At 44.6% G+C, this 51,469-nt stretch overlaps 1 protein-coding gene across 3 annotated transcripts; it reads left to right on the forward strand.

Annotated features, from left to right (window-relative positions):
* The first annotated feature begins 10,565 nt into the window (after positions 1-10,565).
* Positions 10,566-40,974, forward strand: Hexa (hexosaminidase subunit alpha). Of its 3 annotated transcripts, none has more exons than XR_015001732.2 (14): positions 10,566-10,994; positions 29,129-29,221; positions 30,466-30,531; positions 31,706-31,752; positions 32,208-32,318; positions 33,497-33,598; positions 34,759-34,891; positions 36,427-36,607; positions 37,907-37,990; positions 38,202-38,274; positions 38,789-38,972; positions 39,173-39,263; positions 39,746-39,933; positions 40,736-40,974. XR_015001732.2 is itself a non-coding variant. In XM_048423530.3 (14 exons), the coding sequence occupies exons 1-14, from the start codon at positions 10,742-10,744 to the stop codon at positions 40,797-40,799; spliced, it is 1,587 nt and encodes a 528-aa protein (XP_048279487.1). In that variant the 5' UTR covers positions 10,569-10,741; the 3' UTR covers positions 40,800-40,974. The 3 variants fall into 3 exon arrangements, 2 of the variants coding, with proteins under 2 accessions (XP_048279488.1, XP_048279487.1); XM_048423530.3 differs by having other exon boundaries at positions 10,569-10,994; positions 39,829-39,933; XM_048423531.3 differs by lacking the exon at positions 32,208-32,318 and having other exon boundaries at positions 39,829-39,933.
* Positions 40,975-51,469: the final 10,495 nt, after the last annotated feature.

Genomic DNA, 51,469 nt, shown 5'->3' on the forward strand with positions numbered 1-51,469 from the left:
CTGGAAATTTTATTTTTTTATTTTGTGTGGGTGTGTGCATGTGTCCCTTGAGCCTTCATCCACCATGTGAGTCCCAGGACTGAGCTCAGGTTTCAGGCTCGGCAGGCAGTACCTTTACCCACTGAGCCATCTCACCAGCTCAGGAAAGTACCACAATAATCTATCACTCCTTTTCTGAAGCCAAACACTAGTGGATGGACACAGGACAGACAATCACACGGATGTATGCTGTAGGTTTCTAGTCAAGGAAGGGAGCTAAAACGGGGGAGCACAGGCGGAGAGGATGCGTGGAAGACAAAGAGTGATTGACAAAGCTTCCTGGACCAGTTAGGAAATCCCAGTGAGCAGCAAGGCCGGGCTGGAATGATGTCCTGCAGTCAGTCCTTGAACTCTGTGTCGGTGTTATCACACCTTCCCTTGGGGTATAGGGTGACAGCATTTGTGTTTGAGTGTGGTGCCCACTGCACAGGAAACGCTAGCGACCCTGTCCTCCTGGCATTAATGTGAGGATGAAGAAAGTGCCATTCCCAGGACAAAAGAACAAAAACCTCAAATAGCTCAAATCTGAAAGGCCAAGTGGTGGGGTGCAGGCCTGGAATTTCAGTACTGAGGATCCTGAGGCAGGAGGATTTCCTGTTTCAGGCCAACTTTGGTTATGTAGTAAGGTAAGACCCTCCAATAAGGAAGGAAGGGAGGAAGGGAAGGAGAGAGGAAGGAAAAGGGGACGTGGAAGGGATGGGAAGGAATTAAGAAAGGGAGGAAAGGAGGGAGGGGAGGAAAAGGGGCTGAATAAACATCTCATCAGTTACGAACACTAGCTCCTCTTTCAGAAGACCTGGATTCAGCTCCCAGCACCCATGTTGAGTGGCTTAAAACTGCATGTAACCCCAATTCCAAGGGATCCAACACCCTCTTCTGGCTGCCAAATTTTTAAAAATGTAATATTTAAAAAGAAAGAGAGATAAGAAAGAAGATAAAAGGAAGGTGAAATTAAATTATATAGGTGGCATATATTTACACGTTAAAAAAAGAAAGGCTCGACTCCACCAGGCTTCGCTCACACACAGACACACACACACACCGCTAAAAAAAAAAAAAAAAAAAAAAGAAAGGGTCTATAGGGGAGCGCCCCCCTCCCCTGCTATGCTTAGTCTCTTCATTACCCCCTTCAGAAGCAGTCAGCATTACCAGTTACCCACACCTGCTTCAAGAGACTTCCTAGGGAAACAGACGGACAACCTGTTCCCTCCTTGGAGTAGCATTTTTCTCTGTAAAGCCTGAGAGTTGCTTTGTGCTAGATGATACCGCTAGAGTACTGGTCAGGAGCACGCCCTGCCAGACGCCTGTTCAATGCAACCTCATAAAGAGGCGGAGGACATCATCTAGTGTTAGCTGACAGCACCGTCATGTTTCCAGGCTGCTCTTGTGTCACTTACTTTTATTTTTAATTTTTTAAAAAAATAACGGACATTGCCAAGTATGCTATGACAGTGTGCACATTTAATCTCTCAACACTGGGGAGGTAGGGTCTGGTGGAGTGCTATGAATTCAAAGCCAACCTGCTTTATTTAGTGAATTTCAGTCCAGCTAGAACTACATAGTTAAGACTGTGTCTCAAAACAGGCAAAAAATGAACAAACAAAAAATAAAACCAAAAAACAAAAATTGAGGTTTTTACTTACTTTTACTTTTCAGTTAATATTTCACAGTATCTCATGATCCAAGAGTCATCTTTACTTAGGAAAGATTTTCAATCTAGTACAGTAAAGGAGAATAGAGGTTTAAATTCAACTATTGGGCGACATAATTTTTTTAACAGAATATAACTTCAGAACTTGAAGACAGTTTTTAATATATTTTAACCCATCATCATACAGATGAAAAAACAAGGACTTGTGTTATGTATGCGTGTGTGTGCACATGAGTGTAGGCGCATGTGAGGCCAGAGGTGTATATCTCCCTGGAGCTGGAGTTACAGGTTTTGAGCCACCATGGATGGGTGATAGGTTTCAAACCTGGGTCTTCTGCAAAGGCACTAAACAGTCTTAATCACTGAGCCATCTCTCCAGCCCTGAGACTACAGACTTTAAGAAACCTAGTGTGTAAATTCATAGGCAGAATGAAAAACGGCACAGGCCTGCTCTCTAACCTGCCTTATCACTAACACTGTGGTTTATTGATCTCACAGTCAGTCACGTTGCTAGCGGAACTTTTCTTTGTAAGTATTGCCTCTGACCAACTTCTAAGGAAGCCAAAACTGCAATCCGTGGAAAGGTGCCATCAGGGAGAAATCACGTAAGTGGAGCTGCTTGTCCACTCGATCTTTAAAGAAAACATCTGAGCCAGGCCACAGCCCCAGAATCCCAACAGTCACCACTAGCGGAAACAGAACATCAAATAAGGTTGTCCAAGCTGGTGCTGCTGAGTCACGGCGCTAATCACCCACATGCTGCCATCTGGCAGCAGGGGTAGCAAAGGTCTAATTAGTCAGGGCGATGGCCATGCAGTCCCAGCTGTGTTGCCATTAAAGACAGAGTTCTTCCAAGAACAACTGGCTGAGACGATCTTAGAAACATTTCTCCCGATGACAGTCATTTCAGAAGTTGAGATAATCCTTCTTTAAATACATTGCCATACACTGGTAAATTGGATTCTTTCTGGACGATTTATTTGAATAGCCAATGATGGATAACCAGCAACTCAAAACAGACAACTAATCCCATTTCTCTGCCTAGAAACATAATGTTTTCAGACATGGGAACGGAATTGCCTTCATGTGTGCCTCAGCATGAACCCTGGGTTGCCTGAGGGGTAGTATGTGGCCCTTCCAAATTTACAGAATCCAGCTGCCAGGGCAAACCTCCAAGATGGATCTTATAAGACTCTAAGAATCTTTGGATTTCTGTAAAAGGGATCACTGCTCCAGGTATGTTTTTTGACTGTCAAAAACATTAACATCTAGACTGGGGAGATGGTTCAGTTGTTAAATGCCTGCTGAGCAAGCCTGAGGAACAGAGTTCAGATCCCCAGAACCCATGTAAATGTTGGGTGGTTAGAGTGGTTCACTTGTAATTCCAACTTCAGAAGTTGAAATAAAGGATCCCCAGAGCAAACTGGCTAGCAAGACTAGCCATATTAATGAACTCTGGTCTGACTGAGAGACCATGCCTCAGTGAGGAGGTGGAAGGGAGATTAAGGATGATTCTGGACATTATCTTCTGATTCCCAGATCCATGCACACCCACACACGTGTTCAGCCTCGCTCAGCCATTATCGGTCAACACACAGAAAGGAATGTCTATTGAGACAGTCTGTCTTCCAAGGTTGTCTGTCTTGTCTGGGAAAAGTTTGAGAAAAGAGACGTGTTGCTCCCTACAGTTGCAACAATTTCCTCAATCCCAAGCCCCTCCCCCCACCTCTATAAAGGAGCACAGATAGTTTTGCCCCTGGCAGACCCCTCAATTTACCTCACCATGAGCATTAATAAACACAGTCCATCTGTTGAAGGTTAGACTTCGGTCTCTTTGCCTTCTGTCTCTTTACTCTGCCTCAGAAATCTAACACAAAACAGACACACACAACACACACACACACACGGGGGGTTATTAATAGTCAGGCATGGTGAAACAGGCCTGTCACCCCAACATTCAGGAGGCTGGGCTATATATAGCAACAGTCTCAGGAAACAAAACAAGACAGGTGTGGTGACATACACTTTTATCCCAGTACTGGAGAGGCAGAGGCAGTTAGATCTCTGTGGGGTCATGACCACCCTGGTCTATATAGCAAGCTCCAAGCCAGCCAAAGCTATCTAGTGAGACCATATCTGTCCCGTGCTACCTTCTCGCCAGCAAGAACGACGCGGGGCACTTAGGATTCTTCTGCAGTAAAGCTTTAATGCGTCTTGAGAGGGAGAGCATCAGCTTCCAAAGCAGAGACCCAGAATGAGGGGAACCCAGCCCTTATAAAGGAAACAGTCCTCGCTTCTGACGTGTCACTCTTGGATTGGTCCGCTGCCCATTATCCCAGATGATGCCTCGGAAGTAGGCAGGGACGCAGCAGTAGAGAGTTACCAAGCACCTGCGCTAGGATTAAAGGCGTGTGCTACAACACCTTGAACTCACAGAGATCTGCCTGTCTCTGCCTCCCAGGCATTGGGATTAAAGGCGTGTACCACCACACCTTGAGGTCACAGAGGTCAATCTCTACCTTTGTCCCTTGAAGCAATGGAGAATGTGGTTGCGGCCCTCCACACATATCTCAAAACAAACAAACAAACAAACAAACAAAACAAAATTTTACCAGTAATAATTTAATTAAGCTTAAGAGCCAACTTGATGCAAATTACTATGCAATATACTGAAAGTGTGTAAGGATGGTTAAAATATAGTCACACGTTTCTTGATTCATGGAGCAGGGGCTGAACATATATATACATTATTACATGTGATTAGCTTCAGGGAAAGATATAGTTAGAACCAGACTATAAAATTACAGCAAAGAAATTGGATCTGACCGGGGAAATGAAGGCCAATTTCCCTTACCTTTGGGGGACAGTGGGATCTCCAAGTACCAGTCAGGGAGCAGATGGCCCTGAAGCTAGGAAATCAAGGGAAGTCAGATAGTGGGGACCATCATGCATTAAGGAAAAGAATTTCATGTCATTTCTAGAAAGCATTAGTCTCCTGAAGGGACATGCATGTCAATGCAGAAAAGGAAAAGAATTAGCTTCAAAAAGAAGAAATTAAAGAGCTAGCCACTGTCACTTCACTTTCTTCTGTTCTTCTCTGATGCACTGGCTAGGTTTTGGTTCTTGTTGTTTGGGGGTTTTGTTTGTTTTTGTCAACTTTACACAAGCTCGGGTCATCAGGGAAGAGACAAGAACAATTAAGAAAACAGCTCCATTAGATTGGCCTGTAGGCAAGTCCAAGCCTTGGAGAGCAAACCAGTAAGCAGCACTCCTTCATGATCTCTACATCAGCTCCTGCCTCTAGTTCTGCCCTGAATTCCCCCAGTGACAACCTGTGACATGGAAGATTTAGCAAAGTAAACCTCTTCTTCCTCAAGTTGCTTTTGGTCTTGGTGTTTATCACGGTAACAGAAAGCAAACTAGGGACTAGGTGGTGATGCATGCCTTTAGTCCCAGCACTAGGGAGGCAGAGGCAGGTGGATCTCTGTGAGTTTGAGGCCAGCCTGGTCTACAAAGCAAGCTCAGGGATTAAGAGCACTTATTGTTCTTGCACAGTACATGGTTTCTGTCCCCGGCATGCATGTGGTGGCTTCCAACCGTCTGTAATTACAGTCTGAGGTCCTTTTTATCCTCTGCGGGCACCAAGCATGCACATAGTGCACTTAGACATGTGTGCAGGAAAGCATTAATATACATTAAAAATCATAATCCTGGAGCCTGAGCCGGGCATGGAAGCAAATATTTGTAATTCTAGCTACTCAAGAGGCAGAGGTAGGAGAACCACAAGTACTATTGGCCTGGATAACATAGTGAAACCTTGCCTCAAAAACAAAATGTTATATTGCAGAAAAATGACTCAATCTGATGTATAATCTAGAAAACTCTGACAATGGTGCAGAAGTTAAAATGAGCTGGGGATGCAGTACCCTCATTGGGGTTCTGGGTTAGCATGCATTAAGCTCTGTATTTTCTAGATTTGACCCCTAGCAGCACATAAACTGGGTATGGTAGCATACATCTGTAGTCCTGATCACACAGGAGGCAGAGACAGGAGGGTCAGAAGTTAAAGGTCATCTTCAGATATATAGTGAGTTTGAGGCCAGCCTAGACCACATGAATAATAAAATGAGACCTTGCAAAGGTCTTTTCTTGCTTTTCTCCTTGTTTCCATTTCTGAACCCACTTTTCAAACAAACCTTCATCAAGTTATTTTAATTGAGTCAGTTTTTCATATGTAAAATACAGATAACATGGAATTTCAACATTTATGAGAAAAAAATAAGATAACTTGTCATAGTTAATCTTTTTTTTTTTTTTGAGTTAGGATCTCATTATATAGCTCTGGCTGTCCTGGAACTCACTATGTAGACCATGCTGGTTTACAGCTCAGAGAGCTCCACCTGCCTCTGTCTCTCCCAGTGCTGGGATTAAAGTCCTGAACCACAACCTATTCTAGATCCATGATTCATTTTGATTGTTGACTTCTTGAGATTTAGGATCACTTAGGACACAGACCTACCCATGACGGGATTTCCACAGAGGTTTCACTGAGGGGGCAAAACCCACTGTCGTAGTCTTTGTTCTATTGCTCTGAAGGGACACCACGACCACAGCAGTTCTTATAAAAGAAAGAGTTTAATTGGGAACGTGTTAGTTTCAGGTGCAGTTCATTGTCACCATGGCAGGGAGCTTGGTGACACACATGGTAGCTATGAGCTACACTCTGATCCTCAGGCAACAGGCAGAGAGGAGACAGAGAGACAGCAAGAGGAGAAAGAAAGAGAAGAGGGAGGGAGAGAGAGACGGAGAGGGGAGGGAAGAAGAGGAGGAGGGAGGGACAGAGGCAGAGAAAGACGAGGCCTGGCAAGGGCCTCTGAAACCTCAAAGTCCACGCTGTGAAGGTGACGCACTTCCTCCAGCAAGGCCATATCTCCTCATTCTTGTTATCCTTTCAAACAGTTCTACTTCCTGGTGGCCAAGCATTCAAATATATGAGCCTATGCGGACAATTTTCATTCAAACCACCACACCCACCCTCAGCGCAGGTACCACCTCTCATTGGCTTGCGGTCCTAGACTGAATAAAACTGAGAAAGCATGCTGAGCACTGGCATCTATTACTCTCATCTTCCTGACTGTGGACCCAATGTGACCGGCCACCTCATGCTGCTGTTGCATGCTGTCCTGTCTGATGGCCGATAACCCTCAAACTGTGAGCCAAAGGACCCTTACTCCTATGCTGATTTTTATTTTTATTTTTTTGAGACAGTGTTTCTCTGTATAGCCCTGGCTGTCCTGGAAGTCACTCTGTAGACCAGGCTAGCCTTGAACTCAGAGATCCGCCTACCTCTGCCTCCTGAATGCTGGAATTAACAGCGTGTGCTACCACTGCCACCTGGCTCCTAAATTGTCTTTCATCACAACAGTAAGACAAGTAATCCACAGATAGCTGGTACGGAGTCCATCACTCAGGAACTTTCCACTTCATTTCACGATCCAGTTTCATCCAACTTCACACACTGTTTGTTTCCAGGCAAACACAGCAGTTCCCCGGAGCCACCACAGACCTCTGCTTCGGTTTGTCTACATTACTCATCTAACACACACTCCTGAAATGTCTGCTATGAGCCAGGCTCTTCTAGGGTCTTGGATCCTTGAGTGAACCCCTCACCGTTTCTTCTTGACGGCTGTCGCCCTCCACAAGCTGCCCTATTCGCTATACACTGAGTAAGGCTGGGCTTCGAAATCTAACACGAGTGCTTCCTTCATGCGCTCGCTGGACAAACACTAGCTGAGCATTTCCTGCCTGCAGAGTCCTGGTTTGGGCAGTAAGGGCACAATGGTCTCATTCGTCATGTGGTCTGATGGGGACATGAACAAGCAAAGGGACCAAAATGAACCATGTGAAATGGAGAGGAGGTGATGCTTCATTCACACGGGTCTTCTCCTCACAGCGCACAAACAAGTTGGCTGTGCATCACTGGATGGGATTAGCCAGAATGCTAATCTCCCCGAGTCCTGTCACCCCAAGAATGAATCACTGTTTAGGAAGATGCCCCAGAAACTTGCCTACAGCCTGATCTCACGGAGCTATTTTCTCCACTGAGGCTCCTTCTTCTCCTATGGCTCTGGCTTCTGTCAAGCTGACATGAAACTAGCCAGCACACCTGTACTTTTTTTTTTTTTTAAGACAGGCTCTCTCTATGTTGTCCTGGCTGTCCTCAAATTCAGAAATCCCTCTGCTTCTGCCTCCCAAGTGCTGGGATTAAAGCTGTACACCACCACACCCAGCCCGTCTCCTGTCCATTTGTCTGTCTTTACTTGAGTGAGCTGTCGGGGCTGGAGCGGAGACTGAGCAGTTAAGGGTACTGAACTGAGCAGTTAAGGGTATGTACTACTGTTGCCGAGGTCTTGAGGTCAGTTCTCAGCACGCAGTATACGCTGTGAATGTTCATTCATTCAGATATTTGCTTCTCCCTATGCTAGATTCTGCACATTTGTTTGCATTACCTTTTAAAACCGTTTACGGTCCATACTTCCTGCCTACCTGATGTACTAGATAGAGAGCAATCGAAACGTTATGGACTATTGTCTCAAGAAACTCTCAGTGCTTTGCTTAGTCATTTTCCTTTCTTCCTTTGGGTGCAGCTCATTCACCCTGCCGCTCTTTTGAGTGATTTTTTTCCTTGGGTTTAGTTGAGGTGTCACATGACAAGGTGCCTGGGCACATTCTCAGTCCTCAAATGCTATTTTGTTCTATTGTTCTTACCTCTGACCCTGTTTTGAACTCTCTATCAGTCCTGCGGACCTGATTATGAACTTGGCTCTCCTGACAGTGGCTCTGGGATTCCCCCTTCTCCTTCCTCTTTCCAGCCCATAAAAATAGAGAAGCAAGTACACTGCAAGGGTTAGCAAACCGCTGCCAGAATCCACGATTCTTTGTGACTATATGTGAAGTCTCTCCTGACTGGAAAAATGAGTATACGGACCCTAAGAGCATTGATAAAAATCTGGGTTTAACCAACGGAAGAATTAAGAATGGGGATTTGGCTCAGATGATGTGCTTGCCCTATAAGCATGAGGCCCAAGTTCAATCCCCAGAACGTATGAAAAGGAAAAAAAGTAAAGATGGTACAGGTTTGTTATCCCAGTGGTGGGAGGCACAGACAGGTAGAAATTGGGACTCATTGACAGACCAACCTGGCCTAACCATGGAGCCCCAGCCCAGTGAGAAACCCAGTCTCAAAAAAGCAAAGTAGATTGCCAGGTGGTGGTGGCACACATCTTTAATCCCAGCACTCAGGAAGCAGAGGCTGAAGGGTCTCTGTGAGTTCGAGGCCAGCTTGGTCTACAGAGTGAGTTCTAGGACTAGCTCCAAAACTACAGAAAAATCCTGTCTCAAAAAATCAAAAGAAAAACAAAAAACCAAAACAAGGTAGACAGAGGTTACCTAAGGAATGACATCCAACGTTGTCAGTTGGTCCACGCACACAAGCGACACATGCACACATGCACCACAAACACACAAAGAATCCAGAAGGGAGGGAGGAAAGGCTTAGGATGTAGTTCAGTCAGTAGAGTATTTACCTTCACCGTGTGCATGAAGCCCATTCACAACCCACAGCTCTATCAATCAGGTGGAGTGGGCACACGCCTGTAATCCTAGCACTCAGGAGAGGAAGGTAAGGGAATCTAAAGTTCAAGGTCATCCTCAGCTGCGTAGCAACCAGCCTGGTTACACGAGACTCCTGCAGGATTTAGGACCTGAACTATGACTGTAGAAATTATCGCTCTCTAGACACTAGGTAGAGCCCAATTAACCACCTAGGAGAAATTTCTCCCTCTTTTCTTCCATGTTCCTCCCACTTGCCTCAGGGCTGAGGGCTGAACCCACATTCTCATGCATGTTAGGAAAGTTATTCCCAGTTACACTTTCAGTCAAGAAAAATCGCATTTTTCTTTCCTTCCTTCTTCCTTCCTTCTTTTGTTACTTTCTTTCTTTTATTTTCTCTTAATTTTTTTCAAGTCAGGGTTTCTCTGTTTTACAGCTCTGGCTGTCCTGTCCTGGAACTCACTTTATAGACCAGGCTGGCCTCAAACTCACGGAGATCTGCCTGCCTCTGCCTCCCAAGAACTGGAATTAAAGGTGTGCGCCACCACCACCTGGCTCAAGAGAAATTTCTTAATAAATTCTTCTAAATTATGTAAGTGAAAATGGCCTTGAATTTAGTTATCTTTCTGTTTGTCCTGCTGGGTACTGGGATTAAGAGGCTTGTGCCAACATACCTGGCTCTGGCACTCCCTAGACAGCCCAGGCTGGCCACAGACTTAGAGCAATCTTTCTGCCTTTCCCTCACAAATTCTGGTATCACAACCAGAAACCACTACATACATTTCTAAAGCACGCGACTTTGGGTGTTTTTCAGTTGCCCCCTGAACAAAGTCCTGATTCTTAGATTTAGTATGTAGTTTCCTGCAGGCCCAGGCCCCAGGTTATTACTTGGGGGCATTTTCCATTCGGCAGCCCAAGTACCAGCAATGTAGTGCTGTCTGCACTAAACACACACCACGGGGTGTGGAGTTGTGTGTGAAAGGAGGGGGCAGTTTCAGGTAGGTAATAAAAGAGGGTATTTGTAAGTGGTCCCCTCTGGAGACAGGCAATAGGGTGTCTCCAAAGATTTTTTCCTATCCAAGATCACACTGTCGTTGAGTCCTCTGGAGTTGTTCAAGTGCCCTTTGTGCCACGTGACTTAGGCGCTGGTTTTTCCTCTTGCTTTTTCATAGGCCGGGTTGGTTCTCCAACCGCAGGGGCGGCGCCTGTCCCTCTCCGCCCAGCCCCTAGGCTTGGATTACTGAGGCCCGGCCCGGGCGGGGACCGCTCCTTCACAGCCTAGCGTGCCGGACGCTGCGGTAAACGGGGCCCAACGATCGCGGAGGTCGAGCAGAGCTTCCTGCGCGCTCACGTGACCCTTCGATTGTCACGCGGGCGCTGCTCACCTGACTGGGGCCTCACGTGGGCTTAGCCTGCCGTGAGGGCGCTTGCCGGTGGGCCATGACAGGCTGCAGGCTCTGGGTTTCGCTGCTGCTGGCGGCGGCGTTGGCTTGCTTGGCCACGGCGGTGTGGCCCTGGCCCCAGTACATCCAAACCTACCACCGGCGCTACACCCTGTACCCCAACAACTTCCAGTTCCGGTACCATGCCAGTTCGGCCGCGCAGGCAGGCTGCGTCGTCCTCGATGAGGCCTTTCGACGCTACCGTAACCTGCTCTTCGGTTCCGGCTCTTGGCCCCGACCCAGCTTCTCAAGTGAGTCACAGCCTCTTCTTCCCTCCGAAGGAGCCGCCTTCTGTGGTTCAACCCCGGCCAGGCTCCCAGATTTCCTCCTCATGGCTTCTGCCCTGCTCAGCCAGTCACCTCCCAGGCCCCCTTTTCCCCTTGCTTTTTCTTTACCCGGCTACTCAGCCTCCTAGGCTTAGCCTCTTCTCCATTCACCCCTTCATTAACCAGACTTCTGAGGTCTCAATTTGCCCTGAATCTTTTCTCTTGGACTGTAGGCTTTCATTTTTTTAAAAAACGCCTGCTGTAGGAAGGACCACAGTTCAACCAGGCTGTTAAAATACTGAAAGTATGATGCCAATAGCCATTAAAGGTGATTCTTTAGGTCATGCTCCAGGGGTAACCGGTCCTTGTGAGACAGTGACCAGGGCTGCACAGTGGAGCTCAGCATATGTCTGGCACATAAGTTGGTTAATAAGTGTTTAAGTTGTGAAAGAAATCATAGAACACAAGGCCCTGAACTTCCAGGGACCTCGACAGAGGCAGCTTGACTCAAACAGGCTTGGGCCTGACATGGATGAGACAGTAGATGTGGAGGAGTGGCCAGGGACGGAAGAGAACAGTGTTAGGGTGCCTGTCCATGTGGTCCCTGGTACTGTAGCTGCTAAGCAGAGCTAAGTGTGCCCCTTCCCACCCCACTGAAAGTAAGAGAACTGGTTCTTCTGCAACCACTGTCGGTGTTTGATTTGTTCATCTTCGGGCAGTAAACAAGTGACTTAGTAAGTGGTACATGTCATTATGGTCTGAATCCTCTAAAGTGCCTCCTTGGGCCCTTTCTTCCCTAACTGTCTCTGTAACATAGTGGGTTTAGCGTGTTTGTTGGTTCTGTTGTGTTAAAGGACTGTTTGGTGTAAGGTGTATTCTTTACTTTCCTCATTGCTGTGACTAAAAACGGCTTTATTGTGGCCCACCGTCAGAGGAAGTATCCATCATGAGAGCATGGGAGCCTGAGCCTCAGGCAGCTTGTCACAGTGCACAACAGCCAAGTAGCAAAGAGAAGAATTCCTCCCCCATTTCCCCTCTTTTCTTCTGCATCTGAGACCATGCCATCCACAACTGGGGTGGGTCTTTCCTTCTGAGTTAAAATTACCTCTGAAGGCACCCTCCCATCCTGCAAGGCCTCCTCGTTCTTGTGTCTTTCTAAGATCACCAAAAGGAAGATGATCATCAGGTTTCAGACTTGGAGTGGAGTCTGATTGTGACGAAGCTGGAGGAGCACGGGATGCCGACTTGTAGTCTCTGCTCTTGTCACAGAATTGGAAATGCAAAATGTGTCATGGAGCCAGGTTGGGCAGGAGTAATGATTAGAGCCTTCCACACTAGAGGCTGGGACTTGTGCACAGTTGGGAGGTTAGGTAAGCCCTGGGTTCAGAAAGCCTTGGGAGGTAGAGCCAGGAGGATCAAGAGTTCAAGGTCATCTTTGGCTCAGTAATGAATTTTAGGTCATCGTGGGCTGACAGAAACCCTTTCTCAAAACAAGCAAACAAAGAAACTCTCCACTCTTTTTTTTAAAAAAAATATTTCTTATAGTTTATTTAACTTTCTTTTATGTGCCACGGTATGAAGGTGTCAGATCCCCTAGAACTGGATCTTCAAACAGTTGTGAGCTGCCATGTAGGTGCTGGGAATTGAACCTGGGTCCTCTGGAAGAGCAGTCAGTGCTCTTAACCGCTGAGCCATGTCTCTAGCCCCGAAACTCTACCTCCCAAGAGTGGCCTGATGGTTTGTTCTTGTGGAAGACTGGGCTGCCTTTAAGTGGACTGCTTTCAAAGAGGAAGAAGTTTTACGATGCCATTTATAATGGGGTATGTGGAAGTTTTACGATGCCATTTATAATGGGTTATGTGGAGAATGGAGTGATACATAATGAAAAATAATGATGAAAATATCTTTGGAGAGGAGATAGGTACTAGGATCAACCATATTTGTATGAGGTTCCAAAAGTATACATTGATCTGTTATATTATAAACTCTCGGACTTTGGGTTAGTTATGCCCATAGTCTTCAACAGGCTGGGTGACTTTCCCTTGTACTTAAATCGTAATGCATTCACAGTCATCTGGCTAATTCTGAGCCTGAGAAGCTCACCTTCCTAGGGTGTGTATGACTAGTTTGGGTTTGGCATATGAAATCTGAGATGCCTTCCTTCTACTTCCTTACTGCGTACTTCATTCCAGACGAAAGTAAAGTAGGGAGGGCATTGATGGGCTGACCAGCTGACCTGTTCATTGTCTTGGGTACTTGGTCTCGCACTTGGGCGTGTTTTAGCTTCTTTTGATTGTTAAAAGTCAGAGGTTTTGATTCCCTCACCCTTAAGAAAATGTTTAAACTAAAAGCCAGGCATTGTAGCACATGCCTTAATCCCAGCACTCAGGAGACAGAGGCAGGCAGATGGCTGTATGTTCTAGGCCAGCCTGGTTCGTATAGTAGTGTGGTCCAAGTCAGCCTTTATACTTAGTGAGATCTTAAGTGTCTCTAAGTGAATGAATAAATATAAATAAACAAGTGTTTAACCAGTCTGGTTAGGAGCTTTCTCCCACCACTGTTGGAGCTGTTGACAATTGGAACAGCTCAGGAGAATCATTTGGGTATGTAGACCTGAAAAGTGTATGCGTGTGTAAAAAAACTTTGGTCTGCTCCAAGGTAACAAAAATCCTCTCTCCTAGAAACGTTGAATTTTCTTCTCTGTTCCTAGCTGTGACAGACAGCACCCATGCTTAGGGAGGTGTTCTCTTTGGTTTTTGTTGTTGTTGTTGGGGTTTTTGTTTTGTTTTGACAGCTGTCTTAAGTTGTAAATAAGTTTCTCTAGCTAACTGTTGTATGCCCCTTGTTTGGGCTTGGGCATGGCTGAAGTTCCGTTTTTTGCACATGGGCTCAAGTGCAGGAGGTAGGGTTGCTCAGCAGCTCAGCAGTCAGAAGCAGCCTGATACTTCTATAAAACTTTAGGGGTGGAGATGGGGAGCCTGCTTACCAGACACAATGCTACCCTTCAAACCTCCCTACTCTCCAATCTTAACTTTACAGTAATGGTACTAACAGCACATGTTTGTGACTGTCTTCCTTATCTGAGACTGGAGGCCTAGATTGGGCAGTTTCAGAGTTCAAGTCCATGTCCCTTTATATGTTGAAGTTGCCAGACTGTTTGCAATGTGTGCCATCACACAATAGTGGAAGAAGCCCTTGAAAGTAATTGTTACACCGTAAGGCACCCACTCCTGTAACATGAAGGGGCCTGCTTGTTGGGGTTTCTGCCCTGCCCAGTTCTCCACAGCCGGCAAGCCCCAAAGAAAATCACACAGCTATCTACATAAGTTATAAAACTGATTGGCCCATTAGCTCAGGCTTCTTGTTAACTCTTGTAGCTTATATTAACCCATTGTTCTTATCTATGCTAGCCACACAGCTCGGTACCTTTCACAACTGGGCAGGTTATACCTTGCTTCTCCGAGGTCTGGGCAGGAATGCTGAGAAGAGCTTCCTTCTTCCCAGAATACTCCTGTTCTCATTGTTCCACCTCTACTTCCTGTCTGGTTGACCCACCTAGACTTCCTGCCTGGCCAATCAGCATTTATTTAAAACATGATTGACAGAATACAGACAATTCTCCCGCACCACACTCCCAGGACTCCTCTGGCTAAGTGCTGCACAGTGGGGTTTGCTGTGGCAAACCTGACCTAGTGAAGGGCAGTGGAAAGTGGAAGAAAATGAGCGTGTATGAACAGCTGGCACTAAAGAGGCAGTGTGTCTTGTCAACCAGCTCTGTGGGGTGTTTGTCCTGCGTTTAGAACTGAGATTGAAGGCAGAATGACTGCCAGTGGTGTACAGCTTGTGGCTGTGGTAGAGGATTCCCTCTAGGTCTGTCTGTCCACCAAGATTTCCTCCCTTCAGGGCAGTCTTGCAGTGCTCATGAAGATCTTTGTCAGGACGATTAGTCATTTAGAAAACTGTTAGCCTCTGGGAAAATTACGCTCTGATCTTACTTAGTGACTTCAAATAGTAACTTCTAACATCTAACTCCTTTTCACTATCATTCAAGTCATGAATGCTTTTTCTCTGCTCCATTTATCATTTTCCAGAAGTATTTCTAGCCACCCTCCTTCCTTCCATCTTTAATGCAATTAGTACTTATTAATCAACCATAATTAGTTAATAGTGCTAAGTCTAAAGACTATGTTAATCAAATAGCTCTCGTCCCTAGATAATTTTCAGTTATGGACTGGGGTTGTAGCTGAGATGATAGAGGCTTGCTAAGCGATCACAAAGCCCTGGGTTTGATCCCTCCCCCACGGAAAGTGGGTGTGGTGGCACACATAATCCCTGTGCTCAGTAGTGGAGGAGGAGGATCTCAAGTTCAGCTAGAGTAACTAGGCCAGCTATGGAAAGAAGAAATCACAGTCCCTTGGAAGTGGGACTATACACATACAAAATAGTAATTTTTTTCCTGCGATATTTGAAGCACACATGATTTTCAAATACAGAGCATGTGACCCAAGTGTAAGAATGGTGGGCAAGTGTAGTCTGAAAGGGTTTTGTTAGGTGTTGTTTAATCAGATATGAAAGTAGGTGTTGGTGAAGGGAGGTAGTCCACCTTGGAGAACAGCTTGTGGAAAAGGCCTCCAGGTAAGAATCCTTATTCAAGAAACTCAAGGTCAGTGTGGTTGACACTCAAATCTTAGGTGGGTCATCAAGTTCTGAAGAGTCAGGAAGCTGCCTAGTGAGCACTAAAAGCAGGAGCATTAGAGGAAGGCCAGCCGGGGTTGTTACACAGGTGGCTAAGCTGGCTGCATGGGGGCATCGGTGGCAGTAAGACTTGGAGGTAAAGAAGGCAATTGTTGTGGTTGTCACTTGTTAGTGACAACAGTCGCTGGACTAGGTTGATGGCTGCAGGGACATGGCCTCTCCGGACTGCGCAGAGACTTCAGAGATGTGCTTGGACGTCTGGTGTTAGGATGGGGTGCTAAAGATGACTGCCATTTGTCAGTTGGTGACATGAGTATGCGTTCTCACTTACATGTTGCTGCATTCACCAGGATAGAGGAAGAAAAAGGAAGTACTGAAGTGTGCTGAGAAGTGAAAAGAGAAAGAATGGAAGGGGGGCGGAGGGGTGCATGAACAACCAAGCCTGATCGACTGTAAGTCTGATTTTGGATGTGCCCAATAACAGGTATCTTAGCAGATGGCCAGTTGTGTGGTAATAAAGCTTGGAAAATGAGTTTGGCTATTTCCAGAGACAGGAAGGTTCAGCAGGTGACTGGAGGCTGGTTGAGGAGGAGGGCGTTACTGATATTACTGGAAAACTACTGAGCTGGAGTGTGGGTCGGTTCCTCCTCCTGATTGTCCAGATCATCTGACAGCCACGAGACTTCAGGGCATGAGGTGTAAATACCAAAATGACTAGGAAACTGCAGAGTGCTGTGAGAGACTCCAGATTCCTCAGCCCGACGGCCTGAACCACAGATGAGCAGGGAAGCCGGGTCTATAAGTAGCACCGAGTCTCAACACCTCGTACCAGAAGTAGTTGCAGGGGAATTGGCATTGTTCAGGGAAAACCAGGGCTGCGTTTAGGGAGGCAATGGAAAGAACTGATGGTATTGGGAGCTCAGTAGGGTATTTGAAGGGTATTTGAAGGTGGGTGATGCGTCGTGCTGGAGTTTTGTAGAGAAAAGGAAATAACCTTTATAGGAATGGGGGGGTGTAGGATCAAATGAGCCAGAGTGGTTTATATACTTATTTGACTGTAAAATTGCCAGGATGATGACCATCAAGAAAAGTTCACGTGGAAAGCCAGGTGTGGTAGGTAGCTCACGCCTTTAATCCCTGTACTCAGGAAAAAGAGGCAGGTGAATCCCTGAGTTCGAGGACAGCCAGGGAAAAACAAAACAACAACAAAAAAGTTTACGTCGGGAATTAACACATGCTAAAGACTGTGTTTCCAGTCAACAGTGAAGAGCTAGTCCATCAGTAAATAAGGATGATTAGATATTCATTTGGAAAAAGTAAAATCTTTATCTCTTGCCAAACATAAAGTAAATTCCTGGTAGATTAAGTATCTAAAAAAAGATAACAGTAATTCCATGGGAAGTACTCAGTGGTAGAGCACTTGCCTAAAACATGCAAAGCTCTGGGCTAAATAATAAAATAATAAATAAAGGAGGCAAGGTTAAGATCTAGGAAGAGCTTCATATACCAATAAAAGAAAAGTAGCCGGGTGGTGGTGGCACATGCCTTTAATCCTAGCACTTGTGAGGTCAGCCTGGTCTACAAGAGCTAGTTCGAGGACAGACTCCAAAGCTACAGAGAAACCCTGTCTCGAAAAAACAAAAAAAGAAAAAAAAGAAAGAAAATTAACTAGCCAGGCATTGTGGTACACGACTGTTAATTCCAGACTTGGGAGGTAGAGGCAAGAAGATTGGGAGTTTAAAACTAGCCTCAGCACATAGCAAGTTCAAGGCTACCTATGAAAACTCCAATTCAAAAAACAAACGAAAAATAAAATTATTAAGTGGCATATAAAGAATATGGCTAGTGATTGCAAACAATGCTTAAATTTAGTTGTTATTGAGAAAATGCTAATTATATCTATGCTTTTGCTTGAATGTTCCTATATTAAAGATTTTGTGTGTGTGTGTCTGTCTGTCTGTGACATGTGTAGGGTACTCGCAGAGTCCAGAAGAGGGCGTCACATCCCATGGATTTGGAGTTACAGCTAGCTGTGAGTCACTCCATATCAGTGCTGGGAACTGAACTCAGATCCCCTGGACGAGCAACAAGCTCATTCTTAACCACTGAACCATTTTTCCAGCCCTTGTTTCTTTTTTAAACTAACAAGCAGAGGTAGAATTGAGATGGGCTAATATTGGAAGAATGTGGAGAATGGGCCCACATCTGTGGGTTTGAGTTATAAATTAATACAATATTTTGATTGGGAGATTATATGCTATGCTCAAACTGAGAGGCTCAGCCAAGAGAAGTAAAGAAAAAAGAATTCACTTTTGCATTGAAAAGTCGGAGGCTCTTGAGACAGCTGAGCCAGAGGTGTTCAGTTTTAATATCTTTGGTTTAGTATTCCTGTCCCTTAAAAAAAAAATGTGAGTTCAAGGCCTGCCTGGTCTACAAAGCAATTTTCAGGATAGCCAGGACTGTTACACAGAGAAACCCTGTCTTGAAAAATCAAAAAAAAAAAATTTAAAAAGAGAAAGAAAGAAAAGAGAAAAAGTAATTGCTTTGCAAAAATGTTAAACTTTATACACACCTGTTTGTTAAAACATTGTTTATAATATAAAAAATTTAGAAGCATGGGGGACCTTCAAAACGGCTTAGTAGGTAAAAACACTTGTAGCAAGCTGGACAGACAGCCTGAGTTGTCTTCAAAACATCACATGGTGGAAGAGAGAACTGACTTCAGCAGTTTGTCTTCTCACTGCCACATACATGCTGTGAAACCCCCGCTAAAATCAGTAAAAATGTTTTTAAATAGTGGGGTGTGATGGTGCCCACCTTTAATCCCAGCACTCGGGAGGCAGAGACAGGCAGATCTCTGAATTTGCTGCCAGCCTGGTCTACAGAGTGAGTTCCAGGACAGCCAAGGATGTGAACAAACAGGAACCCTGGCAGGGGCAGGGGTTAGAAACATCAAATGTCATAAATATAAGTTAGATAAGTTAAGGATTATTCCATCAATGGTTTCATTCAATATTTACAAATAATGATGGTAGATTTCTCAATGATATTTAAAGATATCCAAATCAGTTTGCTAAATAGAAAAATGTCATAATCAAGAACTCATTTTGTTTTTAAAATTAGGTGTTGTTAACTGGATCGTGGTGGCACACCCTTTAATCCCAGCCCTCAGGAGACAGAGGCAGGCGGATCTTTGTGAGTTCGAGGCCAGCCTGTCTACTTAGAGAATAAACAAATATATAGTTTTTCTTTAATTGACCTGTATGAAATTATTAGCTAAATTTCTCTCCTAAGATTGAGAATTGTGGGGAGGTGTGCTTTTTCTGGTAGTCATGGCATTGAAAGGGACAGAACAGATTTTTAAAGTATGGAGAAAAAGAAAAATATCTGATTTTTATAACAAAAGATGGGCTGGGCTTAAGTACTCTTCAGTGTTCTTTGTCAGTGCTGGGAGAGAGTGCACTTCTGAGTAATGGTTAGTAGTGTCTGGAGGATGAAGACTTTTAGGCAGCTTGGTTGAGATTAGCAGATTAGCATCAAGGAGAGGCCCGAGGCTCAGGGCACCTGGCTTCTGAGACTGCTATTGAATTGGGGGATTGGTCCTGCAGAGGACCCAGGTTCAGTTCCCAGCACCCCTGTGGTACCTGATAACTATGATCCAATTCCAAAAGATCCCTCACCCTCTTCTGACCTCCATGTGCACTGGGCACACATAGTTTAGACATGCCTGCAGGCAGAATGCTCACAACATAAAGTAAAGCTAACATTCCTGCCTGCCCTAGTCACACCTGTGGACGTCCATGCTGCAGATGGCCTCTGCAGACGCAAGTCACGTTCAGATCATATGCAGGAGGCTGCGGAGCATTCCTCCCTCTCTGCAGGGACCGCAGTGCAGCCTGCCTTAGTTCATCAAAGGTTTAGTCATTGTTTGTTACCTCCTGCTGAACTGTGAGCTCCTCACTGGCAGGGACCCCAGGGCAGGGTTTTCTTTTTACCAGCCCAGCACCTGTACTAGTCAGTTCTTGATGCACAGTCAGTGCGAGATGTGTCTTAGTTAGGGAAGGCCAGAGTGGGAAGGTGGTGGGAGAACAGTGTGGTCACGGAGCAAACCTTGTCACAGTTGAGGAATACCAGAGCCTATGGGAGCATGGTAGGCATTAAAGAGTGGGAAGGTGTCCTCAAGGAGTTTGACTTTCCTAGCTTCCAACCCAGACGCCAAACCAAATGCCACATTATAACATGACCCCATACATTTTCTCTGCATTGCTAGGGTTTTGTATCTAGCACATGACAGATGGGGATGCTTTGTTTGGGGGAGGAGCAAGCTGGGTGGAGGGAGAGATGGTGTTGCACTAAGGTAAAGATTTATAGTTTTCAGGTACCATAAAAGTAGCAATTTTTCCTTCCAGAGAAGCGAAGGACTCAAAGCTTTGGATTTACATCCCCAGTGTTCTTCAGAGCTCTGAAAAGGCACTTTGTACAGCAAGTCTGGGTATCTTCTTAGTGGCCCTTAGGACTGCAGAAATACTAGATTTGTGTGTAATAGAATCTTTAGGTTAACTGTTTGTCATTTATGCCTGACAATTGTGTAGCACAGTCATTATGCATCCATAGCATTAAGTGTGCATATTTTAATTCTAGCATCATTCATTTTTTCAGCAAACACTTATTGAATGACTGCCGTGTATCAGGCACTGGGAATACAAAGACACAGATTGGTCCCTGCTGTTGAGGAACTCACAGCCTAGGTGAGGAAATAGACAGCTTATATTAAGATAAGTTTTATGAAAAATGTATGTGTACTCCATGATCACGTAGGAAGCTCTCTTAGGAAAGGGTGGGGGAATGGCCAAAACAGTTGTATACATGGAAAACCAGAACTGTTTCTAAGCCAAACAAGTGTGGAAGAAATGCAAACTTTGTTTCAATTGGAAGAAGCAATCTGTGATGAGAAAAGAATGGAGAAGACAGGACAATTCCAAGGGTCTGGAAAGAGTTCACATCATTATAAAGAGAATTCTCAAATAGAGCAAGAGAGAGAATGAGTTTCCAGTGTCTTCTGGGCTTTACCTAAAAACCTTGGGGCACCGTTATACTAGAGGATATTTTTTTCCCCTTTGATGCTAAGGGTTAAACCTTGGGCTTTATGATCTTTATTATGCTGGACAAGTGGTCTATCCCCCAGTTATATCCCCTGTCCCATTAGGAGGCTTTACACAGGGATTGTCATAATCAGATATTCATACCAAGAGATCCCAAAAGACGGCAAATTGGAATGAGGATTAGGTGGAGGTGGGAGGGCCACCTGGGTGGTTTTTACAGTCACCTAGGAGAGAAACTGCACCTGGATGAACCTGAGGTTCAATCCCAGTGAGGAAAATGGCACAACACTAAGAGTGCATGCTGATTTTTGTAATTAAGACTTAATTGAATCTTATTATTTAAACTGTTTAAACCTCAGGGCTTAGGACAATGTTTAATGCATAGTATGCAGTCTGTAAACATTGTTTTGAGTGAGTAAATGTGTAGTCTACTCAGGTGGAGAGTGTGCAGGAGGAGGCTTCTTGTTTGGGAGATTATATGATGCTATGCTCAAACTGAGAGAGAGGCTCAGCCAAGAGAAGTAAAGAAAAAAGAATTCACTTTTGCATTGAAGAGTCAGAGGCTCTTGAGACAGCTGAGCCAGAGGTGTTCAGTTTTACAGCTCCACAAAAGGGACTGGCTTGGAAAATTAGATTTGGAAGTCATGAGCTTATTGTGGGAGTAGATGATGTTGTCCAAGGAGATGGTAAATGAAGAGGAAGAAAGAAGACTGGCATCTGAGAGGAGGATCATGTTCAAGGAAGAAGGGAAACCGGATAGCAGAGACCTCTACGTCAAGGGAAAGTTTGTCTTTGTTGTGAGACAGGGTCTCGCTGTGTAGCCCTGACTAGCATGGAACCCACTACATAGATCAAGCTGGCCTTCCATTCACAGAGGTCCGCCTCTCTCTGCCTCTCAAGTGCTGGGATTTAAAGATTTGTGCTACCAGAACCTGTGGCCAGGTTGAGGGAGCTTTGTCAATGCCAGGGATGTTTGACTAGTCCAAAAGAAGGTAGTTGTCTCCAGAATACAATCTCCCTGTATTTATGATCACTGCTGTATTCCTGGCGTTTAGTGAATAAGCCTAGCACATAGTAGGACTCAGTAAATAACTTATTGAATGAATGTATGAATAAATTAATTAGAAAAGGTCCCATGAGCCTAGTTACTATAAATGTGAACTTATTTACTGTAAACAGAGGTGGAGTTTTTCTTCCCAAACAGCCCAGAACCAAATAATCACACAAAAGCTTATATTAATTACAAAATTCCTAGCCTATTGCTCAGGCTAACTAATTCTTACAGCTTAAACTAACCTATTATTATTAATATACATTTTGCCACGTGGTTTGTGGCTTTACCTGTCTTCTAGCATGTTTTCCCTCTGGTGACTGGCTCATATCTCTCCCTGACTCCACCCTTCTCCTGTCTGTATTTTAAGTTTGGCTTTACCGCCTAGCCTTATTCTGCCTTGCTATAGGCCAAGTCAGCTTTATTATCAGCCAATGGAAGTAATACATATTCACAGCATACAAAAGGATTATCCCACAGCATTTTCCCCTTTCTGTCTAACCAAAAGGGAAGGTTTTAACTTTAACATAGTAAATTACACACAACAAAACAATTATCAAGTAAGAATTACAATTACAATATCTAATCTATTTGTATTTGACAAAATTAGGGAAAATATTTAATTATGTATTCTATCTTGGTGAGTTTAAAGTTTTGTATCTAATTTATCTTTTATCATAACTAACAAAGACTTGAGAAGGAAATAATATTATCTGAGTAAGCAGGAAGTGTAGCCAAGTGTCTTCCAAAAACTATGAGAAATGATAGAAACAGATGACTGCCTGAACAGTCACTCAAGGTTTTTCTGTAACATTGGGACATCCATCTCTGGCCTACAGGCCTAGCATATCTGACAGACTTTCCTGTGAAGCAGGGAATTTTGAAGGACTGTCCTACCTTGTCTTGACAAAGTTCTGCAGTCATCTTTCTTGTGTCCTGCTGGTTCAGTCTGGACAGTTAACTGTCAGTGATTGAAGCAAGGGTAATTTCTTTGCCCACACGACTAGCTTTTGCCATAAAGAAATTAAACACCATATGGAGCTCCTTTGATGCCCATCATCTTCTCTGGAGTACGTTGATACTGCCAGGAGCAGATGTGCCTTACTGTCATGAAAAGTTTTAAGTTATTAAACCATTTTAAATGCTACCTTTTTTAGGTCTTTGAAATGTTTGAAGAATGCCTATCTATCTGAAATATATCTTTGTATAGCTAGAAAACCTAACTAACTATAAGTTTGACTATTATAGATGATTATGTTTTTGTATTTCAGTATTTCTTAACTATACATTATGTTTTTAATTGAGCTGTATAAATGAAATACCTTAAACAAGAGTAGAAATATATATACAGTATAACAAAATTAACCTTAAATTTTTATCAGTAAGCTAAAATTCATATCATTGTAAAATATTTTGAGATTAACAGTTGTTTTTTGGATTAAAGTAAATTCAATCTACTCTTTCTCCCCATAATTTTTATATTATATCCATCTTTCTTCTTTTAGAAAGAGATTGACTATGACCAATAATAATTTGTAACCAGCCCCCCTTAAATGAAACAAGCATTTACAAAATAATATTTTGGAAAGTTTGGCATCGTTCTCTAGACTACTTCCTGCTGATTGGTGGGCACAGGTGATCTTTGAGGGACCCTGAGAAAATCAGACTAAGTGTTAAATCTTGGCTGGAGTAGTCTGTGAGGCTGGATCATCTCTGTCAGCAGCCTTGAAGCTGTTTTGGACGTTGGATTATCTGGGTCATTTTTATTAGTGTCTGATCCCCTTGTTCTGAAAATACATAAACTTTTAAAGGTAACATACATATCTGTATTAATACAAACATAAGCTGTGCATTGTTTACAAGTAAACCAAAGATAGTTTTTGTCTTATGTTTGAGTAGGTAAAATATACATAGCATATCCTGTAGTTACTTTAGGTTTATTTTTCCATGGCTGTGATCAGGATTTCAGGGGGTCTTCCTCCATCAAACCTGATCATCTTTAACGTTGAATGAATCCACAGCCTTTCATTTCTCATGGAAATAAAGGCAAAACCTCTCCCCCAAAGCAACATACCTTTTTGACTTGAATTGCGGAGTCAAGATATTTTTTAAATATATAGGTTGGTTTAATTTAGTAGCTTTCACAATCAAATGTCTCTCAGCAATTATTTGTTTATTGACAGTCAAAAAATCTAAAGACTGCACAATAATATACACAATCCAGATTCTGTATAGTTTCCATCTTTATGTGGCTTATTGTATTTTTATTACTCTATTTCCTTTTAAGGACTTTATTATTTTTAAATCGTTTTTTAAATCTATGACTTTTTAACGTTTTTCTTTTCTCTCCTAAGCCTATGTACATTTTTCAAACATGCTGCAACCTGTTTAGAGTTCTTTTTGTCTGAATTTGTCCTTACTGTGCATCTCTAATCCTTTTTGTCTGTATAAACAAAAACCCTAAACCCACCATGCAGCACACAGCTGGGAGACTCCTCTCTACCATGACCTATGTGAGACTTCAAGAATCCACAGCTCAAGCCTGTACACAGTGACCTGTATGAGAGATATGAACTATGAAGCTGCTCTTGGCTTCATTTTTGTGTGTTTAGGATCTTTTGTAAGCTTTGTTAGGTCTTATGTGAAAAATTCTGGCCCCATGTTGAAGCACCATATGAAACAGAAGAAGAGTTTTTCTTCCCAAACAGCCCAGTTCCAAATAATCACACAAAAGCTTATACTAATTACAAAATACTCAGCCTATAACTCAGGCTTATTACTAACTAGCTCTTACAACTTAAATTAACATATTTTTATTAATCTACATTTTGCCATATAGTTTGTGGCTTTTCTGTCTTCTAGCACTTCTTGTTCCTCTGGCTGCTGGCTCAAATATCTCCTGCCTCTGCCTTTCTTCTCTCTTTATTTTCTGTTTGGCTTTCCTGCTTAGCCTTATTCTGCCTTGCTATAGGCCAAATTATCAACCAATGAGAATAATACATATTCATAGTGTATAGAAAGATTATCCCACAGATTTTCAGAGGACTATGTTGAGGGAAGTTAGGTCATAGTGGATTGTAGAGTAGATGGAGTGTAAGGAAGTGGCTACAAAGAAAAGACTAATTTGTTCCAGGTGCCTGAGTACTTACCACGTGCCAGATACCAAAAGCCCTTGGCATGTGTTAACGTATTTACCTTGCTCTTATATACTGGATAAGATAGACACTTTCACAGATGAAAAACCATTTTACAGATGAAAAACCACAGCTCAGTGAACAACCTGCCCAGGGCATTACAGTAAAAAGGGATAGCATCAGTATTTAAATTCTGCATGTCCAGTCCCAACCACTCAGACTGTATTTCCTCTACAGTTTCTCTAAGGCAGGAAACCTGGAGAAAGAGTGAGTGTTTGAGATGATGTGCACTTAAGGAAGATGCAAATTCTTTATTGCTGGTGGGAATCAGTGGAAATAAATCACTTGAAGACTTGGTGAGGGGGACAATTTTTACAAGAGGAGCCTTAGGGGAAATCCAGAGCATGTGTAAAGGGAAAACTCTTCTATTGAGGGAAGAGAGGAAGGTAAGGACAGGTGCAGTGTTGCAGGTGTTCTATGAGGGAGAGAGGAAGGTAAGTCAGGTGCAGTGTTGCAGGTGTGCTGTGAGGTGGGAGGAAGGTAAAGTGGGTGTGAGTTCTCAGTCTGTTGAAAGTAGGGAGGTGGGACCATCTTAGATCTGAGGAAGGTGGCACAACCTTGAAATGGATGCGACAGAGAATAGAAGGGGGCAGTAGTGTACACAGAAGACAACTTTCTTGGATGGGGGGGTGTATATACGGTCTATGTATGCACGTGCACATGTCCGTTCGTGTGCTGTGGGGGCCAGAAGTTGATGTCCGGTGTCTTCCACAGTCCCTGTCCTATTTTTCGTACAGAGTTTCATGGACTCTCGAACTCACTGATTGGGCTAGACTGGCTAGGCAGCATGCCTCCAGGATTCCCCTGTCTTTGCCTCCCAGGCCTTTGATTGTAGGTGTGCACTGTTACCTCTGGCTTTTTTGGTGCAGGCTGGGGATTTGAACTCAGTTCCTCATGCTTGTGCATCAAGGACTTCAGCATTGAGTCATCTGCACAGTCCTGCTTTCTCTGTCTCTCCCCCAGGCCCCAGGAGACAGGTGGAGGAGGCACAGGGTTGAGGCACAGCTGGCAGATGTTAACTGATCAGGATTAAAGATTTTGCTTGATGGGTGTGATAGACAAGCTATTGAGAGTATTGTTGAGGTTATACCTGCATATCTGGCCAACAAAGAAGGAAGTAGGGATGGGAGAGGACATACTGACAGGAACAGAGGAGCAGTGAGAGGACCAGGAAGGATGGAAACGATGTTTACAATTTTAATCCTTAGATGCCTTTGGACTGGTTTAATTTTCCAGTTACTTCTTTAGTTAGAAAAGCATACAAACTTCTGTAGCCCAATGAAGAGAACACTTCATTTAAACTGATGAAATGAGGGTGCTGAGCAAGGTAGGAGGTAGAGGGCGTGCAGTAGGACCCTGGAGAGCTTTTTCCTTTTGGAGTCCCAAGTCCTGGTAACAGGAATGTGGTCCCACCCTGCCATTGTTTACAGGGAAGTGGAAGCCTGTGACCTGTTCAACTTGGTGGTAGCAGAACCAGCTTTCTCAGCCCTCAACTTAAGCACCATACCATTGGACACCCGAGACTTCACAACTTCCTGTTCTCCCAGCTGACTGCATGGCGCACATGCCCAGGTGTTTGCTGGCTGAGCAGGCTCTTTGCCATACCCGGCCTCCCACACCTCAGTTCTCAGGGCAGGAGTGTTGATTAGTGTAGAGGCAGCTGGATTGACTCCTGCCTGTTTCCTGCTGTCTTCAGAGCCTGGCACAGCGGCAACATGGAGGCGGAAAACAGTGCCAATGCAGTGTTTCCATCCTTTCAGATGACCCAATGTTCCTCCGGTTCTGCCACCTCCCTCAGACCTTCCCTCTGGGAGCTTGTTTAATCCAGGCCTCTGAAGGGACTTCTTTTTCTTCCCAAAGCTTGGCAGTCTTGGGAGTGCTAGGATTCATCTCCACAAGATTGGAGGCAGGCAGCAGAGCAGTTTGTAACTGAAGGAGCCCTTATCTGAGAGATATTGTTCTGTGGGCAAAAGTGTTTTCCTGCTCTTCGGGTCTTCAAAGGCATCTATGACACAGTCCTCTTGCCCAGATTATAGACAACAAATATGTGTGTGTTTAGAAAGAGGAAAATTACATTTAACAAAAAATGGGAACTTTCCTGCCTTCCAAATGGTGGCTCAGACAAGCCTGGTGTTTGCAGCTCGCCTCCATTTTGGCATCAGGGCAATGACTGTGGTAATTAAATGTGGGCATACTGAAGGTCAAGAGGATGATAGGGACTTTCCCTCTCTTGGGCTGATTGTCAGGACACAGTCAGAGGAGCCGTCTGAAGTCACATTCAGCCATGTGATGTGAGAGGGTAAGAATGGCTGAAGGGACGGAGATGAGGTGTGGTTCACAGAGCACTGTACTCTTCTGCTTTCTTCACCTGACTCCAGCTGGGGGATTTGTGGATGTGTGCTGGGAGAGCTAAGCTCCTTTGCTTATAAAGTTTAGGAAGAAGACACTACAGACTCTGAAGGATGGAGCTGCAATGATAAACCTGAGTCAAATTCCTTTCCCTGGGGGTTTTAGTAGGAATTAGTGGGATGGGGATACAGGATACTTAGTGTGAGGTGAGAGATATGTTTGGCTCTGGTTGGGGATGTGATGGGGTCCTTTACTGACTGGCTGCTTGGCATCCTGTAAACTGAGAGGTAGACATATGGGTAGGGCCTAGCATCCCTTGTCTGGCTTTCTTCACATGGTTTGTGTTTGGCACTTGGGTCCCTTCTGCTTGGAGACAGATAACATTTGGTATTGCAGTCTGGTTCTAAAGACTCTTTCTGCCTTCTGCCAAGCCAGCCTATCCCTGACTTTGAGTTTGTGAGGAGTCTCAGTGTTGTAGGGCCAGCGGCATATAGATAGCTCCAGGAAAGAACAGAGAGAGTTTATTCGATCCCATTGAAGGCAATAAGATCAGAACATTTGCATGCTGGGTATGATGTGCATTCCTGAAATCCTAGCACACAAGACTGAGGCAGGAGGGTTGCTGCAAATTCGAGATCAATCAATACCCTATCTCAGAAAATAAAACAACAACAACAACAAAAATCAGGTCACCCTGAAATTCACAGAGAAGGTTGGAAAAAAGAGAGAAATGTGTAGTATTTTGGCTTTGGCATTTTTATCTGCATGGCCCGGGGCCTGTAGAGCATCATTACAGAGTATGTTGACTAACGCAGGATGGCTTTTGCCTTTATGAGCAAAAGGGAAAAGAGTAGAAGGAAGCAGGATGGGCTGGTGGCCACTAGCCTTCCTGGAGGGCATAGTTTCCTCATGTGAGACCCACTCTCATGGGGCCCTCCCATCTCCAGTCCCATCTGTCCCTCATCTCGTGGGTTTTAACAAATGGGAACGGCTTTCCCCGGAGCTTTGAAGAGCAGCACTATGTACAGTGTGCTAGTCTACAGTCTAGAGTGAGGTACGGATGCACAGCAAAGAGTAGACCTCCCTTTCGTGAAAAACAAATCTGGGTATGGACCTTAGGTACGGGAGCTTTATAGCTATAATTCATAACTATAACCTGCACCCTCAGGGGGCAGAGGCAAGAGGATTGTCACAAGTTTGGGACTAGCCTTTTCTACGTGTAGCAAGTTCAGAGCCTGCTAGGGCTGCATAGCAAGATTCTGTTTCAAAACAGACAAATAAATTTGTCATGGAAAAATGATTGGAGAGGAGCAAAACTATTATTGAGTCCTGTGACTACTGATGTGCCTCACAGCCTTTCAGCAGGCTCAGAGTCTGCCACTCAGCAGGTGCTGCACACCCAGGTGTTTTCAAGCTGTGTCTCATGAGAAACCATTGTTGGGATCTTGGAATCATGCTTGGGGCAATACAAGAAGCTAGAAATGGAGAGCCCTGGTTAGGGAAAGCTGCCAGCTTCTTTAGATGGAGTCAGAGCAGGCTGCTGGGGGAAGTGGGAACACAGGCAGACTGAAGGCTAAACATGACCAGACAGGGCCAGTGCCAAGGGTAAAAGCTCTGTTCTCCTCTCCCTTTCAGAGGGGCGAGCGCTAGGGACCTGTGTGGAGAGCTGTGAGTTACCCTGCTGCTTCTGGGGCAGGTCAGCCCACTGAGCATTATCTATCTTCACAGAAAAACAGCAGACTTTGGGGAAGAACGTTCTGGTTGTCTCCGTCGTCACAGCTGAATGTAACGAGTTTCCTAACTTGGAGTCAGTAGAAAACTGTAAGTACCACCACCATGTTCCTTGTCCTCAAAGCAAGCTCTTGTCTGGGACTGTCTTTCTGGCTTTCCAGGACTAAGCTGCTGCTGAATAGGGACTGGGGCTCAGCAAGTGTCAAGAACCATAGGAAATGTCATACAGACTCTTCACTGAGTCTCAGGGGTGTGTTCTTTGCCTTCTGGACTGAGCAGGGGACTGATCAAGAAATGTGGACACATATCCAGGCATAATGGCATACACCTTTAATCCTAGTGCTTGGGAGACAGAGGCAGGCCAGGTCTACAAAGAGAGTACCAGGACAGCCAGGGCTACATAAAGAAACCCTGTCTCGAGAAAGAGAAAAGGGGTGGGTAGAAGAAAATATGGACACTTGACTTTTTTTTTTTTTTCCTTAGGACATCTTATACTGGGGGAAGAAATTTGGAGTCATTTATACTACAGTGAAGCTTAATCCTTAGTCCTGAAATTCACTTCCCTGAGCAATAGATTTGGGACCTAGAAGTCTCCAGTGTGAATATCTCAGTCCTGGAATCTGCCTCAGATTCTTGAATGAACTGGCTGAGGCCCAGAGGAAAAGGCAATGCAAGATGGCTGCAGAGGGGTTGTCAGTGTTGCACGCTGGACTGGACTCTGCGGGCCTTCCAGCTCCCTTTACTTAAGTCAGTGTCATACTTTTCAGCTAAAAGCTGGTCGGAAGGATCTCATGGTTCTGGTGGGGAAACTAACCTGCAAGCTGGGTAGAGCTTTGCAGGGGACCCTGCCTATCTTAAACCACATGTATCATCTGCCGGGCCTGCAGAACCAGTGTGGTTTCCACCCTACTGGGTGGTGTTGTTGATGACTTATTCATTTGTATGTGTGAAATATGTGTGTTTGTTCATATGGTTGTATGCAGTGTGTTCTTGTGGGTACATGTATACTTGTGTATGTGCAAATGAAGCTGTACCTTAGTATCAGGTGTCTCCCTCAGTTACTCCACCTAATGTTTCTTAAAAGTGTCTCTCGTGGGGCTGGAGCTCATCATTTCAGTAAACTGACTGGGTAGTGAGCTCCTGGGATCTGCTTGTCCCATCCCCAGCACATCGGTTACATGTGTCACAGAGTCTGGCTTTTACAGGAGTGCTGAAAACCCAAACTCAGATTCCTTGTTTGCAGGCATTTTACCCATCCTCAGTCCTGTTTGCTTGCTTACTTGTTCAGAGATTAAAATAGAATACCTGATCTAGTCTCACTTTTGTCATTTCAGACACCCTAACCATAAATGATGACCAGTGTTTACTCGCCTCTGAGACTGTCTGGGGTGCACTCCGAGGTAAGCAGGTGGGGTAGGAGGTGACAGTGAATACCCACGTAGGAAATAAAGAGAGCGGTTGGAGTATTTCCTCAGTTTGCAGCTGTGCATAACTCTAACACTTGGTAGAGCATAGCAGCACACATGGCAGTGGGACATAGGACCCCGCCACAGACACTGTCCTGCTCACCAGTACGTGACTGCAAAGACTTCAAGAAGTAAAGCTAACCCAGGCATGCTGGTAGTGCGTGCTGATAGTCCCAACTATTGAGGGGACTAAAGCAGGAAGATTGCTTGAGCCCAGGAGTTCAAGGTCATTCTGGGAAATAGAGGTAGACCAGTCATCTCTTTAAGAGAGAGGGGAGAAAAAGAAAAACTAGGTGCCAGGCGTTGACGGTGCACATGTTTTTTTGGTTGGTTGGTTGGTTGGTTTTTAGTTTTTTGAGACAGGGTTTCACTGTAGCTTTGGAGGCTGTTACTAGCTCTTGTAGACCAGACTGGCCTCGAACTCACAGAGATCTGCCTGCCTCTGCCACCCCAAAGCTGCAGAGAAACTCTGTCTTGAAAAAGAAAAAAAAAACAAACTAGGTGTGGTGGCTCATGCCTAGTAATACCAGCTCTTGGGGGCCAAGGCAAGCACACTCGAGTTTTTGTCATTCCATTGCCTTACCTGTATTCTTTGGAGAAAAAACACAACCCCACTCTGTTCTTTGCTTTCTTGCACAAAAGGTGCAAGGCTTCAGGTATAGAACATTTGAGCTCCCACTCCAAGTGAGGAGAGGCCCAAACAATACACAGTAATGGGCTTCAAGCCAGGTTCTGCCTAAACACTGAGGTCTTGTGGAGCCTTCTATTTTGAAATCTGGGGACTTTTTTTTGTGGAAACTCTATTGAGTTTCCAGAAGTAGGACCCAAGCTGTTGAGAACATGAACTCAGTGTACCTGTGCTTGGGCCTTGCAGACTCCAAGCCTGTTGCAGTTGCATCTACCATACCTCAGCCTCCAGCAGCTGGGTCTCCCCCTCAGATACAGAAGAGGCCCAGTTATAGATACAACTTCCTTGGAATTCAGTGTTGTGATTCTTTCTTCACAGTTCACTGGGAGATGCGAAGTGCAACACACTGGGTCCCTTTTCTAAATAGAAGCATTGCTTTTACTCCCTGGGTCTTAATTTTGCCTCTCCCCTTCTCCACAGGTCTGGAGACTTTCAGTCAGCTCGTTTGGAAATCAGCTGAGGGAACAGTGAGTATGGATTCTCCAAGAGGGCTTTGGGATTTCCTCCAAAATCTATCATGTCTTGCTTTAGATAGTCTTGACGGCTCCAGATTGCCCCAGTGGGAGTATTGGAAGAGATAAAGGTTGATAGAATTGGTCAATGTAGAGATACTATAATGTGGGTCCCTTGGGTCATTTAGTAATTATCTTGATGCCACATTGCTTTGAAAAAAATAAACCTCTTAGCTTCAGGAAGATCCAGTATGTAGACCGAGTAGTTCATGGAATGCTTGTGTTTAGTTGGCATGGGACAGTTACTTGTGGGTTTTGATTCAGGGAGGTTGGTGGGAAGGACAGGATAGTTGCTTTGGAGAACATTCACACATTGACTTTTGGGGAACTTGGGAGAGTCCCTCTCATTCTTATGTCCCCGTAATAAGCTACCTTTGAATCCTGAAGCATTTAATGTTTGATCCGTGCAGTTCTTTATCAACAAGACGAAGGTTAAAGATTTTCCCCGCTTTCCTCACCGGGGCTTACTGCTGGATACAGCTCGCCATTACCTGCCATTGTCTAGCATCCTGGATACACTGGTAACCAGGCCTTAAGGCCTTCCTCATTTCAAGTATTGGTTCTGGGGTAATGGGGCAAGGGATAATATATGTCATATATTCCTAAATAAAAGAGAGGATGTCTAGGACCGGAAAGACGACTCAGCAGTTAAAAGCACTGGCTGCTCTTTCAGATGTCATGAGTTGGAGTGTAAGCAATCACACAGTGACTCACAACCATTTATAGTGGAATCTGATGCCCTCTTCTGTCATAAAGGTGTACATACAGCTACAACGCTCATATAAATAGAATCTTTAGCACAGGGGTGGGTGGGTGGGAGAGTGTCTGTGTGTACCTATATGAGCCCCTGGGAAAAGTGTAGAAGACTGCATACTCCAGGATAAGAGTGATTTGGTTACAGTGCTGCTTTTACTGTGTTGGAGGTTGGTTTCTCTTGCTAGGAAAAGCTGACTGCAGTTTAGTCAAATTACTATTATAGGAAAGTTTATACTAAACCTTTTGCGGTAGATGTTCCCAATGCTCCTGGATTTGATGGGCAGGCAACTCATGTGGCTGCCTTTTTCCTTTTCTTTTTCTTTATTTTTGCTTTTGTTTTGTTTGGTTTGGTTTTCTGAGACAGGGTTTCTCTGTGTGGCTTTGTTACCTTCCCTGGAACTAGCTTTTTGTTTTGTTTTGTTTTTCGAGACAGGGTTTCTCTCTAGCTTTGGAGAGCATCATGGAACTAACTCTTGTAGACCAGGCTGGCCTCAAACTCACAAAGATCCACCTGTATCTGCCTATCAAGTCTTTGATTAAAGGCGGCACCACCACCGCCTGGCTAACTGCCTTTTTCTTTGTCCCTTTGGGACCAAGGGAGCTACATATATGTCAACCTTGGCTTCTGGGAGTTAAGTGATGTGGCTGCTGAGTTCCCAGCAGGCCTCCAGTCAGATCACAGAGATGGCAGGAGAATGTGTTACTCTGAGATATATGGGAACTTTTGAAAGACAAGAGGGTTCTGCAGCGGCTGCAACTCTTCTCACGGTGTGGCCAGAATTCATCTGGGAGAGAGGAGATGTCAGTGGGCTCTAACCTGCTTCCCCACAGGACTTAGAGTCCCTATGAGTAAGTCCCTGAAGCTTAAGGAAGGTTGAGTTTGCTATTATGTGTAAAGCAGTCTGCCCAGTTTAGGGCTCATTATCTGTGCTCTAACCTCCAGGACGTCATGGCATACAATAAATTCAACGTGTTCCACTGGCACCTGGTAGACGACTCTTCCTTCCCATATGAGAGCTTTACTTTCCCAGTGCTCACCAGAAAGGTAGGATTTGCTCTACCAAACAGCTTCCAGATTCTCAAGAGCAGTGGTTCTCGTCCGCAAGCAAAGGAGGCTTCAGAGTCAGGACCCAAGGACTCAAGTTCACACATTAATTTGTTTTGAAACCATCAGGAGATAATACCTTCAGGTTTTGGTTTTTGATGTGTTATTTACATACATTCTATTAAATGGACATCATTCTTTATTGTTTATCTCATTGACCTTATAATGCTCAGATGAAACAGTAGATGTGGCACTGGAGAGATAGGTTACTCAGTAAAGTGTCTGCTGAGCAACACGAGGACCTGAATTCAGATCCCCAGCCCTGGGTGAGGGTAGAGAATAGGGAGGGGAGAAGTCAAAATAGGTGGATCCCTGGAGCTTACTGGTGAGTTTTGGGTTCAGTGAGTGACCCTGTCTTAGTCATTGTTCTGTGGTTGTGAAGAGATACCATTACCACAGCATTCTCCAGACAGGGTTTCTCTATGTTGCCCTGATTGTCCTGGAACTAGCTAAGTAGCCAGTTTGGCCTTGAACTCACAGAGATCCACATGCTTCTGCCTCTTGAGTGCTGGGATTAAAGGTGTGTTCTACCATCACTCAGCCACCATGGCAACTCTTATAAAGAAAAGTATTTAATTGGGGCTTGCTTACAGTTTAGAGGTTTATTCTGTTGTCGTCATGATGGGAAGCGTGGCACATGCAGGCAGACATGGTGCTGGAGAAGTAACTTGAGAGTTCTATATCGAGATCCACAGGCAGCTGGAAGAGAGAGAGCCACTGGGCCCGGCTTAAGCTTCTGAAACCTCAAAGCCCACCTCAAGTGACACACTTCCTCCATCAAGGCCACACCTAATAGTGCCACTCCCTGGTGACCACACATTCAATCTATGACCCTATGTTGGCCATTCTTATTCAAACCACAATTATTTTCACAAAAATAAGAATATGACTTCTTATTTTCCCCATCTCAGAAAATAAGAAGTCATATGGGACACACCTAATGTTTACCTGGGTCTTCTACATCCACATATGCACACACTCCAAAAGAGAGCAGCAGGTGTGTTAATTTTGGGGAAATTTGAAGAAATCCCCAGTACACACGGGCTGTAGACAAGTGTTCACAGGAAATGAGAATCTGAAGGGTTTCTTCTGTCTTTCAGGGGTCCTACAACCCTGTCACCCACATCTATACATCACAGGATGTGAAGGAGGTCATTGAATATGCACGGCTTCGGGGTATCCGTGTGCTAGCAGAATTTGACACTCCTGGTCACACTTTGTCCTGGGGGCCAGGTAAGAATAATGCTGCAATTGGATGGGTCTACCCAGAGAGGGGCTCCAGAGTGTTGGCTCTTATGTGTCACATATCCTGCCTTGGCCCTGGGGAAACTGTTCTCCATCAACTGCTTAGAGGAAGTTCTTTCCCGCTGCCAAGCAAGCAGATGACCCGACCGAGTCTAGCGGTACAGTCTTCATCCTAGCTCCTGCTACCCATGCCGTTCCCAAGGGTGCCCCAGTCTTCCTGGCTGTGGCAGCTCCTGGGAAATACTTAATTTGTGCAGAAGAGAGCACTTTTACTATTAAAATATGGGCAAGTGGGGCTGAAGAGATAATGTCTTAGCAATTAAAAGAACTGGTTGCTCGGGCTGGAGAGATGGCTCAGTGGTTAAAGCATTGCCTGCTCTTCCAAAGGTCCTGAGTTCAATTCCTAGCAACCACATGGCGGCTCACAACCATCTGTAATGAGGTCTGGTGTCCTCTTCCGGCGAGCAGGCATACATATAGACAGAATATTGTCTACATAATAAACAAACAAACAAACAAATAAATACTTAAATAAAAAAACTGGTTGCTCTTTTAGAAGTCCTGGGTTCAATTCCCAGCACCCAAGTGGCAACTAATAAAGATCTGTAACAGTAGTTCTATGGGATCTGATGTGCAGATACATGTACAGGCAAAACACCCATACACACCCATACACATAAAACAAATGAATCAGAGAGAGAAGAGGCTAGGCATTTTGGTACATAGCTGTAAACCCAACCCTTGGAAGCCCACAAATCCAGCCTGAAACTAATAACTCTACTCTGGCTTCTACCCCCTCAACAAAGGGGAAGATGTTTCCCAGACACTGTTGTGAGTTTGTTGTACCTTAGAGTAGATACTGAGGACTTTGATCCCCAGGGTGGAATCTGTATGAAAAAATTTAGGGGGTGGGGAGGCACAACTTTTATCCCAGCACTCAGAAGGCAGAGTCAGAGGCAGGCGGATTCCTGAATGCAAATCCAGCCTTGTCCACAGAGTGCATGCCAGGACAACACAGAAAAACCCTGCCTCAATTTAAAAAAACAAAAAGAAGAAGAAGAAGAAGTTGGGACTGACCTCCAGAAATCACCATTACTTTGTACTCTCGGGAAGATTGAAAAAGATTGCTTACTACCTGGCCTCAGCCAGAAGCAGAAAGCCTCCCAGCCCAGAGACACCGTTAGGAAATGTGGAGCTGGGCAGCAGGAGCTAGAGTGGAGAGATTGTCAATGTGTGCAGTGAGCCATTTCCCTTCAGCTTTGTTGCTGAAAAGCCACTGGAGAACAGCAACCTTGAGGGCCTGGGTGATTTATACTGGAAGACATGTATCAGGTCAGGAGTATACACATGAGTAGTTATGTGCCTATAACCCCGCCTCCATCTCCGATGGCAGCTAGATTTGGATTTATTTGATTGTGACTAAACAGGTTGCTATTCTATAACCTAAGGACCTCATGTGTAGGAGTAGTATACCTGGGAGTCTGTGTATTTGTAACACTTGTGTGGGTCCTCTGTTAACTTAGGTGTCCCTGGGTTATTAACTCCTTGCTACTCTGGGTCCCGTCCCTCTGGCACCTTTGGACCCGTGAACCCCAGTCTCAACAGTACTTACGACTTCATGAGCACATTCTTCTTGGAGATCAGCTCTGTCTTCCCGGACTTTTATCTTCACCTGGGAGGAGATGAAGTAGACTTCACCTGCTGGTAGGAGCTTTTTGGACTTCGTGCACCAGCCTGAGGGTGGGTTACTCAGAGAATATAGGGCAGTATTATGGGCCTACTGCCACTACTTAGGGACTATATACTGAGGGAGCCATGTCTCAGCCCAGAGAGGCCCTGAACAAGGCTGTTAGTGTGAACCCTCCCAACTTTCTCACATTCCTGGGATATTTATGAATATACTCATTCTGAGCCCATAACTGTCTTGGAAAAATGGGGGCTAAAGAAAAATAATTCCTACTTACAAAGCTTAAAATAGTCTAGTACAGGGTCTGGAGAGATGGCTCAGCGGCTAAGGGCACTGGCTGTTCTTCCTGATGTCTTGAATTCAATTCCCAGCAACCACACAGTGGCTCACAACCATCTTTAGTAGAATCTGATGCCCTCTTCTGGCTTAAAGGCATGTATGCAGATAGAGTATTCTACATATAAAATAAATAATTTTTTAAAAAGTCTAGCACAGATAAGGGGAGGGACTTAGTCTTACTGCAGCTTGATATGCCATGTTTTATTGATACTCATGGGAGACCTGCGCTTTTCTAAATGGAAATGAAGAAGTGGATTGGGGGTGGGAACAGACGAGGCGTGGGGGGAGGGAGGACTGAGAGGAGAAGAGGGAGGGGAAACTGACTGGGATGTAAAATAAGTAGTACAAGCTACAGAGCACTTACTGATCTGTCAGGAGGCAGCTCACAAATGCCTGTAACTAGATCCAAGGGATCTGACCTCTTATGGCCTCTGTGGGACCCTGTGGGACCCTGCACACATGCATACACATACTCGTAAAGAAAAAAATCTTAAATCTTAAAAAATTAGTTTATTATAAAATTGAGATTAATTAAGTGATAAGACCTAATTAATGTTAACTCATAAAATCCAAACTCTCAGATCTATAGAGCTCAAAGAGGCCAAGGGGCTTCTGAGAAGTTGGCCCTAGAGTTGTGTCTGAGAAAATAGCTTGAACAAGAAGCACATGGAAGCAAAACAGACAAGGAACCTGCAGCAGGTCACAGGTCATCAACTCTGTGTCCAGCTAGAACAGCAGAGGGGGAAACCATCCTGCTCAGCCTTGGGCTTTGGTGTGGATGGAAGGTGCACTCTCCCTGAGAGTTTGTCACAGCTTCGCGTAGCCATACCTTCCATACCTTCACCCGAGGACTTCTGCTGTCTCTGGTGGTTTCAGTATTTTAGGTGAAGGGGAAGTTGCCAGGTGCCTAACCTGTAAATTGTCACGATTTCAGGATGATGAAAGAACTAATTGTTTTTTTTTCTTTTGCTACTCAGGAGATCCAACCCCGATATCCAGGCCTTCATGAGGAAAAGGGGCTTTACTGACTTCAAGCAACTAGAGTCCTTCTACATCCAGACGTGAGGAAGGAAGGAGGGTGGGGTGCATTAAGAGTCACCTCCTGTAGGGGATGGTCAGTCCCTGCCCCCAGAGGTTCCCTTATCCTCTCTGTTGAGGCTTAGAGTGGTCAGATGGTAGACTCAAAGAAGGGAACGCCCTGCCTGGCTTGGCACCTAGAGGGCTGGCACACACAGCCAAGTGACACTTTGCTGATGTTCCTCTCCTCTCCAGGCTGCTGGACATCGTCTCTGATTATGACAAGGGCTATGTGGTGTGGCAGGAAGTGTTTGATAATAAAGTAAAGGTGAGCCAGGGTCAGAGAAGAGGCGCCCCTGTCTCCATCTCCCTGGCCTTCCCCGACCTCTGTAGGGACCAACCTTGCTGTGCAGTAGGCTTTCCTGGTCAGAGAACTAGAGGTGTGACCACCGGGCTTTAGAGTCAGACCCTCTTACCTAACTGTGGCTGTTTGGGTTCCTGAGGCCTTCTGTGCAGTTTATAGGCATGAATCCTCTGAATCTTGAGCAGGGCGACTTTTTCCTTGTTGGGCCCCACTGCTTTTCCCCTCAGCTCTCGCCAAGTAATTACTGCTTCCATGTAAACAGGAAGCTGCAGTGGGCCTGGGAGGGAAGCATCAGGGCTCTGTCAGAGGGAACACCTCGGGTGTGTGTGAGGTGAGTGCCTGGAGTCACAGAAGCAGCAGCCTTGCTGCCTAGGAAACAAGAAGCACACTCCCCTTGGCCCAGGTGTCTTGCATAAGAATGAACCTCAGGAATCTTCTGAGGTCCTTATCATGACTGCCCTTTGACCTTTCATGACAGATTCGACCAGACACAATCGTACAGGTATGGCGGGAAGAGGTACCAGTAGAGTACATGAAGGAGATGGAACAGATCACTAAGGCTGGCTTCCGGGCCCTGCTCTCTGCCCCCTGGTACCTGAACCGTGTAAAATATGGCCCTGACTGGAAGGACATGTACAAAGTGGAGCCCCTGGCATTTCATGGTAAGAGCAGGGTACTATCCTGGCTGACCAAGAGTCAGGGTTGAGATGCAGGGTGGAAGTTAAGAGAGGCAGGGCAGCACATGGCAATTTAGGAAATAAAATGGCCTGTCTGAGGAGGCCACACTGGAAGGATGATTGAAAGTGACACCCCCCACCCCTACACACACCCTGCCCACGATCCCTTTGTTGTTTTCCCTCAGGTACCCCTGAACAGAAGGCTCTAGTTATTGGAGGGGAGGCCTGTATGTGGGGAGAGTATGTGGACAGCACAAACCTGGTCCCCAGGCTCTGGTAAGTATTTTTGGAGTGGGATCAGGAGGGCAGAGAGAGGTCAGGCTTGAGGGCTGGGCTTCTGTGAACCTCACAGGCTCACTCCCTTCAGCCTGCCAGCAGAAGGCCATTGAGATGCTACTTCTCTGTGTTCGAGGCTCCTGTCTCCTGTGTGTGCCTCCAGTAAGCATTAGGTGTGCAGGAGAATGGCCACTGTCTCAGCGTCACACCTACCATAAAGATCACAGGGTACTTGCTTGGGATCCAGTTCTGGAAGAGTGAGGTCATTTCCTCAGTAGTCTCCCCAAATGTGGTTGGGTATACCAAGTTAAGGTAGCTCCTCAGCCATCCATGCTTCTAAGACTTACCCTTATTCCTGTGTCTCTGAGAGAGGAGGAGTTTGGGATCACTGACTGCATGCTAATGAGGATGGTTCTAATGAGGGTGGAGCTGAGCCTTGGAACTGAATGAGAGCCTCTGCCTTGCTGTTGTCTTTGAACAAGGTGTCATTCACGTCTCTCCCGCCTTGAGCTAACCTGGGAAGGAGGATGTGTGGGGCCAATCTGCTGTGCACTCCTTCCCTTAGGCCGAGAGCCGGTGCTATTGCCGAGAGACTGTGGAGCAGCAACCTGACAACTAATATGGACTTTGCCTTTAACCGTTTGTCGCATTTTCGCTGTGAGCTGCTGAGGTAAGCAGGCTGTGGGCAGATCTGAGGCTTAGGAACCCAAACTGAGAAGAAAAGAATAAGAGCCGAAACTTTGGGAAACTGACTGTGCCAGGCACTGTTCTTGACAGGCTCCATCCCATTGAATTTGTGTCACAGTCCAGCAGGTGGGGAAATTTTGTCCCCATTTTAGGCACATATATCTCCTAAGTACCTTGCTCAAAGTCAGCAGAAAGCAAGAATTGAACCTGTCAGCTCTGATGGACTCTCATGAATGCCTTCATTCATGAGTAAGCAGTCATTTCCTTGGTTCAGTTATTGACTGGGTCTTTATAACCTAAAGCACGGCCTAGTGCAAAGGAGGCATCTGGGCTGAGAGTCTTGCGGAGACCTGGTGACTCTGAAATGTTTTGTTATCTCTAAGCATGTTCATTTGAATAATAATGGAGATGTGCTTGGAGGTCCCTAAAGGTCAGTGCTTAGTACTTAAGTCTGAGACAAAGGACAGGGCTAATCCCCAGCTCAGTCTTTCTCCACTACTGTTCTTTTAGAATATTAGAAGCAGGAGTGGACATCCAAGAGCATCAGACACCCCTCAGGCCCTGACCTCTTTTCTAACATAATTAGTTTTGGGGGCTTTGGGGAGTAGAGACCTGCAGGATAGAGAAAGGAAGGTTTTTCATTTAGAGGAACCTCAAGTGATTTGGGTACAGTAATATTTTGAGACTAACTAAAATGGGGAATGGGCTTGTGGTTATTGTGCGGAAGGTCTTGCTATGGTCCAAGGCAGAATTACTCACCTGCATTTTCTGTGTCCTTTTTACAGGCGAGGGATCCAGGCCCAGCCCATCAGTGTAGGCTACTGTGAGCAGGAGTTTGAGCAGCCGTGACCAGCAACACTGGGCACCCAGGAGAATGCTGGCCCTCAGAGAACAGTCACGGGGCCAGGCTTACACTGTCTACCGGCCAGGGGATGGAGCCCCTTGCCTTTGTGCCCCTGTGACTAGAGAGGAGGATGGTGCTGGCACTGGTGTTCAATAAAGAGTGATGTGGCATTTTCTCTAATCAGCTTGGGTTGCTTGTGTAAAGAGCAAAAAGGATCATGAATGGGCCTCAGGAACAGCCAGCCTAGCCTTCTGCTTCTGAGTGATGGAGCTAAGCAGGCCCGTGGGTTAGAGGCAGGACTGCGCCTGGGTCGCGCACAGGTTGAAGGTGCCATGTCACTGCCACACTTCTATCCTCAGAAAGGTCACTTCATTTTGTGTCACTTCCAAGGGTTCTGTATATACAAGAAGATGCTATAGGAACTAAAAGAAATTCCAGGCAGTGGCAAGGGCTCCAGAAACCTCTGGTGTATTCTCCTTCAGGTTTCTCGTGTTGAACAAATACTGTGGGTCAGGCACTGTGATGGTGTTGCATCTTTCTTTTCTCCTTTTGTTTTGAGACAGAACTTCATGAAAGCCAGGCTAGTCTTGAACTTGGTATATATATGTTGGCCTTGGAACTTCTGAGCCTTCTGCCTCTGCCTTCCAAATTGTGAGATTACTATGTGTACTACCACTCCCAGCAAGGTGCTAAGTTTAGAGGACTTGTTTCTGGAATCCCTGAGCAAATCCAAAGTAATGCAGACAGCTTCTCACTCCATCCTGGTTTTCAGCCCAAAGCATCTTGGAGTGGATGACACAGCTGTTTGGAAAGGAAAGCCCTGGGGGCAAGTTCATGCTCCTGGAGGAGGGTCTTTCACCTATGTGAGCTGGTGTTCTCCAAGAGGAATTGTCTTGCTGTGAACTCAGGCTGCCGCCTGCTGGTTGCAGTCCCTTTGCCTGGTCTGCAGGTTCCAGGTGTCATCTTCCAGTGCACTGGATTGAAGCTTTTGGAAGGCAGGGCTGAGAGGTGATCTAAGACAAACTTGGCCCTTAACTGCTAACCTTCAGTCCCTCAGCCAGGTTCTTTGGAAACCTGATTGGCCACCTTCTGTCATGCCGTGTCTATGGGAATGGAGTGAGCACCTTCTGCCAGAAGAAATTCTTAGGGAATTTTCACAGTCCCATCTTGCCAAGCCTAGGGTTCTAACCTGGAGAACCATAAGATAAGGCTTGAATTACACCAAAGAAACTCTCTTACCTCTTACGCAGAAGCTTGAGGGGTGCTTCCTGACAAGGACTCTGCAAAAATGGAATCATACAGGCAGGAATGCAAATATAGACACTTGATACCTTTCTTCTGTATCACCCTTTTCCCATTTGTTTGTTTTATAGACTATGCATATGAGTTTTGCTCACACACATCTCTGGAACTGAAGCGATGGGCAGTTGTGAGTCACTGTGAGCCCTCTGCGAGAACAGCGAGCGCTCTTAACTGACGGGCCACCTCTCCGTCCCTCCTCCCTTATTTTTTTTTTCTTCTTTTTTGACACAGAGTCTCACCATGTAGCCTTGGATGACCCGGAGCTCATAGAGGTCCACCTGCCTCTGCTTCCTGAATGCTGAGATTGAATGTGGGTGCCACCCTCACACACACACACACACACACACACACACACACCAATCAGTCTCCTGAGACAATCTACCACAAATTGGGATTCCTCCAATGGTGTCATGCTGGGAGAAGGGGAAGGCTGAGGACTCTTTGTTGCACAGTGAATAAACCTGCTTCTGTTTGGTCTGTTGAGGACAGGAGGCTGAGATCTGTTAGGGCTGCCAGCCCCCAGGCTCTCACCTGACAGCTCTAGTAACAAAACCACTGTTGATAAACTTTAAATGCCCCTGCTCTCCCCCACACCTTTGGCGTTCCTACTGTTTGGACCAATGTTAAGGGAAAAAGCAAGCACTGTTGAAATCAGTGAAGGAAGAAACCATGAGAACAGGTTTTGGAACTAAGTTTGACTTTTTACTCTCTGAAACATTTTCTTTTAATGTTCAAAAGTCAGTGTGGCCTGGTAAAGACAAAGGAGGACATGCTTTTCCCCAGCCTTCCCAGTTACTGCTATGTCCAGTGACCATGAGGGCATTTTTCCAAAGATTGTCAGACCTCAAGCTGTCCCGAGGCCAGAGACAGTGGTCTCCAGCCAGTAGCCAGTATGTGCAGTGCACAGAATTGGGTTTGCTAGGGTTTTTGATGCAACCACCAGGGGGCAGAGAAGTACCCATAGTGGCCTCCTGGCACCAGTCTTCCTGGACTCTCTGCCACTCCCCTGAATCCAAGGAGGTATCAGACATTCCAGAATAAAAACGGAGTAAATGGAGAGAGAGCACCTGACCAGCTGTGCACCTTCCGGGACAGATAAACCGCTGTCCCCAGTGTCTTCTAGTGCACTTCAGTGGATCATTGGAAGGAAATATCAGGGCTTGGAGGTACAGGTGCCATCATAGCACTAAGAATGCTTGGTGGTATCCAGAAACTTCTAGACCATTGAAGTGTGTGGGAAGTCAGTAACAGAGAAGAAAAGGGGAAAGTGTTCTGTGTTCATACGAGACTTGCCATCTAATATTCCTAGCACCTGTGAAATCTGGATGTATGTCATTTTTATCAGTACCTTTTGAGGTTAACCTGAGCCATGGTCCAGATGATCGGGCATAGCAAGCATGTGTGTCATTGTTTTTGTTTGTGGTTTTTTTATTACCTTGAAAATCAAAATTGAATGCTTTGTTAAGTAAAATTGGTTTTTCTTTACAAATAAACTCTGAATGGCTAACAATTAGCATCCTTTCCTATACTGTTATAAACACGGAGCACTATAACATCTCAGTGGTCACCTCCTTCTATTCCTGTTACTGTGATGCTTGGGAATTGAACTCAAGGCTTGTACATGTTAAATAAGTGCTCTGCTAACGAGCTATGCCCTACATCTGGAGCCCAGGCTATATATCTTTAAAAAGTAGAAACGGGGCTGCTGAGGTGGCTCAGTGGGTAAAGATGCTTGCCACTAAGCCTGAGAACCTGAGTTCAATCCCCAAGACTTGCGTGGCGGATTGGCTTAAAAGGAGGAAGCTGACTCCTGCAAGTTGTCCCCTGACTTCATATGAGTTCTGTGGCTCATAAGCACACATGTGTACAATTCACAATGAAATAAACATTTTAAAGACAAGAAACATTAAGTATGTCTCTTTTCAATCCTATTTCCTTCTCCAAAATTACATCCCAGAATTTGACTTAAATCACATTTTCTCTGCAGTGTCTGATACTTAACTGTGATTTTTTTTTTCTTTTTTCTTTTTCTTGTAAATTTGAGTTGGGTGGTGGTGGCACACATCTTTGGTCTCCACACTTGGGAAGCAGAGGCAGGCAGAGCTCTGAGTTTGAGGCAAGCCTCATTTACAGAGTGAGTTCCAGGACAGTCAGGGCTACATAGGGAAATCTTGTCTAAAATAAAACAAAAAATATATAAAATTTGAGGCAAGATCTGATATAACTCAGATGATCTTAATTCACTATGTAGCTTTGAAATCCTGACCATCGTCCGTGCATGTCCCAAGTTCTGGGAGTGCAGGCATGTATCACTGTTGTGAGTTCTCCTTCAGCCAGTAGCCTTTAAGATACCAGCCCACCTTGGGCATACTCTCGTGTACTATAAATACAGATGTAAAGGGTACACAGTCCTTTTTTTTTTTTTTTAAGTTTTCTTAGGCTTTATGTGGATTACATTGCCCCATGTTGGGCACCAAATTGTAGTAGTATCAAAGAGTTCTACAACAGCCCAGAATAGAGTATAACAAAGTTTATTTATTTGGGGATAAACCCACAGTAAGGGTAGTGATCCATAGTCGTCTGTGTGCATTGGGAACTGGAACTGGGTCCAACAGAAAATAAAAGGGCCACGCACTTTTCATCTGTACTTAAAGTACATGAGGCCATGCCCAAAGTAGGTTGGCATCCTAAAGGCTGTTGGCTGAAGGAGTTTGCACACCCATCCTACTAATAAATTGTTTATGGATCACTTTTTAGCAGATTACAAAGGGAAATCTTAGAAATCCCAAAAGGGTGTAAAAGAGGCAGAGCTGCCAACAAGCAAACCCTGGAGGAGGAGGAGCTCGCTCCACTTAACTGGTGTGTAGCCAAGTGTGAACGAGAGCCCGGGGTCAGTTACCTTAATAATTTACCACCAAGAAAGGATCTTTGAATGGAGAAATCAGAAGACACATCTGATGTTTATCTAGTATCGGAAAGTCAGGATTCTTGGACACTCAGCTGGGCAACAAAGTGTCACTTCTGTGCTGGCTGAGTCCAGAGTGTTGAGTGCTCAGCAATAGATGCAGAGCTGAAGTTGTAACTTAATTGCAAAATGCTCACCCAGAAGGCCCACCCATCACAATAGTGAGTGTTATTTCATTCTGTTATTGATGTAGGTGATTCAATATTATCCTCCTTTTCCTGTTATGTTTAAACATCCTGACAAAAGCGCCATACGGAAGAAGGGGTTTATCTTGGCTCATAGTTTGAAGTTACAGTCCACTGTGGTGGACCCCTGAGGCAGCTGGCTGCAGTATATCTGCAGTGAGGAAGCTAAGAGGGATGCATGCTAGCGTTCAGCCTTCTCTGTCTTCTGTGATCCCGGGCTTCAGCCTAGGGATTGGTGACACCCACATTTAAAGTGAGTCTTCTCATAGCAGCTAACCTAATCAAGGCACCCTTCACAGGAGATACCCAGAAACTGACATAATCTAGACACTCAGCCACAGGTATACCCAGAGGCTTGTCTCAGGGTGAGTTTAGATCCTTTCAAGTTGACAGTCATAACAGGGACAGACAGAAAAATTACATGACTATGATTATATAGATCATCTGAGTCAGCATTTGCTTAAAGACCAGAGCTCCGAGCTCAATTCTATACTATGCCACCATGGGTCACTGTCTGACACAACATCAGGTGTCCACTTGCCTGGACGCCACACATGACACACCCACAATGCTGCCCTCTCTGCTACATCTTAGCTTGAGGCAAATTTGTTTCTGGTTTATTTATTTGTCTGTTTGTTAATATATTTATTCATGATAGTATCGCACATATTCCAGACTGGCCTCAAGAACTTCTGATCTTCTATACCCTCTACATTCTGCATGTTGGGATCCCAATTATGAACCACAATGCTCAGTTTGTGCAGAACTGGGGAGTTGAATATGTATGTGGCTTCTTCCTAGGTTAAGCTCCAGCTTCCCCTACCACCACATGCCCCATCTTTCTCTAGTGGAAGAGTTAAAGCCTTTCGGACCTGCTTTTCCAGTTTGCTCTGACTTATATTCCCACTTTCCTTCCCATCATGCTCCAGGACACTACAATGTCCTGTAGCATTTGTGATTTGGCATCAGCCCCATCCAGAGCCTTTCTCAATAGGTTGGGACAAGCTACATGTTAAAGTCAGGGCACATTTCAATAAATTACAGTGTATATTATGACCTGGTTTTGTATTTTGAATTTTTTTGCTCCTCCCTCTAGAAAAATCTTACTTGCCAGTTTACTGTGATATTCCTTCTTATGTGTTCTGCTGTTTCCACCATTCCTTCCCACCCTTCACCACTGTTTTAATAATGTCCATCCAACAATACTGGAACTGGGGGATTTCCCTCCTCCCCTTGTTCCTCTCTCCTTCTTTTCCTCCCTCCCTCCTTCTGTTCATCTCAAAGATGGGAGGGGAAAGACCACTGACCCAAAACATCATGGCCAAATTAATTAAAGCAAGCTTTTCTTTTTAATTTGTGTGCAGGAGTTGCCCTGAGGTGGGATTCAAGAGGTCAGCATTGGCTGTGAGGAAGACAAGGTTTTTATAGCTCGGGGTAGAGGGTTTCCAAATGGGGAATTTGTCAGGCAAAATAGACAGAGTTACAAGAGCAGAACATAAGCAGTAGTTACTCCTGACGACCTCCTGAAACTGTGACGTGGTTGCAGGATGGGCACAACAAGGTAGTCATAGTCATAACAAGGTAGTCATAGGTGGTCATAAAATCTTTTGAAACAAAAGTAGGATTGCAAGATGGTTACAAACAACTTTTTTGAAACAAAAACAAGATTGCCATTCCTGGAATATTTGTAGTTAAGTGCAATCAGAATCATTTGTAATTAAGGTTACAGATGGGGCATAGACCTATCTTCGAGAAACAGAGGTTCAGTCCTAAACAGGAATGAACCTTGTTTGTCTTTACTGTAAGACAGCTTTTAAAACCAAGATGGAAGCAGACAGATTCTTCATTGCTCTTCCTTGGAACTCACTATGTGAGGTGACTCTTGAACTCATAACAATCCTCTTGCTCTAGCCTGCGAGTACTGGAATTACAGGCATGAAACCTCTAGTTTCCTCCTCTCCCCACTCCCTTGCCTCCTTCCTCTCCCCCCCCCCTCCTTGAGTTCAAGGTCAGCCTAGTCTACAGAATAAGTTACAGGATAGCCAAGACTACACAGAGAAACCCTGTCTCAGAAAAAGAAAGAAAGAAAGAAAGAAAGGAAGGAAGGAAGGAAGGAAGGAAGGAAGGAAGGAAGGAAGGAAGGAAGGGAAGAAAAGGAAGAAAGAAAGAGAAAGAGAAATTTAGAAATCATGTTTAATTTTTTCCATCCCACTTTTCATCAATGTTTTCATTTTACGTCAACAATTCCTAGAGCCATTTATTCCTCTTTACACCGCCCCATCTTCTTCAGACTTAACACACACTTCACTTAGACTAGCATTCTAGTGGATACACTTGGTTCAAGTCTTCTAGAAAACAGTTTTTAAGTTTTAATTATGTATATGTGTGTGATTTTGTGTATTTGAGTATAGGTGCCCATGGAAAACAGAAGAGAGCATTAGATACCCTGAAATGGATACTGGAGATTGTGAGCCTCCTCTCGTGAGCTGGGATCCAGGTGTTCTGGAAGAGCAGCGCGTGCTCTTAACCACTAGGAAATCTCAATTGCCATTCACTCAGCATGGAATGTCAGCTTCCTGCTTCTAGAGGCCACCTGCCTTGAAGTATCATTTCCTATCACTCTACCTATGTTGCTTGCGAGGAAAGAAGCTGGCTTAAGCAAAGAGGTGACACTTCCTCACCATGGGCATACAATATCAAAAATGTAAATTTCTGAGTTATGTAAATCTAGATAAACATTGGAACAAAAAACGAGCAAACAAACAATCAAAAAAGAATAAGCGTAGTGCACATAAAAGAAGCCAAGAGAAGTAACACACCATAATCCCAACCCTTGGGCAGTGAACGAGGCAGGAGTGTCAGAAGTTCACTCTTCCTTGCCTATATAATGAGCTTGATGTCATTCTGGCCTACATGAGACCCTGTCTCAAAACAAAACAAATAAACAAACAAACAAAACCCAGATGTGCTGCGGGGTGGTAGTGGTGCGTGCCTTTCATCCCAGCACGCCTTTCATCCCAGAGAAACCCTGTCTCAACAAACAAAACAAAAAAGAAGAAAAAGCCAAGATTAACAAAGTCTAATTTCAAGGAAAAAATTGCACTGTAGAATTGAGTTGATAACCAGACAGTACATTGTGTGTGTGTCCAGACAGGGTTTCTCTATGTAGCCGTATCTGTCCTGCAACTTGCTCTATAGACCAGGCTGATTTTGAATTCAGTTGGAGTTCCTCCTGCCTCTGCCTCCCTAGTGCCTAGTGCCCACCCCTCCAAGGCCAGCTCAACACACATTTCCTTTTTTTGTTTTGTTTTGTTTTTTCGAGACAAGGTTTCTCTGTAGCATTGGATCCTGTCCTATCCAGTAGACCAGGCTGGCCTTGAACTCACAGAGATCCACTTGCCTCTGGCTCTGGAATAAAAGGCGTGAGCCACTGCCACCATCACCTGACTCAATACAGATTTCTTAATTATCTCATAAATGCTTCTTCATGTCTTCGGCTACTCTCATATGAATTATATATATATATCTCACAACCAAAATGTAAAGATTATATATGTGTATGTATATACATATAGACACATAGGTTTGTTTTGTTTTTTGTTGGACATGGGTTCAGTGTAGTCCAGGCTAGTATTGAACTCACTGGTTAGCCCACACTGATCATAAACCACTCATGATCCTCTTGTTTCTGCTTCCCAAGTTTAGAATTACATACCAATATGCCTGGTTCACACACAGGTTTTAGGGCCATTATCTATTCTTAATGGCCAATGCACACAATAATTATGCAAAATATTGTCAGGACAATGCCAGACATTGAGTCATTATAAGGCTGGGTATGGTATGTGTCTTTAATCTCAGCACTTAGGAGGTGTAGGCAGGAGGGTCAGGAGGTTAAGGACAGCCTCAGCAACAGAGTAAGTATGAGACCATTCTGGGCTACAAACAAGTAAATAAAACAGATGAGTAGATGGGCATGAGATTAAGTGCACACCTTAATTCCAGCACTTGGGAGGCAGAGGCAGACAAATCTCTGTGGGTTTGAAGCCAATCTGATCTACATAGAGAGCTCTGGAACATACAGAATACACAGTGAGACCCTGTCGATAGATAGATAGATAGATAGATAGATAGATAGATAGATAGATAGATAGGTAGGTAGGTAGGTAGGTAGGTAGATAGATAGATAGATAGATAGATAGATAGATAGATAGATAGATAGATAGGTAGGTAGGTAGATAGATAGATAGATAGATAGATAGATAGATAGATAGATAGATAGATAGATAAATAGATACCTTTAATTCATGATAAGGGTTTTGGTTCAGGAATCAACAAACTCATAAAACAGGATATAAAACCCAGTCAAGAGCTTATCCATACACAGACACTTAAATAATTAGAGATTATATTGAAAATTAGCATGGGGACTTCTAATTCTTTCTGATTCTTGTGGAATACTGTTAGAAACCATCCTTTAGTCTTGCTACTTCTCCTATGAAATTAACATAGAACAAAAAATGAATTTAAAAACAAGACTTAAATTACATCTTCACTGAAGTAAGAAGAGAATTTAAAAATCTCAAACCACTTCAACTCTGTGCTAATAGCTGCTTCAAACACCTTGAGCTTCTAAAAATTTAAGCAAAATATACATACATACACATCTTAATATAAATCCATCCATACACAGCTTAATATAAATACATACATACACACCTTAATATAAATACATACATACACCCCTTAATCCAGGATTTAAAAGGTAAACAACTTTCAAAATTAAAGCGTTGAAGTTGGGGAGATAGTTTAGAGGTTCATAGCACTGGCTGTTCTTCCAGAGGACCTGGGTTTAATTCCCAGCATCCAAACGGTTGGTAACAACTGTCAATAACTCCAGTCCCAGGGAACCCAAAGATCTCTCCTGGTTTCCAAAGACACCAGACACACTTGTGGCACATGGACATTCACGCAGGCAAAACACCCATATGCATAATAAAAATAAAAATAAAATTTTAAAAATTAAAAAATATAAGCCTATTACCTCTCTCATCTTTCTAGAGTAAGTGACTGGGAGCAGGTCTGCCCCTGCAGATGATTGGAAAGGCTCGGAAACACTAGCGTGATGAAACACTGTGAGAAATGACTCAGATGAGATCTGAGAAAGACTAAGATCCAGCATTAAAAGCCTACCTTTTGGGACAATGTTCCACTCTGGGCACAACTGCCAGTTCTGGATAAGCATTTTCTGGAAAACACTTTAGATAATGCCTTAGGGATGGGAATTAGAAGTTGTAGTCTAAGGTTCAGAAAACATCCTCTGGAGTTGGGGAGATATCTCAGTGGATAGAGGTGCTTGCTGGACAAACATGAGGACCTGAGTGTGAATCCCCAGCACCCATGCTTGTTTGTTTTAAGGGCGAATCATGGCCATATACATGGTTATAACTCAGACTGTGGAGGAATTGAAGACAAGGGAATAACTGGGCTTGTCTGCTGCCAATGTAGGGCAAGAATCAATGAGAAACCTGTCTCAAGGTAATAAGGACAGAGCAGGACACATGACATCCTCTGTTGGCATCTGCATGCACATACAGGGGTGCACACACCTGCACGTATATATGAATGCACACACCACACACACATACACACACACACACAAATACACACTCCCTAAAAAACTTTCTACTCAAAAGTCCCAAAGAGCGAGTGAGTTGGAAATAGATCAATCGCTCTGGAGATGACAGCTCAGCTTTGAGTCATCTTAATCACTAAAATTTAGTTTGATTATCTCAAACTGATAGAGATTCTGGATGCCTTCCAGAAACAAATGTAAGTTCATTCTGGAGAAGAAAATACTAACCCCCCGCAACCTCCAATTATTTCTAAAAATATTTTTCCAACACAATGCCTCTCACATAATCAGAAGCATCCAGGCACATAAAGAGAATGTTAATGAGGTAATAATGATAAAGAATTTGCCAAAATTAGTGGCAGACAACAAATCGAAGATTCAGGAATCTCGACGAGGGCACAGCAGCATAAACACACTAGATAATAACCAACGCTCATCTTAGCACATAATACTCAAACTACAAAAAAATAAACCCAAAAATTTGGAGAACTGGGGTCAGGAGACAAGCCAGAGGAAATATCCCATTCACCTGCAGAGGAACAAGGGCTAGAATGGTGTGATATATTTAAGAAAGAAAAAATATACCCA

Source organism: Myodes glareolus, chromosome 4 (assembly GCF_982192425.1).
Source record: "Myodes glareolus chromosome 4, mMyoGla1.1, whole genome shotgun sequence".
In the NCBI taxonomy this organism is placed as follows: Eukaryota; Metazoa; Chordata; class Mammalia; order Rodentia; family Cricetidae; genus Myodes; species Myodes glareolus.

What these genes read in the sequence shown, in the direction of transcription:
- Hexa (XM_048423530.3), top strand. Translation starts at nt 10,742, where the DNA reads ATGACAGGCTGCAGGCTCTGGGTTTCGCTGCTGCTGGCGGCGGCGTTG. An exon ending in CTAGCATCCTGGATACACTG is followed by an intron (nt 32,319 to 33,496) that starts GTAACCAGGCCT and finishes TCTAACCTCCAG; the next exon opens with GACGTCATGGCATACAATAA. An exon ending in TGTTTGATAATAAAGTAAAG is followed by an intron (nt 38,275 to 38,788) that starts GTGAGCCAGGGT and finishes CTTTCATGACAG; the next exon opens with ATTCGACCAGACACAATCGT.